Source organism: Diorhabda sublineata, chromosome 8, assembly GCF_026230105.1.
Source record: "Diorhabda sublineata isolate icDioSubl1.1 chromosome 8, icDioSubl1.1, whole genome shotgun sequence".
NCBI classification, from domain to species: Eukaryota; Metazoa; Arthropoda; class Insecta; order Coleoptera; family Chrysomelidae; genus Diorhabda; species Diorhabda sublineata.
Window position 1 is genome coordinate 19220781 of NC_079481.1, and position 60948 is coordinate 19281728.

The 60948-nt window shown below is 31.2% G+C and overlaps 2 protein-coding genes and 2 long non-coding RNA genes across 6 annotated transcripts; 2 read left to right on the top strand and 2 right to left on the bottom strand.

The window, feature by feature from the left end:
* Positions 1–8679: 8679 nt before the first annotated feature.
* On the bottom strand, positions 8680–10865 carry LOC130447793 (protein windbeutel). The gene is made up of 2 exons (XM_056784811.1): positions 10154–10865; positions 8680–9879 (listed from the first exon to the last, which is right to left on the bottom strand). Exons 1-2 carry the CDS (start codon positions 10703–10705, stop codon positions 9676–9678), a joined length of 756 nt encoding a protein of 251 aa, XP_056640789.1. The 5' UTR covers positions 10706–10865; the 3' UTR covers positions 8680–9675.
* Positions 10866–14340: 3475 nt separating this feature from the next.
* Positions 14341–35721, top strand: LOC130447399 (uncharacterized). Of its 2 annotated transcripts, none has more exons than XR_008910242.1 (7): positions 14341–15015; positions 15078–15180; positions 15261–15375; positions 15435–15611; positions 19902–22509; positions 27914–28107; positions 32936–35721. It is a non-coding gene; the product is annotated as an uncharacterized LOC130447399 (long non-coding RNA). The 2 variants fall into 2 exon arrangements; XR_008910243.1 differs by having other exon boundaries at positions 14363–15015; positions 20090–22509; positions 27987–28107.
* Positions 28815–60671, bottom strand: LOC130447398 (alpha-tocopherol transfer protein-like). Of its 2 annotated transcripts, none has more exons than XM_056784193.1 (5): positions 54421–54815; positions 52894–53178; positions 50378–50561; positions 49782–49958; positions 28815–29190 (listed from the first exon to the last, which is right to left on the bottom strand). In XM_056784193.1, exons 1-5 carry the CDS (start codon positions 54504–54506, stop codon positions 28993–28995), a joined length of 930 nt encoding a protein of 309 aa, XP_056640171.1. In that variant the 5' UTR covers positions 54507–54815; the 3' UTR covers positions 28815–28992. The 2 variants fall into 2 exon arrangements, with proteins under 2 accessions (XP_056640171.1, XP_056640172.1); XM_056784194.1 differs by lacking the exon at positions 54421–54815 and adding an exon at positions 60524–60671 and having other exon boundaries at positions 28819–29190.
* On the top strand, positions 41917–59090 carry LOC130447400 (uncharacterized). The gene is made up of 2 exons (XR_008910244.1): positions 41917–49552; positions 58539–59090. It is a non-coding gene; the product is annotated as an uncharacterized LOC130447400 (long non-coding RNA).
* Positions 60672–60948: the final 277 nt, after the last annotated feature.

Below are 60948 nucleotides of genomic sequence, written 5' to 3' on the forward strand. Positions count from 1 at the left end.
AAGTTCACATCCAAGACTGCAACAATTTTTAATATTACAGATCAGCATTACCGTGTGTAAAATGACACTTGATATCTTTTGATGTTATTGCTTAAACAACGAAAAACTGAATAAGCCAGAAAAAATGTATTTTTGCACTGAATTAATTTATTTTATATTCTTTACAATAATTCCAATGAAAAAAATCCTTACACCTATTATCGTATCTCCAACCCATTAATGAATTGAATTTTTTAAAATTCAAAATCGCCGAAAATCCTAATTTTCCTTAATTAAATAATATACCTAAAAAATTGAAATGTTATAATTTTTAATTTTGAGCAAATTAGCCTAAATAGATTTGAAGAATTTTGTTTTTTTTATGTTATAATATAAGACGAGTGATAGAAAAGCCGACGACGCGCTTCAAAAATTGTTTGCTATTTTTCAGCAGTAATACGTTAAAAGCAATATTCTTACTGCTCCTAATATTAATCTATTAAATTTTACAGCTTTCATTCGAAATACCTATTGTAAAGAATTTAAAAAAAATTAATTTATTGCAAAAATGCGTTTTTTCTGGCCTATTCAGTTTTTCGTTGTTTAAACAATAACATCAAAAGATATCAAGTGTCATCTTACACTTTTATAATCAGGAGCACCTCTCGGACATTTTAAAAAAAATTACGACTTAAAATAATTTTGCAAATCAATGCGCCACTATGCCCTGCACTACTTTTGCGTTTACAATCGTAGAGGTAGATTGTAAACATGCTGCTTTAAAAACCCAAAAAGCGTAAACGATTTTGATCTATCGCCTACCAATCGTTGATTTTTTTATTTAATAATATTTATTACATTTATTTAAATGCAAATATTTTGTATTGTCACAAAATAAACATTATTTTACATATCCACTACTCTAAGTTATCACGCTAGTTAAGAACGTCAAAGGCCGAGTCACAATAAAATAAATGATTACATTGTAATTTATTAAAATGTATAAAAAAAAATTTGCTATGTAAAAACTAAGATTGTTTGTTTGTAATTTAGTGAATAAACGTCTTCATTGTAATTTTTCGATTTTTAAAAAATATTTTGCGGAGTAACGAGATATCATTCGCTACACAATTCACTTACTGCTCATGCTTGTATTTTTGCACTCTACAACATAACAACTATTATGAACCATTTTTCATTTTAATTTTCACGCGTTTATTATTTTAAGAGTATGATTTATCGACAATTCGACCACATCGAGCCAAAAGGACCCTTTTGGATGATATCGCATCCCCTTTTACGTCTTTTTATTACTTATATGAGCACATTTCCCATAAGAATGACGGACATTGATGGACTGGGCATTAGTTGTTTTTTAAGCATAACAAGTTTTCGACCTCTACCTGGAGACGTCAGCTGAGGTTGGGATATATATTTATGCATACGTTGAGATATTTACACTAAAATTTCAGCCATATTGGACAATCAGTTTCTGTTTGACAATCGTATAAGTTATTCATTAAAAATTTGTCTTTGAAAGGCAATACGCAAATGAAAGAGGAATTAGGCATTGTGTATGAAGACTCTGCGTTATCTTTTATGACCGTAAAATTTACTGAATCTAAACGTGGCCCCATTCAGCTTGCTTAATGGTGATGATGAAAATCAAACGGTACTTAACGACGATCGGATTGAGATTAGAGTGTTAGAATAACCCAGAAGCTGTCATTCTAAAAACTACCCTCATACCGTGCATGTAATTTTTTTGTGAAAATTTATATTTCAAAACTATTGGAATTGAAAACGTGAGGTTTACGTGGATTTGCAAAGCCGGAAAAATGAATATTGATTATCAAAAAAATCGATAAATGTTCCTCTCTTATGGTATGAAATGGTTCTCCTGACGTGTATTCGATAAAAAATTTCATTCTCTTTCACAAAAAATTTACGCAAATCAATTTATTTGGCCGGGAGAGTCAGGCAAACAATTTTCTAGAATGTGTGATGAGGGAGAAAATAGAGCAAGAAAAGGGTCCTTATATGAAGAAGGTTTATCTAATCACCACTGTGCCATATGTCACGGATTTCGGTGAGGCGGATAGTCCCCTTTTACAGGAAACTGATAGCGTTGCGCCAAGACCGGTCACGGGTCGCCCCAGAGTTACATCAGAAGAAGACCTTTTTTACATAGCTTATTGTCATTAAGGGAACCATGACAGGTGCCATTTACGCTGAAAAAACATTATAAAACCGATAGTTCAGCACTTGCGCGATGAATACGGGGCAAATTTCATTTTTCAAAACGTTGTGTTTGTTAAAACATATCCAATATCCAATCACTTGACTGCCGTTCAAGAAGAGTGGGACAATATGATTGACCATGTTATCGATAACTTGATTCGCGGGATGATGAGACTATTAATTTTTTTTATTGCATAATATCTTTTTATACTGTATATTCTTGGTTACATGAATTGAAACTTTTCTACTTCACATATATTGTTATTACACTAAAGTATAAGATTTTATAAATTTAAAAATATTTTTTATTAAATAATCAGAGTGGCAAGACTTTTGGATATGTGAGTATAATAATTATGGAACAACAAGCGCGTTCTATAAACGTTTCCCAAGTTTTATTGACGCGGTTTAAGCAAAATGCGTCGGTTCATCACTGTAGACGGTACCTGGAGCCACCATTACAAACCTGAAACGAAAAAACAGTCATAACACTGAATTGCAAAGGGCGTATCTACTCCGGAAACAAGCAAAATCTGGTTCATCGGCCAGAAAAGTGATGGCAAGCGTTTTTTTAGATAGTCGTAGGATGTTGTGATGTCCTATTTTCAAAAAGGTAAAACAACAACAGGAAAGGTAAAGGAAGATATTGCAAAGAGCGACCGTATTTGAGGCAAATGAAAGAGCTTTTCCACCACCTTTTCAGAGTCCGTTGATCGCCATAGAACTTATAGAATTTTACTCGTCGTATAAGTTAAACTAAACACTCATCTTAGGCATCTTCTTTGTTACAGTAAGTGCTTCTTAATAATTAGTAGCTATGATTTTTCGGCATTTTAGTTACTACATTTTGTTATTAATTTTCCCTAGATTTACCTATTTCCGTATGATTCTGATCCACATTTATTTTGACTTTGTAGTGTAGGTCAGGATAAATAAGTAAATAATAAGGTAATTTGATAAAATATAACATTTATTATAAACAAAAAAAATATTTGTTTTTAGGGAATGGTAATAATCAGAATCGAATACTAAATCTGACATAATGTAGCTCCAAATTGGTACATATTATTTTCTAGCGTTTTTAAAGAGTATGTTAAAAATTTTCTGTTTCTACATTCATTGTTTTCATCTTTCATTATTGGATGTACATGTATGTAAGTTGTAGTCCAGTAAAAGTTTATGATAAGCATAGATCTAAAACAAGGAATTATGGTTATGCAAAACAATAAACCTACTATTAGAATTAAGGCAATAATTTTTATAGATATCGCAATCTTATAAATAATTCAATTATACAAGGTTCACTGTTCAAATCCCGCTACAATCAATCTTTTCATCAATGCCTTTCAAACATCAAATTTTGATTAATTGAAATTTCTATCAAAGTCAATTTGAATATTGAATTTTGAGTTCTATGAGTTTAAAATTCTTACACGCATTAACAATATCAAAAATCTTAATTATTTGCAGACGTTGAATACATAAGTATTCGAAAGCTCGGAGAATATATTTAGTCCACTTTGGTGTTTTCTTGCCACTTTCCCAATAAAAAAACGCTTATATATATGTATATATATATATATATATATATATATATATATATATATATATATATAAATTTTTGGTTGTATACGAGTTAAAAATAAAATAAGGTCATACAAGAAAAAACAAAAAAATAATGTTTCCAGAAGAAAGTTTATTGCAGATTATTTAATTAATATGGGAGACGAGGAAATAAAAGTATGCAAAACCGAATTCTTGTGTGTTCACAGTCGTCTTCAGAAATCTCGGGGAAGAGTTGAAAGAATTCTTAAAATGACGGTAGAATGGGCTATGGTTCCTAAACCTGATAGGCGTAGTAGTAAACACAATAATAGACTCAATAGATATTCGTGTTAATTCAGTCTGTATAAACTCATATTGACAATCAGATATCAAAGCCAGTATAGCAGAGCCAAAAATATAAACTTACTATACAGGTTTTTATGTGCCCTGGTATAAAGAACAAATTATCTTGCGATGAGACGGACATTAAAATAAAGGCGGCAAAAGAAAGTCATAATACAGAGCTAGATATGAGCTAACTACATATTTGAGCCTGCGCCAGGTTCGAGCGAACGCAATGCAAAAATTCTTTAAAAGTGAAGTAAACAAACACACTACGAAAATAGTAATGTCTTCTGATTTGCAACAAAGTATGGCCTTACCAAAACTAACAACTGGTCCTGCATTTTACTGCCGAAAAATATGGCTTTATAACCTAGGAATTCACGACTGTACAAATGAGAACGACACATGTATTCAAGGACTGAAGACATGGGGGCGCGAGGCGGATGAAGTCTTTACGTTATGCCGTCAGACAGAGATTTTGCTCTTATCGAAAAACGCCAGAGACTCCGAGCACCCGTTATTTATTCACCAGAAGGTTGACTAGATATTATTGAAAAAACAAACAAACAAACCCTATGGTTACAAAAATGACTCAAAAAGATTTTTATTCTTTTCAATCTTTACTAATATCAACAAAAAATAATGTTTTCCTGACAAGAATTTGAAGGAACTTACAGTTTTCTTTTTAAAATCAGAAAATTCGGGTTCATTTTTCCTAGACCTGCAATGATGAGTTTGTCAGATATTAAACTTAAATTCGAGCCATTAAAAATTGCAGAAAAAATGTAAAAACATTATTGCCTTATATACAGTTAGCCTACCATGCATTTTATACTCAATTAAATGTAGCGTGACGCTTTAGATGAAGTGATTGAAATTTTAGATGAATAATATTGTATTTCTTTGAGGATGCTTGACATGATGCAAGACAACGTGCAATACAATGTAAGACGCAATATTTCTTGATCAAAAGCATAAGTAGATTAAATTCAACGGATTGTTTCAGGGAAGATCTCACACTTGCAACATTGTAAGTTTGATGTCATTTTATTGCGTGCAAGTTACACTTTTAGAGAGAAATCTAGTTACTTTTGGCTAAACAGATTATCTGACTTTCGTAAAGCTTTATTTTCATTGTTAAGCTAGGCACAAAATATTAAATGAAATTTGAGATTAGGATTTTGATTAATACTCTTTTATGTCCATCAAACAAAAATTTAAATCGCATACAAATATTAAATAAAATGCAATACTTAGATTTAGTTTAAGCTTAAACATGTTAGGATACATTTTTTCTAAAATAAATTCTATTTTATTGTGAAAAAACATATTTTTTTATAATAGTTGCTAATCTGGTTCCCTTGTTGACATTATATATTAACAAAATTTGAAATATGTACATTAAAGCTAATTTTTTACAGGTTTTTTTCAAAACTTTAATATCTCCACTTTTGGATTTTGAGGCTTACCATTGTACTGCTCTAGGTCTTTAATTATTTATTATTACTCATTAGTGTTTGATATTAAATTCTCTTGGATTCTGATGGATTTCTTCACCAAAAAAAAAATCCATTTACTTATTACAACCATGGTTACGTATTCGAATATAGGAATATAATATGTAATAGGAGTTTCTCCACTGTGACATCGTTTTTTTTATTGAGGAAATTTATTAATGATCAATTTTTTAGCAAAATATTCTATATTGCGTTGGTAAATAGTTTTTTCTACTGTACCGTAAGTATTGAGATTAAAATGCTATCTAGAAACTGAATAATCATTTCTTTATCTACACATTTTCTTTTCGTAACTAATAACATAACAACATAAAAAAAACATATTTCTGAACTTTTAATCTAACTTGAGTAGACACACGTTCATTTTCATTGAGGGCAACAAACGTGTCTTATAAAAGATATAAAAATAGTTCTTAATTAAATAATGCCTAAAAACCCCCAAAGAGAAACTAATCGAGGAACTTTTACAGGGATGAAGGGAGTGCTACAGGCGGTATGAATGAATGAAAATGAATTAATTAGATATACGCCTAATTATGCCAACAATAAAATTTTTAGTGAAGAGCAAGAAATGACTTTGACAAAGTATTTGATTAAATGTTCTCGAATGTTTTATAGTTTGCCTCTTATTGAGTGTCGAAAACTAAGATACGATAAATAAATTGAAAATTCCAGAGTCTTGTGAGGTGAATCAGACTGCGGGCAAACAATGGATAATATTTCATTAAGATCTGCAGAAGAGTGTAATTTGGCACGAGTTCCATCCTTGAATCAATACAATGTCAATAATTTTTTTGATAATTTACATAAAGTAATAAGTCAGCAGGAAAAATTTGCCGACGGAACACGAATATACAATTTAGATGAGACTGCGACAGTGACGGTTCAGAAATCAGCAAAAGTTTTGGCACCAAAAGGAACAAAACAAAGTAGTAATGTCACCAGTGGTAAAAAAAGGTGTTGGTACCAAATAAGTGCTTCAAGGAATTATCTACCGCCTGCTATAAAGTTATTAGCAATTATACATCTGTTAATTGCTAGCAATTCTATCTGAAAAATGATTAGTGATGTAACTGTTACCCGGGATTGTTTGGATATAAACGTCTCTAAAAAGCACGTTCAGAGTCTCTCAGGTAGACAAACAGCCTTGAGGGCGCTGAAAGTTATTGAGTGCACGTCCAAACTAGGTGGGAGTGTGAACAAGCTCTAAAATCCCTAGCTAACAAAACAAAGTAGCACTAAAGTGGTTACCAGGCCACCTTGGTATACCACGCAATGTCTAACTGGAGAAACACTCTATGCTTAAGATAATCTAAAAGATTCATAACCATATTAGACAAGAAGTTTGTACACCTTTTCGTGATGATCAGAAGCGACATCAAACTGGTGGTCGGTCTTCTGACAGGTCACTGTTTCGTCAAACATCACCTTAAGACGATAGGCACGTCAGAAGACGGCTGCAAATTCTGCGAGCAAGCTATGCTAACAGCAGAGCATCTACTATGAGAATGTCCGCCCATTCCGCTAAAAGGCTTGTACCTTGAAGGAGTAGTACTAACACCTTGGGAAGTGGGACACAAAAACCGCCTCCTTTGGTGGCGTAGGTAACTAACATCTCTTTTTTGGCGTTTTCCCCTTTTTTTGTAAGTGTGTTTTAACGTAGATATGTTCATCCTGTTATTTATATGACATTCAGGATATTGAAAGAGTATTACCAAAACCGTTAGAGTGTGGAGGAACAAAGAAACAGACAATACCTGTATTAGGACTACAATACTGATTTTTAGTTAGTTATTCCACTGTACCCACTGTAGTGGGTATAGGGTACAGTTATTCCATATTATAGATATATTATAGAATAGATTTTTTTTATTCTGAAAATTGTTTTTTAATAGATTTCATATATTAAGTTATAAAATGTAAGTTCAGTAGCACAATTTTGCATAAATAAAGTTTTCATATGTCTTGAAGTTTAGTTAGAATATGCCCCACTGTAAATATTAAAAAAAAAATCGGTTTTGTCTCTCAAAATTCCACGGCAATAAGACTGGCCAGTGGACTAGTGCAATAGGAATTGTGTACAAATTCAACAGCCAGTTAAATGGTAATAGAAATACAATGTTACCTCATCAATACTGATTATATTATCAACAATTATTGTAATCAAATTTATCTAAAAAATTGTAGTTTGATTGCAAAGTGCAATTTCAATGATTATATTTGCTGATTACAGTTCTAATCAAGTTCCATTTTTTCTTATAAAAAATAACGACAATAACGAATAGGAAAATAACTGGTGACAGAGTAAAAGTGTAAAAGTAAAGGGCTACAATAGACAATTTTGATTCATAATGAATCCAATATACATATATGTAAACTTTTTAGTGATTGAAGTAGCATCATAATCAATGTTTCATTTCAGTTCTATATGCTCAATTATTCGTTGATAATGTACTAAACAAAAAAAATTTCTAAAATTCTCTTTATAATACTTCTCCAATGGTTTTTTTATTTCATAAATTGATGTATTAAAATTTTAAGCTGAACTTATATGAACAAATACTTCTGCTATATTTAGTTGAATGAAAAACTCAAAACATTATAATCAAGAAACTATGTACTATTTAAACAAGTTCACAGCCCTGAATCCCATAAATCCCGAGAACCATATGTGGGTATTAAATGATATATATATATATATATATATATATATATATATATATATATATATATATATATATATATATATATATATGATGGTTTACATATGAGAAACGTGGAGAACAAATAAACAACACTCAAAAGGTAAACCTTTTAAATTAAACCATTAAAAATAATTATATATACTCAGTATATACTTATCCACAACCAAAACTATACTTAAAAAAACATTTCAGTTCAATGGTGTTTGGCAAAACAAAAGAGTACGCAGTACATCCAACAATGCTTGTATCTTTCTTGAGTCTTTTTTTGATGTCAAAGTATGGTCAACATCCACTTACATGCTTATAATTTTGTTCATCTTTTGGTTTTTTGCAATTTTGATTTTTCGTTCAATTTTAAAAGGCTATAAATTAGTTACTGTACAATTTGATGCACAGACAACTTATTTTTGATGGACTGGATTTGACGATAAGAGTTTTTTCACCACAGACTTTCATCCAATCCTTTTGACATGTCGAATGGTTGTGAGCCAAGTAATTTTATGAATGTTATTAAGTCATTTTTTCACTCTACAGTTAACTTTATCCTATTGCATTCCTCTTCTGTTTTCTTACAGCTATATCTTGTTATTCAGAGAGATAAAATTGACAAGTTTGATGCAGGTGTGATAGTTGTGGATTATGTTTATACATGCAATATTCAATAGGGATCCAATTAGATCAATCACTGTACTCACCCAAAGTATTGTCCATCACCATATTAGAAAACCAGGTAATTATGAACCATATATGGGCTATAAGACATAGACTGTCTAACTCAACTATCAGATCTTCTTACCAGCAATTCAAGGGCTTTAGATTTTAAATGAGAAATGTACTAATGTGTATCGAGAAATACTATCAGGATTCAGGACTTGGATCATGTGATTTGTTATAATTGTTATATTTCAATTTTTTTTGTATAAATATTTGATTAAGGTTTTTATGCATGCTGTTTACACATATGCCAACAAAGTTCAACTATCTTTTGGAACTATTACATAAACTTTATAGTCGTCCATATTTTTCAACAAAAACTAGTGAATTCTTGCTGTTTTTCAAACAACTAAATTCAGACTGTTAGAAAACTAGTTTCTTCTCAAAAAATTATTGTTAAACTGAACATCAAAATATTCACAACCACCAAGAATGAGGATGTTTTGGTACACAATTCGAAAAATTCAAAATTGTAATGGAAAACTTTGGTCAAAAGTTATGAAGGTGTTTTGAAAATTCATTCACTTCAATTACATTTCTCTTATTTACTTCTTATGTAATAAAGAGAATAATTGAAGAAAAACATACATAACAGGCAAAGACAACAAATAAATCAATAACCACTTAAATCAAAGTTCAACTTTCTTCGTTTCAAAATTGAATGATTTTAGAACATTTAGACGATTGAAAAGTTCTCTTTTCTTCTTTTCAGCCACTTTTCCTTCTGATAATATTTTCTCCAGCCTCTTTTTTTCTTGGCCTGTGAAAGAATTTCCTACCTCGATCACTTTATTCATGAATTTAATGTAGATATTAGCAGCTTCTTGTTCTTTCTAAAAGAAAAATTAAAAAAGGCAATAATTAATTGGTAAACTAACAAAAAGTCATGAAATAATATCAATTTTAAAAAACAAGTTGACCTCCACTATATGACTTGTTCATTGTTCTCAAAATATACTAATTTTATAATTATAATTTTATATTTCAGGAAAAAAATTATATTATATATATATATATATATATATATATATATATATATATATATATATATATATATATATATATATATATATCATTTTGGATTTAAAAAAATATATATGATTTTACCTCTGTTTGTAGTTTACTGGCTGCTGATTCAGCTTCCTCAAGTACCGCTTTTTTGTTATTACTATTTCCAAACTTGAAAGCCAATTTATCAAACTCTTCCAAACAGCCTGGTAATCCAAGATAAATGTTACTATGATCTCTAATAAAAGTTTTCAAATTTTCGTTATTCCAAGGAATATTTTTTTCGAATGCAAATGGTTCATCTTCGCCATTAACAAAAAGTCTTAAAGTTGGTAAATCATCCTTGGAGTTAATACCAAACCTTTTTGAAAATTCTTCATTTTCTTTTTCGCCATAATCTTTGATTGAAACTTCAGCTAGTATAAAATTTTTATTGTCTACAACTTCCGTAGCCAATGCATTAAAGACTTCATGTTTATCCCCATAGGGATATGCCACGTCAAATTTTACTAAAACAGCTTCAAACCTAGGAATTATTTTATCAAAATTGTATTCATCAAGATTAAGACAACCTTTACAAGCAACAGCAGATATAATACTGTAACTGATTGTCACTGAAAATATGTAAACACAGATGTAAAAGTTATTCATAATTACTTTTCAGGATAAGTTTAACTAATTTTAAAATACGACTTCAATATAACTTTTATCACGAATGAAAATCACAGTAATTACCGGTACCGCTTCAATTTTGTTATTGGTAAACTAAAAACAAATAAACGTCATTTAATCACGTCTCGTACATGGCTCGCTGTCATTGGTGTCAAAAATCTAGTGGTTAAGCATAGCCGTGTGAATGAATATTAACTGGGGTTTGTATAAATGTACTTATATTATATATATATATATATATATATATATATATATATATATATATATATATATAATATAATGAATGACATTAATTTCAACAAGATGAATTAAAATCAATTAATTGGATGAATGAATTAACAAAAATTTATTGAAAGATATTTAAAACAATTCCTATTTTTATATTAAAATAAATGCTGACAAATGAAATATGATCTTTTGCGTTTAAATTTTTCAAATAGTCTGGATTTTTCTAGATGTAACTGCAGATAATTTTTTCATTCGTATATAAATAATTTCTTTAATTGTTTATTTTTATCTTAAGCTAATATTTATTGTTTTTGAAATCAAATTCGTATTTTCATTAGCGTATTATGTGATGACTTAACTAATGTGATTATGTATATGCACCTTCTTTCTCGGTCTTACAAGTGAGATCTAACTGTGTTTTCACTAGCAATCTTAAAAGTGAAAATGAGGACATCACGTTGTCAGAACTTGTCATCAAAATAAGCAAGTAAGTATACAATACTAAATTATTGATGTAAATATTCTTATAAATAATATTGTTATGTCATTTCTTTCGCTGCGAGTAACAAACGTTTGGATCATCAATAATAATGGGGAATTTTTTGTGGTTATTGAGAATATTAACTCACATCACTCGTTCCTTTGATTCACTGAGCTGTGACGTCATTATCTGAGTATAAGATACTTACATAACAGAGTGTCTCAATTCACTTGAATGTAAATGGAAAGCTACTAATAATTATAAAAAACCACTGGTTGACTCACCAAAAGTAAATCATCACTTCCACCAACTATACACTACAACTACTAAATAATATTTGCAAAATATTGATAATTGACGGTAATCAACGCCCCTGGTTGCACTGCACACCATCTAAGGACTATGCCATCTTAACTACAACGCTTGCGATCTGGACGATACTACTATTGTTTTAGAATAAAAATCTGGCACGTTAAGATGATTGCGAGATCTTTCGCCCAAAGATGCAACAGCGCTTAGAATATAAATTGAAACTAAAAATGCTAGTGAATTTATCACACACTGTTTATACCACTCTATATCAACACTCACAATTATATTGTTTGACGCGCGTTCCATAACAAAGTTATCGTCTTCAACCTCAACCTCACCACATTTCTACTCAAAACAATTATATCAGAACAGAGATTCTGAAGTGGAAACCTCTCCATCCATGTCAATTTGTATACCAAACAGTCAAACCTACAGAGCCTGCTTTGGTACAATTGACAAGTGGAATTCAGAGCTCTCTGACTAACAACAAAAAGGTAGTATGTGCCTTCTTAGACATAGAAGGCGCCTTTGACAATATTCCGCACGATACTGTCAAAAGAGCTTTAGATGTGAGAGGAGTAGATAGGACAACCTCCAGATGGATGGCACAACTACTAACTACTACAACTTTTAGTTATTTTAGACAATTTAAAAATTTAATTGAGAACCAAACGGACAAAAAATTAAAATTTTAGAAGTGACATTGGTGTTGAATACTGTGGACATAATTTTGAAAACTTCTTGAAACAAACAGGTATTTTGCATCAGAAATCAAACCCACATACACCAGAGCAGAACGGTTCAGCTGAACGCCTAAACCGAACCATTGTTGAACGAGCTCGCTGTATGTTGTTCGATGCCCAATTAGATAAAAGGTTCTGGGCAGAAGCAGTAAATACTGCAGTTTAGTTCACAAAAAGTCTCAAAACCTAAAAGAATGGATGATTTTGTGACTTACATGTGTATAGAAAATGATTTTCAAGAAGACCCTCTCACAGTTGAAGAAGCTTTGTCCAGACCAGATGCAGAAATGTGGAAGAAAGCAATGTCAGATGAACTGGACAGTTTTGAAGCAAATGATGCTTGGGAAGTAGCCGAGTGGCCAGTAAGTGCTTCAATTGTGAAATGTAAGTGGGTGTTTAAAAAGAAAGTCAATTGTGAAGGCGTAGTGAGGTATAGAGCCAGATTAGTAGCCAAAGGTTTTTCTCAAAAAAATCATGTAGATTATGAGGAAAGTTTTGCTCCTGTTGTGCGGCATTCTAGCCTAAGATTACTTTTTTCATTATCAGTGAAGCTTGGTTTCAGCATTGATCATCTTGATGTGCAAACAGCGTTCCTTAACGGTTTCCTGAAAGAAAATATTTATATGCAAATGCCTGAAGGGCTTGTTCAGATAATGATAAATGCTTGAAACTAAAAAAGGCAATATATGGGCTAAAACAGTCATCTAAGGCTTGGAATGATCGTGTGAATGATGTTTTAATTGAATTAAATTATGAAAAATCAAAAATTGAACCTCGTATTTACATAAAAAGGGAAAATAATTTAATCACAATAATTGCTCTGTATGTGGATGATTTTTTTATTTTCTCTAACAACGAAATAGAAGCAAATAATTCAAAAATTGAGTTAAGCTCCAAATTTAGAATTAAAGATTTGGGTAAAATCAGAGAATGTTTAGGCATGCAAATTAATTTTGATGAAAAAAAGAGTGTAATCATCTTAAGTCAAAGATATTATATTAATCATTTATTAAAGAAATGTAATATGCTTGATGCCAAAACAGCAAGACTCCAATGGGGGCTAAATTAAATTTAAATTTGGACGAAAGCTAAGTATCCTTATCAGAAATTAATTGGTAGTCTGATGTATTTATCTGTTTTGACAAGGCCAGATATTTCTTTTCCTGTGCTGAGCCAATTTAATAATTAATACAATGAATATCACTGGAAATATGCAAAGCGCATTCTTAGGTACTTAAAAGGTACTATTAACTATTTATTGAGATATTCTAAAGATGACTCAGAAATACAAGGTTTTGTAGACGCTGATTGGGCGAGTAATGCTGTTGACCGTAAGTCCTATACAGGATATGCTTTCAAACTTTGTGGTTTTGTGATTTCCTGGTTGAGCTCAAAGCAAAAGACAGTTGCGCTGTCGAGTACTGAGGCTTAATATATGTCAATCTCTGAGGCAACCAAGGAAGCTATATATTTAAAGGGATTATTGGAAGAATTGACAAGGAGTGTACCTTGTGTAACTTTATTTAATGATAACCAAAGCGCAATAAATTTGACAAGCTATCCCATGTATCATAAAAGAACAAAGCATATAGATGTGCGCCATCATTTTGTAAGAGAAACAATATTAAATACGGTTATACAGATGAAGTATTTATCGACTGATGTTATGCCATCAGATGTTGTAACGAAGAGTCTACTTTCTGAAAAGCAATTCAGGCTGATAAATTTACTTGGTTTAATAGATACTTGAATTTTGTTGATAAGTGGGGGTGTTAGTATTTGTTTATGTTTGGATATCAAACAAAATGTTGGTATTAATCAATAAAGTTTTTATTTTATTAGTTGGTACCACTTTTAAAGAAATTGTGAAGTAATGTCATGTTATGTTAATAAATTTCATCAAGTAATTATATTATCAAGTAATGCCATGCATTATTTACCATATAGAATTAAGTAATAATGTCAGTTCGATGGAATAATATTACTCAATCGTTGCGTCAAATTTGACAATTTGTAAATTTACTTGTCATTGTATTTGTAGATATACTGTCAGTCGGTTTGTGACTTATTTGGTGTGAACATTCTTATCTCTGGTATCATTAGAGAAATATCTAATAGTGAATGAGATTTAGAAGATATGCCTTGTACACCGCCAGACATTTTAAAATTAGCGGCTAGCGCTACAGAAAATCTCCTACCTAACAAGTCAAAAGGTGAATATGATATGGTGTACAAAAGTTTTATGGATTGGCAACTGACACAAAAAACATCTTTTTCTGTAAATGTTATCCTAGTGTATTTTGTTAAACTTGCTAAAAAATACAAGTCATCATCATTGTGGGCATATGCTGAAAAGTACATTGAATATTTACCATAGTATCCACCTAGAGACTTACATGAAGTTACAGGCATTTTTAAAATGTCAGTCCGAGGGCCATCAACCGAAAAAATCTAAAACTTTTACGCCCGAAGAAGTCAGTAAATTTATTAAAGAAGCGCCAGATCATACCTTTCTAATGACAAAGGTATTCTTACAATAATGTAATTTTCAGCTTAGAACTTTCCAATTTAATCAAATTATTTTTAGGTAACCTTAATCATGGGGCTAATGGGAGCGTGCCGATCGAATGAATATATTTTATGAAAACTAAAGATATAGAAGATTACATTTACAAGATTATTTTACATCGGTAAGTACGACTTGTAAGCTTTGTAGAATTTTCAAAATTGCATCAAACAAATGCCTGATTATACTTGTAACTATTTTCAGAAAATGGCTGGAAAACACTTCATTTCACGAACGTTTGATATGAATTTGATTGAACAGTTTGAGATGGAAAAGAAGCAACGGAAGACCTTTTCAACCTCTTTCATTTGTTCAGGAGGTATTATACTGAAGTTAACCTCTATTTACGGACATTTCTATTTACTTTATATATTTCAGAGAGTGGCAACTGCGCTGAAAATATCTGTTAAAATGGTATGTTCTGTTAAGAAAGGAAGGTAAAAATTCCAACTTTCCCAACAACACTCAGTCGGAGACCTCAATTAAAACTAAAAACAGAGGATGTATCCGAGGGAACCAAAATGTTGGTGCAGAATACCTTATAAAACGTTCAAAGTAAGTAAATAAACATGTGAAACAATAATACAATATCATTCTATGTCCTTAACCTTTAAATTAAAATTAATTTTCACCTGTTCCTTATCGTATGATACCTGAAATTCTAAGAAAACTGGTAATTTAATGTAATGTTAATCATAGAGATTCTGATTCTATTTCAATAGGACTGTTATGTATAACAATGGAGAAGTTTTCATTTTTTTATAGATAAATTATAAAAATTTAAGTAAAATAAAACAAATACGTGAAAGAATTAATAAAATATCTCAAGAAATTAAAAAGTTATGGGACTTTGAAGTTGCGCTTGCAAGAATAATTTTATTACACGCGGCGCTCTGTCGTGTGACGTCATTTGACCTAGACGACGCAGCACGTATTCGCTGAGTACGTACGAATGTATTGTTGTGTAGTTGCTTGCGCCGTTCGATTCGCATTTTGTTTATTACCCGATGGCAGAAGTTAAAAAAAATGCCTACAAATATTGTATTGTTCCTATGTGTCAAAGCACAACAGTTAAAAATCCCAATAAATTTTTTTTTCGTGTACCAAATAATATAACAAGGAAAAAGTGGTGCAAAGTCATGAAACGTGATTTAATTGGCCCTAAAAGCACTAAATATGTGTGTGAAGATCATTTTGATGTAAGTAACTATTAATAATAGGTGCCTATTTCGGATCGATATACCTATTGAATCGTAAGTAGGTCCGGAATAACTTATTCAGTAAAAATAACTATATATTTTATGTAAATATATTTGTTATTTACTTCATATGTATGTAAGTACTGTGAATATCGAATTTATTTACAGGTTGAAAATGACACAGAAAATTTAGTTAAACATCGACTAGTTGGGGAGATATTGAAGTTAAAAGCCAACATATGTCCTCATAAATTTGACTGTCAAAAGGCGGTGAAACCTCAAAAAGAACGAGTAGCGTATGAAAAAAGACGTCGAATTGAATTTTATGAAAATCTATTAACATAAGAAGTACCGTCGACTTCAAGTCAATCATCTTCGTTTCAATCTTTTGAAATGATTGTGTGTGATGAAATGGAGTTAGATGAAATAGAGGATCCGCTAGCAGAGAGCATTATTTTTACAGAATCAGATAATCATTCCAATAAAAAGAGAAACAAAGGAGTTCAAGTAAATATGAAAACGTCACAGAAAAATCAAGCAGTGCAAACAATTGTAAGGAGGAACAGTGCGAAAAATACAGGAAATAAATACTCTCAAATTGTTTATGAATCTCCTCAGCACTCTCCATTGAGAATATCGATATCTTCTCAAAGCAGTTCCAAATCAAAAGCATCAATATTTTCACTGAATAGTACAAGTTCAGCTAGCTCATTCTCAAACACAATCAAGCCTCAATATTGCAATATTGCATAAACAAAATAACTAAAAACGTTATTTTTTATATGGGGTTGCCACAAGAGATTTTTTTTCTCACGAAACTACTATCTGAAAGTGTTGCTAGTCCAGTAAGAGATATTTTAATATCATTGAAAAAAATTCGTTTAGACGATTCCTATGTACGTCTGGCTATAGATTTTGATATTTCTAAAAGCTCAGTAAGTAAAATATTCAATAAAACTGTTTCCTTAATAGCTGACCGAATGAAGCAGTTAATATATTTTCCACCTATCGAAGAAATTCGTGAAAAGTTACCGATATCTTTTAGAAAGTGATATTCAACTACAGTGAGTATTTTGGACTGTTTTGAAATAAGAATCGAAAAACCTTCAAATGCAATGCAACAAGCTTTGAAGTGTTCCGAGTATAAACATTGTAATACAATGAAATATTTGATTTCCATTACACCTGATGGACTTATTAATTTTATCTCTGAAGGTTATGGGGGCAGAGCTAGCTACACAATAATATTTGAAGATTGTGGCTTTTTACAATATTTATCACCGAGATGTTCTGTAATGGCTGACAGAGGATTCAAAAACGTATCCCACTTGTTACAAGGTAAAGGATGTCATCTAATAAGGCCTCTTAGCGTAACCGAAGGCAAAGCTAGTTCGAAACTGGAAGTCATGGAAACAAAACGTATAGCAGCGCTCCGTATAAATGTTGAAAGAGCAATCGGTAGATTAAGAAATTTTTCTATGGTAGCACCTCACGCTTGCATCGATACTAAAGTAATTTATTTCTTAGATTCCATCGTTGTTATTACTTGTTGAGTTTTATTTAATCATTTTATCAAAAATATGCTTCCAGAATAATGTACATTCATTAATTATTTTTCTACAATAATCTAAATTATAAAAAAATTCATAAACATCAACTTTTTGAGATGTCTCAAAATCTGCATGAGCAAAGCAAAAAAAGGCTTTTGATTTATTCACGAAATGCATTTGTAGTTGTACTTGAGCTTCACATTTTGCTGTCAATTTTGCATTGTTGATGTATTTTTTCATGGTTTCAGTTTTCAGTGGACATTTAATTTCAATAGTATGTTATTCTGTTATGCCGTCAGGAGAGGCCCCTAACATAGGATGTTCCTTTGACAAAAAAAGACCGCACTTTCCGAACTTGACTTTTTTAAAAGTTTCTATGTGTGCTTTAACTTGGTCTTCAAGAAGTTTACCTTAAACAAATATAAAACAGGTACTTAAATACGCGAATATTTCTACGTTAATATAAAATTTATAGTTTTTATCAGTTTTATACCTCTTTGTATAGCAAACGGTTCTTTAAATTGATAAGCTCCTAAAATTTTTTCTACAAGTACACCATCCGCAGTATTACATTTCGATGCTTCATGAGCTATAGAAGCTGTGATCCTGCCGTATCGGAATTCAAACCAGAGAGAAGTGGCGGATTGATCTTTTGTCGCTTTTTCTATCGAAACACATTGCTCTTTAGTAATATTGTGCATGCAAAATTCTATAAAGTTGTTCACACCAAATTCGTCTTTTTCACTTTTGTATTTGCAGATCAGATAGTAAAGTGAAGCTTTCATTTCAATGTTAATATCCATAAAATAGGTCATTATTTGCACGTTGTTAGTTCCACGATTTTTATATTCCGTTACGAATTTGTTAAAAAAGGTTGTATCTTCAGTAATATTTGAATCAGAATACTTTTTGTTTTTAAAATCTTTAGCTTTTATAAATTTAATCTGACTTCCAACTTTAGAAAGTGTTGGTTTTGTTCAGTAACATTTTATTGACGTAGTGGCAGGTTCCTCACTTATTTTAAAGAGCCATATCAAAAATGCAACAGTGTGTTTGCACCCTCCTTGATTAGTAGCACAATCATGACAGACTACACTTTCCACCATTCCTTCGTTTTCATTACAAACCAACGTGCAGTGATAAGGCTTACTTTTCACTTTATGTTCAGGTGAAATTCTGCATTTCACTGTGCATTTAGAGCCCTCACGTTTCACTTGAACATATCCAATAGCTTCATCTCGGTAAGATGCTTGACCGGCCCTGAAAAAATATTGATACATTTGATATCGTTTCCATCAATGCAACACGGTGGGCAATACACGTATGTATTGTAAACATGACGATCCAAACAACCAGTACTTAACTACAATCTGTTTATGAAATGTTTTTTATTTAGAAATCATAGTTGTAAGTTAGACCATGTGGTTGATGAAAGGAACTTAAAAGTATATTTACTTAAAAAGTTTAACTCCTTTTATTTCAGCACTAACATAAGACGGATTTGACGAAAAAAAATCCATTACTGTGTATATATCAATATTAGGCAAATTATCACTTTGCCCTTTGACGAAGCCTTCATCCATTATAGTGAAATAAAAACTACACGCTCATAAATAAAAAAGAAACAAACGACTGTACGTAAATAAACACGAACGAAGCAAGAACCCTAGCGCAACTCGGAAACTAATACTTGAATGATTCGTGGTGCGGTGATATTGAATAGGTCAAATGACGTCACAGGCGAATCAGAAACCACAGACGTTCTGTACTAAAATACGTAAACTTCAATAATTTATTTCTAAGTCATTTATAGATGGATTTCAAAAATTTTTTTCAGTGATTAATTACTTTTGATCTATATTTTAATACCATCACGTTAAATATAATAATAACAACATCATGAAACTTCTCCATTGATATATTCACCCTGGGCAGGTGATATCTACTAATCCTCAATTTAAAGTGATTTGGCGTCTCTATCAACGGCTCTGGGAACCCGAATCCACACCTGCTGAAAGTTCTGTAACACTAACTCTTTCTTCTGCACCTGATATAACGATACTATATCGTATACTATTTATTTTATTTATTTTCAGTATTAGAGTACAATACATCTAATGTGGTTCTGCGTGTTGCTGAGAAACGGAATAAGAACTACTTGGTCTCTTATTTTGTTTTGATAAATTTAGACCTTACATCAAAAGAACTAGATTCACTGCTGTTACGGAAAACTCAGTAGGTGGGCTTTACGTATTTGTCAGTATACTTTTGATCTTGTTCACAGAAAAGGTTCTAACAATGTTGTTCCGGATGCTCTTTCTCGCTGAAGATAATGATAAACCTGAATCAGTAGTTTCGGAGTCAAATGAATTTCTTTCTTATGTCCAAGACGATAGTGACCGGATCGATGCTTGGTTTACAAAATTTCGAGACAAAATTCTTGCTTCACCTAATTCGTATCCACGATGGAAAGTTGAAAATAATATGATTTTCAAATTCGTCCCCAATAATTCACTTTTGAAACCTGATCTCCCAGAGTGGAAAATTTTAGTGCCTCAAAGAAAAGATGTTATTAAATCTTGTCACGATCCGCCTACTAGCGGTCATGTTGGTTTCTTTAAAACTCTCAGTAGCATTCAAGAATTTTATTATTGGCCGAAAATGGGACAAAATATTCTAGAAATGTTAAAAGTTGTAATGTTTGTGCTTCAAAAAAAGTTCCAAATCAGACAAGAATGAGTCTTATGGGCCAGAAAAAAATTATTGATCGTCCTTTTCAGCATATAGCAATCGATTTAATGGGTCCATTTCCATGTTCAAAAAAAGGTCATAAATGGCTTCTTGCTGTCATTGATTTTTATTCTAAATTCACTTTGTTATTTCCTATTCGTAATGCTACAGCTCGAGTTGTCAGTGACATCATTGAAAATAGAGTCCTTTTAGGTAAACAATTTATTTCCAAGGAACTTAAGTCTGTAAAAATTACGAAGTTAAAAACATCTGTTTATTCACCACAGTGTTATTTCACTCATGGTACTGCCATCCATTGTTACGTTGATTCACATGATACTTGGGATATAGAAATTTCGAAAATTCAGCAAGCGATTCCACGAATGAAACCACAGGTTATCCTTCGTGTTTAATTGTTTATGGACGCCATACACCACTTTCAGGAAAATTTTATAATCATTACCGTGCTGATTTAGGTGATAACTCTAAAGATGCTCAATTGCCAGAATTTATCCCTGGTGATTTGAAAACTTATGTCAAAGATCTTAATGACCTAAAAAATATGTTTTCGTATGTTAAAAAGAAATTACAAAAGGCTAATAAGGTTCTTTCTGATGCTGCTAATAAGTTTACAGCAAAAATAGCTGAAAAGTATATTTTGTCTATTGTTAAAAAGAAATATTGGCGGAACTAAAGCAGGGAAGTGGCACATAAAATATCTCAAGCCTTATTATGATGGTGTTTCGGCCGATGAGTCGAGTGATTCAGATGGTTCCTCTTCTGAATAGTTTTTTAGTGTTGCTTGGATCTTAGATCGCGACATCTATCTTGTTCTTCTCTCGATTTTGCCTTCTAGTTTGTGTAGTTAGTTGATAGTTTATATTACGTATAATGTTTTCTTCACATTATAAGTATACATAATATACGATACCTTCTTTAATTTTTTTGTTCCTCTTTTGCTGTTTGATTGGACCCTACTAATTGTGACCTTATCTCGATTATGACCTTTTCCCAATTGTGACCCACCATTGATGAGTCCTATTTTATAGGCGAGTAATACGCGTTAGGTATCAAAATTCAAACAGGCAAAAGCTTTGAATTTGTCGCTTTGCGTTGATCTTTAGAAAAATAGTCTTGCAAGCAATTCTATTTTTTCCTCGGAGGGGGGCATTGTAACGTTTTCACTGCATACAGCTTGCGTTACTTTTGTTATAAACATTATACGATATAAACCTACCTACTTCTTTTCGTTAATAATTTTCTTTATAAGATATTTTGTCATATTATCTTTGAGTAGAAATATTTACATATTATATTTTATACCTCATTCGTAGTTTTGTATGTACTTGTTGGTGACATACTGGGTTCCTGGAATTTAAGTTATTTAGCACAGTTTAATTTGTCCTTTTGTTGAACTATTTTTATATAAACAAATTGAATGTTTGGTTTATTTTCTTTTGAGGTTAAGTCTTGGTCTACAGGACGCAAGCATTATTCGAAATTTGCCAGGCGTGGTATAACTGGTTGCGGAATTATGTTGCTTGTAAGAGCCAAGTTGCTTCCCCTTAGAAGGTTCGAGCAACATCTAGTTAACTGGTCACAAGTTAAGTTATTCGTGCAGTATTTTGTAAATTTTGCGGATATTCATTTGCTAGCTGGTGTTTTTGAAATTGAGCTATTGTTGCACCTGGCTAGATTGTCGTCATGACGTGTGACCCGATTTTGCTAAAGAAGTCTACTGCTAACTTCATTCATATTTTCCTTTTGACTGTCAACGGTGTGGAATTTTTCATTATGTATTTGATTATAAATTTATAATCGAATTTTCGACTGAGAATTTGACAATTGGAGATGTAGTTACCTTGTTCTTTTGGTCAGCGATCGTGCTAGCGTGAAGATCAATTTCTCCAGAGATTTTTGAAAAGCGGGATTTAGCCGGCCTAAAGGAGCCTTCCGCCGATTCCAAAAATTCAGGTAAGATCTTTTTTTGTAAAAGCAGAAATAGTTCTAATTACTGTCTTATGAACTAGACTAGGCTCCAAGTTATAGACTACCTTTTTTATTGCATTGAGGAAATGTTAATAAATTAAGTTATAAATTATTTTTTTAGTAGTCTATAAATTGGCGAAATCTTTCACAGATTGCATTTTGTACTTTTTTCTTTTTAATTTAATTAGGGAATTAGTTTTGGACATAGGGTCTTTATTGGGGTTTAAAACGACGATCTTAATTTGGATTTAACGTCAAACTTTGATTCGCGGAACTACCTAGTCCGGGGCAATTAACTGAATGAACTTCTTTAATTCAAGTTCGTTTAAATAATTCAAGACTTTCAAGGTTTGGTTTTCACCGCAATTTTCAGAGCTTCGTTAGGCAGGCCATTAGGTCCTGGTGCCTTGCCGTTTTTTATGTCTCTTAGGGCTGTTTCGAGCTCTTCGGTGGTAAAACTCATTAGTTTCTGTTGTAGTACGGGTTCGTCATTCGCCGCTAGCGGTGTCCTTCTCGTTGTTAGGAACAGTGTGCGAAGGATCTTTTTCCTCCTCTTCGCACTTAGCTGGCCTTGTGTTTTATTTGCCAACTTACCCGTTACTATCCTATAAACTTGACCCCATATATCGTTTTCTAGGTTTGTTATGAGGTCTTCCCAACATCTCTTTTTGGCCTGTAATATTAGTCTCTTAAAGAATTTGCTTTGTTCCTTCATACTGTCTTCCCATTTCTGTTTTAATTGTTGTTCTTTTTCGCAGGGGTATCTACGTCGTAATCTATTGTATTTAATTCTGGCATTTTCTATCTCTGGGTTCCACCAGAATGGTTTCGTCGAGGTATTACCGGCTTTACTGGAGGCATCTTTATATGCCTTCAGTATTTCCTCGTACATTCCTTTACCCTTTTTTAGTAGTTTTACGTAGGTACTTGTCAATGTCCAAGTAGATCCTTTTTCTGTTGGGACTTTTTTTATTACTCCCTTCGTTTTTTACCCTACTGCCAAGAAGGGTTATGTTTTTAACGCGTATCTTGTATGTATGTAATATTCTTTATTACCTTGTATCTCCAGAACCACTAAACGGATTTTCACATTTGAGGTATCATTAGATTCGTTTCATTAGCCCAAGTGTTCTTAGATAGGAGACATTTAAAAAAACCAAAATGGCAGATTTTGGACGCCATATTGTGAGGTAAAAAATTTTTTTTTCTATCAAGCATATCGAGTTGGGTATAAAAATGAAGGATTTCAAACACTGATTGTAAATATGTATATGACTTGCAGTTTTAATATTAAATAGAACGATAAAAAATAGCTAATTAAAATAATTCAGACCTGTGCGGATAGATGTCACCACTAAGTTTTTAAAACGCGGTATCGTTGTGTTTTCTTAATATTACTTATTATGAAGCATCGGTCAGCGCGCAATTAACAATTCGGATAGATGACGCCACTAGGTTTTTAAAACGCGATATCGTTGTGACTTCTTGTTATCTACGACTAATATATTTACTACGAGGACGGACCTACGTTGTTACTATAATTATAATTGTCTTGTGCGATTTAAATATCTTCATTATTATGAGTTGCCCCAAAATATGAGGCAAGCTGGAGATACAACTTTTGTGGACATATTAAACAGTCTTGGCGTTGGAGAACTTACAATGCAGCAGTTATCTATCATAGAAAACCGCAGAGTACCGTTGATAGGGCCATTTGACAATGGAGAAGCTGTAGAACAACTAGACTGGTTGATGCATATAATGCGACTATGACAGAAAAGTTAGAAAAGCTCACAAAAGTATACACCGTTAGTGCTGTAGACATCTCATTGGATCCTAAAACATATTGTCAAAAACGAGAGGAATACTTACCTGAAGATCCTAATAAAACAGGTGGTATACCAAACCAACTCAAATTAGGTGTAGGCTCTCGAGCCATGCTAAGACGGAACATCAATGTTAACCATGGGCTGATTAACGGTGCTATGGATGTTATATAACGAATAGATTGGCCAGCACTACGCAGAGAGCAGTTGGAACCAAGAGAACTGCCACAAGCAGTATTTGTGGAGTTCGATGATAGTCTGGATAGAGCCTTGTGCTACAGAATTTGATGCTTTACGTGGTAAAGGCAACATCGAGCGACGAATGCTTCCCCTAATTTTATGCTGGGCAGTGACGGTGCATAAATTACTGGGCACAACTTTAGACCGAGCAGTTGTAGATTTAAGTAGAAACTTATTTGCAAAAGGTCAAGCTTACGTTGCTTTGAGCAGAGTGAAGACTCTCTCCGGACTAAATAAAATAATAATTAAAAAAAAAACAAAAAAACCCGCCTGCATGGATAACTACAATTAAAAATCAACTGAAAAGACTGAAACAAGATGAAAATTCAATGATAAGGTATTTTAAAAAAATAATGATTAGGTACTTAAAACCAGAAACATAAATTGAAACAGTACAAAACCAATGTACCTGCATATTGTACACTTTTTTGCAACATTATAAACAGAATTGCAGTCGGAGGCATAAAATGAATGCTATGATAAATTATTATCTCTTTGTGCATGCCATTCATTTTTCTTGTATTTTCACTTACCACAGCAATGTATATTTTTTATACTTTCATACAGTAGAAACGAACAAAAACGCCTAGCGACTTTTTTAAAAAAGGCGATATTTTTACGTGAGAATTTTTGATTAAAAATGAAGTAAAAACATAAATATTTTAAATCAAAAAAATTAGAGTATATGTGAGACACAGAGGTAAGTTTTTACTGCATTTGAAAAAAAATTTTTAAAAGAAACATAAAAAAGAAATCTATGTGAAGTTTACCTTCTGTTGCTAAATACGATAACTTAGTTATCAAAATGGGCCTCAGACAGTGCTGGTGTAGTGGTAGTGTAAACAGTGTGAATATCATCAACGGTTCCAGAAATTTCTACTTAATTGTTAGATCAGTAATAACGATACTACCATCTTATCAATACTCGCGGTTAGCTTGGCGTGTTTGAGTGTGGTACTCGGGTTGAACAGAGTGGGCTCGTAGCATTAAAACTGCACGCAGAACGTTATACTGGATTAGTGTCAATAGAAAAAAGCCAAAGCATGATAATTCTTTTGAGGATGCAAAAGCATTTAAGAAAATCGAAATACTCTGAAGATCACATGTGCTAATATATGTATAACAAAGTTCCAATAGAAGAAATTAAAAAAGATACTAGAAGAACTCACAATATAAATTAAAAGTGATATAGAAGATATAAAAACAGAAGTAAAAAAATAAATTTAGGATATCAAATGGAAACATAAGGAAACCAGAAACGAAATACTTTAGACAAGAATGGAACAAAAACATTTCTCGGAGGAAATACTTAAATTAATTCAGGAAAACACAAGAGTAGGAAAGGAAATTAACAAATAAAAAGATGATATAAAAGACAATGTAAAACAAACCGGCATGAAGTACAGTCTTAGAAGTGTATATTGTTCACGGCAGAAGACTTAAGGTGACCAAACATTAACAGACAAAAAAAATCTTAGCCTCTTCCCGAGCAGGTGTATGTATATCTTATCTTATATTTATTTTATCTGTTTGTAATTAAATTTATTCTTATGTTAATAAAATTATAAATGAAATATTATAAATTCTGTTGGGGCAAATGTTGAAACAAATTTTTTTCCCGAATTCGCCATAAAGAGCTTGTTGTTCATATATGGCATATTCATTACGCCAGACTTTCAAATCTTGATAGTAAATGAAATATACTGATGTTTGACAGGATTCTAATCTTTCTATTTCTTCTCGTATATGATGAGATATTTGGAAATTTTTATAGGCTAGAAAAGATCTAAAATGCGAAACGTCTAATCCTAAAGCCGTAACCGTTTGTATCAGTTAAAATTTTTACCGTCGATGAAACTTGAAACAGACCCACTGGCAAGAATTTCTCTTTCAATCATTATCTTCTATAAACCATATTTATTACTTTACCAATTGCTTCGAAATATGACAGCATTATATGATAAGCACCCTAATGTACAATAACTTTTTAAAGGTGTCTTTTTCGTTACATTGAATCTGCAGAGCAATTTTTGCGATAACCAAGTCATACCTCAATTGGATGTAAGGTTGATTCAGTTTTTCCAAACTTGACAGGCATTGATTCATAGTTTCCAAGACTACTTCATTATTGGAGTATCATCTTTCATGGCTTTACTGTTAAAACCAACCCACATAGAAGTTTTTGATAGTCTAAGAGCATGACTAAGCATTCATATGTTATCGATCTGATCATTAAGACTTTCATCTAAAATAATATTTTCTCCTTCTTCAATTTTTGGTTGAATATTGTTAGTCTATTTGAATTTTTGGTACATTGTTGTAAATTAAGGTCAATAGACTCAAAAGATCAACTTCGCCACTTATTATGTGTTATAACCTCTAATGCTTCGATATCATCTTCAGGCGTATGGTCAAGTATCATGGAGAATGAATTTTGTATTTTTGTGACAATAAACCTGTCAAAATTATTAAAAGCTACACCTGTTGAAAGATTTCTATTCTTGTTAATTGTTTACATAATCCGGTTCGTGAAATTGATGAATAAGTTGCTTCTGTTTTTAATTCTTTAATAGGGTTGTAACTAGTACAGTGACCGTAACTATTTATTACATCAATTACTTGTAAGGCTTTCTAATGTCATGCTTAAGCAGATGTGTTTTGAGGTTTTAGCATTCTCATTATGAGTCATATAAATTTAGTCCTGTGGCAAAGATTTTACATGACGTCTGAAACTGTCGCATGACGTTTGCGAGTTTCCAATCACCGAAGCGAAAAAATCGGAAACAATTGATGGTGTGGCGCATTCGCTCTTCATTAATCGTTGACTAGTTAAATAGTCGGTTAATTTTCCTGATTTTATATTCATAATTTCATCTTTAAAATGGCTTCAGATACTTGCAACGTATCTTGAAGTTTCCAATGCGTTTATTAAGCTGAATTATTTTACGAATTTTTTCCTTCAAATAGTAAATATCGATCTCGACGCTCCCTTTATAATCTCACTGAACTCTTTGAGTATGTCGTGATACTGTTTATGTAAATACGTCAGGAAATAGTAGCGTTTCTCGATTCGCAACATTTTCCCCAATTAAATAACATATTTCCTTGGAAACACTTTCATAAATTTCTCGACTGATGTGCCATGACGTATGGACAGTGCTTTTCACAAGTGACCTTTTTTCATTGCCAAAAATTTGCTGGCAACTACCATGGTAGTATATTTTATTATTGGGAAGAGTCTAAATTTTATGGAAATTTCATTATAAGCATCTGTATCGAGCTTGAAATTTGTAGAATAGTTTTTTCAAAATTTTCTTTTTCAGAAGTATGCAATGTCTCTTTTCAACATCGGATTTTTTTTTGCTTTTTATTGCAAATTATTTAAATGTATTGCAGTAACCGGACAAGAAGTCTCAAAACTAGATGAATTTTCTGCAGAATTTTCACAAGGTACTTCCTTTGGTATCAATATTCTTGTTTACTTCATCTGCCTCAGGAATACTTATATTTTGAACAGGTAAATATTGTACGACTGACTCTTTAATTATTGAGCTATCAGCCAACGTTGATGGTTGCTTAATTGATGGAAACGTACTGATCTGTAATGACGCATATTCCATTACATTTTTATCTAAAAATTTTTTTTTCAAAGCAGTAAACGGTTTATAGCAGTCACTGTGATACCCAGACTCAAAAATTTCATCAGGGAGAATAACATGTTTGTATTTCTGTACATGAAATTGTCTTAACTTCAAAATTTTCCGACATTTTGTTGATGTTTCTCCGGAAACATCACTTTTTTTCACCGGAACAAAAAATACACTTCAACTCACTCGACATAATTTCAGGTTAATGAATTAAATAATAGTCAAACTAAAAAGACAAAATACAACAACGTTAATCACGTGATAATGGTCTGCCATTGTTAATTTTCAATAATAATAACAATGTATTTTCAAATGTGTAAATGGCAGACGTGTTCAATGCATTTCAATTTTGTGACTTTTTAATACCTGGCCTATCTGAGCTCTAGCCCTTCTCACCACGCGTGGCTTAGTGCTTCTTGCTTGGTAGGTATAGGGAATTCACTGTACAAAAATCTAGGTCTGGTCAAATACATACAGGTAGCCGACCACTGGATTTTGGATTATATGCTTTAGCGCTCTGCTAATAATATTTATGTGTTAAAATTACTAGAAATCTCAGTGGTCAAAGTTGCGCTGATTATCAGTTCTGTATTCATCTGCAAAGTTTGAATTTGCACCGTCAGAATTAGTCACTAGATGCATAGGTCCCAACTTTCCTTCTCTATAGATCTTGGCTTATTCTTGTTTTGTTGCGTTATGAAAAATTACTTTATTGTTTAAAAATGTGTTTATTAACAAACTACATTCACATAATACTAATCTTTTTTATAAAGCTGAATTTGTTTTTCTTCTGTCTCTAAAAATGTCTTCATTGATTGTAGATATTTTCTGGTATCTTCACTTAGTTTTTCGATACTTGGTAAATCTCCACCATAATCGGATGGCATAGACGATGCCGGAATATATTTTTCAAAAAATTCTTGCATGTTGGCACCAGGAGAATGAGTAATGATCTGAAAAAATGTCATGAGGTCATTAAATTTGCCGATTAAATAGAAGAAAATATAGGGTTGGTAGCGAAAAGTTTTGATTGAAATTAATGGCGGATATGTCAAAAGCTTTAAATTATGAAGCTGTAGGTTTTGGATTATGTTAAAATATCGGGTTGTCCTAAATAATTTTTTTACATCTTATTATTATTTACGTCGAGTGTAATAGAATAGTTAAACATACGTGTTTTTGCAGAATAAACTAGTGATAATGTAAATTGAAAACCGCCGTCAATTTGATCAATTTTAGTTAAATATCAATAAAAATAAACTACTAGTGCATAGTAATAGTTTTAAAAAATAAATGGAATCATTTTTATAGCATACAGTGCAACATTTACAATTAGGGGATTTTCCTCGAATGGTAGAAATCTATTAATGGCTTTTAATAAAGACGCAAATTATATAATTCTTATTGCTGACGTATGCTCTGATTCCCAGAATCATTGGAAACGTTACTGCGAACGCAGCACACTTCATCAATACTCTAACATTAACATTTTCCCCTCAGTTTGTAATCTGTATTAAGAAGTCCAGGACCAAGGGCAAATGAAAACCGTACTGTAAGTCGAACTATATTTATTTAGTGTAATGTCAGACTCCAAAATAATTGTAATTTCAATCAAACTCCAGAAGCTTCAACATTCAAACCAGGTCCAAACCTGTACAAATGACTACGATTACTAGATAAAACACGAATAATAATCATTTTAAAGTACAATCACCTAAAAATCCAAAGAATTCTATAATATAGAACACGTTGATAATGATACAGATAACGCATTTCAAGAAAACGATATCAATAACGTTCACTACCGTGAACTTGAATATAACGATGAGAATAATAAAAATTTTCACCAAGATTCAGTTCTCAACAGGAGACCTTGATGGAATATCACAATTCATCCTTTAAAACAAAGTCACCCTATATTTCAATAAAAAATTCTCTTCTAAAATTATTGATCGATTCTAGAGCAACCAAATCTTTTTTATGTGATGTACCTTTCTATATTTCTGTAACTATTCCTGCATTTGCAGAATTTAACTTATATTAAGTCAAAACATGCCGAGTTACCTATTCATTATTTTAAGGCAACTCCAATAATATTATATCTAAATTTATACCAGGTCAAACCATTACTAAACTCTCTATTCCCGTCACACAATTAAAGGAGAAATTTTGAACCCTCAACAAATTCTAGGCAATTGTATAATACCTGAATGTATCTCAGTCGCTAATAACGGTTGGGAAAATATTGAAATTCTTAACAATATATAAATTTTTTACTATTATATACCCTATTTCTAGGATTCCAGCAGAAAATAATTTTGAAATGTATCATTTTGACGTTAGGAACGACAATGACAAATGTAATTATGACGAAATTTAATTAGAACGAACCATCTCAACGACGAGGAAAAAAAAAGAATTTCTTAATGTGTAGAAAATAGGCTGACAAGTGAAATTAAACATCAAATTCGTACTACCTATGAAATTCCTTTTTATCCTAAAAGCTCTCCGTACCCATACGTCCATAAAGAAGAAGTACACATTGAAACAATCTTAGAACAAAATATAATCAGACCAAGCAATTCATCGTCCTTCTCAGCTATACGGAACGTCCAGAGGAAAGCCGATGGTCCTGGCAAGTGGAAGACAGTTCAAAGTCAATCAGAAAAGTATTCCAAATCTCTCGTATAGACACAATTCTAGACAAACTGTGAATGTAACTACTTTCCAACATTAGACTCAGCATCATCATCAAATTGAGATACGTCCAGACGACATCCAAAAAACGGCGTTCATTGTAGAAAATGGTCATTACGAATATCTAAGAATGAGTTAAGGTTTAAGGGATGCTCCTGCGACACTCTAACGCGTAATAGAGAATATGCTCAGGGAATTATTAGGAGACATATGTTCACTCTATCTCGATGACATAGTAATTTACTCAACGTCATTGCAAGAGCATATGGTTGATTTGAAAAAAGTATTCCAACGATCACGAGAAAGCAATTTCAAAATCCAATTGGATAAATGTGAATTTCTAAAAAAGGAAACCGACTATTTAGAACATGTTATCACAAAAGATGGTGTCAAACCAAATCCTAATAAAGTCGAAGCTATTGAACTATTCCCCATTCCAAACACAACTAAAGAAATAAAACAATTTTTATTCTTTTTAGGCTATTATAGGAAATTTATACAGAATTTTGCACAAATAAACCTCTAACTTCATGGTTAAAAAAGGGTTCCAACATAGAACTTCTCACTGGAATATATCCAGTGTTTCGAAACATCTAAAGAACTTTTAAGTAATAATCCTATTTTAATATATCCTGATTTTATACAAGAGTTTATTTTAACTACAAACACCAGCGGATTTGCGATAGGCGCTGTACTTTTATAAGTTTTTGTGGGCCAAGACTGACTTGCGGCTTTTGCCTAAAGGACTTTAAACCAAGCAGAACAAAATTATAGCACAATTTAAAGAAGTTACTCGCTATTGTATGGGCTACGAAGTATTTCAGACCTCATTTATATGGCCGAAAATTCACTTTATATTGGACCATAAATCTCTACATTAGCTCTTTTCAATAAAAGAATCTAATGTTTGACTGACGAGATGGAGACTCAAACTAGAAGAGGTTGATTATCAAATTCTCGTTAGAAAATGAACCTTAATTAAAAACGTAGATGCACTTTTAGAACAAAAATAAATGAAATTAACGCTAATGAAATTCTTGAATACTTAGACGATTTTAACAAAAATTTATCTATTGACTTTAACAGTGATCAAAATAATCAACAGAATATATCTACTGACAATGAACCAAACATAGGACATATTGACGAAATACCTCAAATAACACACGATGACGTAGCAAACATAATTGATGAATTATGTTCAGATGATGATAACGGAAAGATACACACTAGTCACGGAAACCCAATATTATAAATACCTCATCAGGAACACTTATCAATCATTTTAAAAATCAAATATTCCTTAAAATTATATTCCATTCACCAGCAGCACCGAAAGTTGTTAGATTATATGACAATAAAACTAGAGCCACTATACAAATTCTAGAACGAAACATCGAACCTAAAATTATAAATGTATTTAAAGAATTTTCCTCGAAACATAATTTGTTTGGTATAAATATCGATCGATTGGATTAATTCCTAATCTATGTGCAAAGTTACAAAGAGCTTTCAAAAGTTCCTCGTTTGAAGCTATTATCTGGAATACAGTATTGGAAGATGTAGTTGACCATGATTTGCTGGTGGCAACTGTAAAAATAAATATTATTGGCCGAATATCAGAAGTACTGTAACTAAATAATTGCGAGTTATGTCAAAGGATTAAGTATGATAGAAATCATCCAAAACAAAAATTCGAATTAACACATGTTCTAACTTAATAATTTCCTATTTAAAATTGGGCAACATTTCACCAATGTAACCCAGACAGAGACATAACCTCTTGTGTTGGATTACTTAATTTTTATGTTATACTAATGTGATTCTAACGACCATAAATATAAGTATTAATAGTTTTGTGTACAATAGGATTTTGGTATTTGGCATTCGTCGAGTACGGTAGTCTGAATTTGGTCGGTATATTGAAACCAAGTTTAAATAATTATTTTCTTGTATAATAAATAGTTTTTTACAAACTAGTTTTAATGTTTTCATATAAAGAATATGGTCAACCATCATTGGTTAGCCCAAAGATACATTACAATTTGGTCCTTCGAGCCGTATTTTAAGTAAAGTCATTTTTGGTCAAGTTCAATATTCAGTGCTGTGTGACCGATGATAGACTTCAAACGGCCGGTGTCGGGAATGAACATAACTACTATTGGTAAGTGCTATGTTTCAATGTATCATGTATTTGAGAAGTAATGTCTGAAATGCTAGAACTGAAGGCTTTTGTTCCAAAGAAAGGGTTAATAAAGGGAAAATTGACAAGGTTTCGAAATTATTTTCAAAGTTTTGTTAATAAAATGCAGATAAAAATAAGTTTCTGAATTACAAAGAATAGAAAAAGTTTTATCTTTATATGATGATTTTATTGAGGTACAGGGGCAGATTGAATTAACAAACAGTAATATTAAATATAAATATGAATGACATTCTTTTGAACATTATTATTTTGAGCTAGCTCTATGCGATGAATTAATCTCAGAACGATCACAGAATCTAGGCGGTCCCTCTGGCAATTATGTTTATTCTAATGCAAATATTGCAAGTCTAGGTTCTGGCAACAATTTACAGTCATTGGTCAAGATACCAACATTTATCGGACACTACGAATCATGGTTTGAATTTATTTGAAACAGTAGTTTGACTCTAGTTCAAAAGAACGCAGCTTTATCTGATATTCAAATATTTTATTATTTGAGATCCTCTCTAGAAAATAAGCCCAACAAGTAATAAAATCTATAGAGGTTTCTTCAAGCCACCATACAATTGCTCGGCAGATGTTGGAAGAGAATCAAAATAAAAATTTAATAATTCCACCGATTACCAAAGAATCACACACAGAAATAATAAATTTATTTGATAAAGTAACAAAACATTTGCTTTTGTTAAAGTTCTTTAGAAACTGACAATTCGGATAGCATAATAATTTATATAATGAGCTCGAAATTTGATGGCGTGACGAGTAGAAACGGAATGCTTTAAATATGATCCAGATTTATACAAATAACAAGATATGAATATGTTATTAAAAGAGAAATGTAATATGTTAGAAAAATTAGAAAGTTTATGTGCTAATATGGTTACTAAAGGGAAGTCAAAATCGGTGTCTTGCTTCTATTGATGAGAGTAGGGATCCTCTAGCGGTTTGGGGTGTTGCATACGATTCAACATCTATATAGTCGTTTACGAACATTTTTGGAGTGCAGTTCAGTTTTACAATTTTAAAGTATCGTAAGGTATATATCTACGTGTACTTCAGACTTTTTTTATACTCAGTTTTACAGTTACATTTTTAAAAAACAATTTGTGCAATTTGCAAAAAACTGGTGATGAAATTTTACTGTTTGATACAGTAGAAAACTTGAATAGATGTAGGAGAATGTTAATCGCTCGTAAGAAACATCAAATGCGATTTTGTGATGTGATTTTACCTAATGATATTAGATACTACAATGTTACGTAAACTTTACTGCCGTAGGCAAAAATATTGAGATGAAGAAAGTGTTGTGACTGCTAACCAGAAAACTGTCTGGTATCACCTCAGCCATTGATTCCACATACATCCACGGAAACAGAACAATTGGAACAAGGTGCTATGTATAATGGATGATACGAGTATGAAAATAATGACCTTGAAATTATCGAACCAGGATTAGATGCTGAATAATTATTAGTATTAAGAAAGAATTATATCGCTTGCATTTGGAGAAATGGACATCTGGCTTTGCCTACAATATTGAGACCAGGAGACAACAGATGGGTGTTGAATGATGGTCAGTACGAGTATCACTGGTGTGAGGGACATCAGCTACCACCTACAGTAAGTGATGCTATCGCTAACTACAACATTGATATCGAAGTAGAGTAGATGGTGCCAATATGGATGGAAAGTGTATTTACTATTTTTTGTATAAATAGCATACATATGTATGCTTATTTCTTAGACCTTTTGATAGGTTTATGTCTCTAACTCTTTGCCAGTCATATTATGAGTACTTTTTTGGGAAAGTGGCAAGGAAATTTGAATATTGCATTTTGAATTCTATGAGTTTAAAGATTTCTGAAAGCATGAATAAATATCAGAAGTTACCGGAAATCTTAATTAATTATTTCCCAGGCGATGAATATTAAGTGATGATGAATAATAAGTATTCGAAAGCTCGGAAAATATATTCCATTGTTTTTCCGATATGTAGATGATTGAATTAATGCTGTACTAAAGAATAAAATTGAAAACATAAAAAAATTCAATTCTTATCAAAAAAAACTTCAATTCCCAATCGAGGTTGAGCAAAATAATAGAATCAATTTTTTTGATGTCACATTATATAAAATTAACAATAACATTAGAACAGAATGTTATACGAAACCAACTTGGTTCTCAAGATATTTAAACTTCGATTCGTGTCTTTCTATGTCACAAAAAAGATCAGTGAAAATAAGTTTGGCTGATAGATCTATTCAACTATCAGATCCTGAGTTTTAGGTGCTTAGCTATTCAAAAAGCAAAAACTGCATTGAAAGAAAATAATTATCCGAAAAAAATGATAAACAACATATTCAAGAAAAGGATAAACAGATACTACAATCAATTTAAAAACAAAACAGAAACGAAACATCAAAACATAAAACATTTTTCCTTACCATATGCACAAGGCCTTTCCCAACAATTATCGAATTATTTCAATAAATATGATATTAGTACAAGTCATAAAGGACATAATACATTATCCAAATATTTCATTAAATTAAATTAAATCTAAAACACTAAAAAAAAAAAAGAAGTAATATTATATATTAAGTGCCTTGTACTAATTGTGATGCTGTCTACATAGGGCAGTATTTAGAAAATACGATAAAAAATAGAACTGCATTAACGAACCATGAAATATCAAAAAAACATAAATCCAATTATAAAGATTCAAAAATTCTTGAAATGGAATCTAATACACAAAAAAGGAAAATTTTAGAAATGCTTCACATTCATAAGAACGAAAAAGCTATAAATGATAAAAAAGATCTAAATAATTTAAGTGAAATATATAGATATATTTTGTAAATTCTAATAAAACTACAAATAAGGAAAAATTAATTTTTCTTATTAGAACAAAGTTCTAAGTTGATTTCATCCTTATTTAAATATTCATGATGAAGGTGATCTATAGATCAATATAAATAAGCAAATATATATATATATATATATATATATATATATATATATATATATATATATATATATAAATCAAATTGTAAAATATTAATTATTATTAATCTTGTTCACAGATTATTGGATATTAGAGTTTCAAATACAGTTAATAGAAAAATCAAATAATTCTGTATTCATTGAGGATCACGGTGACCAAATTGATGGTGCACACGAGGATAGAGACTATTAAACAACTTAATAATTCCACACACATAAATTTTGTACTTTTTTAATTAGTATAATAAAATTTTTCTCAAATTGTATATATTCAACTCTCCACATGTGTTTTCTCTCTAACCCGCAGGTTTCCATATTACTGTCTTACTTGCACTCGCTCTGGCAGACTGTTGGTGGTGAAATTTCGTTGTGGCATTGAATATTATCAATTGTTTATTTATTTTGTTAAAATTTTAAGACTTATTAAATGACAAAAATAGTTTTTTTTTATAAATATGTATAGTGTTCTTTCAACAATTAGAAGAGATAAAAATGCTCTGCTTTTATGATTGATACTTCTATAATAAATCTTATTTCTTACACATAAAATTTTAGGGTAGTCTACCTCGGCCACACAGGGCTGCTAGAGGTAGCTTCTCATTTTCAGCAGGTATAGAGGATCTACTGCAGTGTAATAAATAAAAACAAAACGATTCTTTGCCGTGCACACTTGGACAGCGGCTCTGAAAGCAATTTTGTCACAGAAAGACTACATTAAATGTTCAATATACCGTGCAATAAAATTAATAACGCTGTAAAAAGAGTAAGACAAGCTTTGATAAGAATTAACAATGGAACAAATTCATGTAATAGAATCTACAGCGTAGAAACCAAACGCTCAGTGATTCCGCTTATTACCGGAAAAATACCTACATTCAAAAAAACATTCGAAAAATTCGTTCAACATTTTATTGGCAGATCCAAATTTTCACTTTTTTGAAGATGTTCATTCACTAGGATCTCATATTTTTTGTTCAATTTTACTCTTTGGGGAAAAAGATTCAGTCATATTTTTCTTACAAAATACAGAAGTCGGTTGGGTACTTGGCTAGAAGTACAATGAGTCGTTTGCTTGGTTGAGTTGATCAATGACCTTGAGTGAATTGAGAAGTTTTGGCCTATCGAGGAATTAGGTTCAGGAAAGATTTTTTCAAAAGAAAAAATATTGTGAAGATTATTTCAGGAAACATTAAAAAAAGATAAATAATATGACGCAATTTTTACATTGAATCTGTTCTTCAAATAGGAGAACAGAATAAAACTCTAGGTCTATCTTAGGAGCCTTCAAGGGATTCAGATAATGTTGAGTTCCAAAGACAGGGAGAGAGACACACGATATGATGCATTTGTTGCTCAAGCCAAAACTCTTTTGCAATCCTTTCAAGCTAAACCAGCGCTCTCGATACTTCCGCCACAATTATCATGAACTCATCGAACTATTTCCCTCGACTCCACTCTCAAATCTTTCTAATACCAGAGCTAGTTCGTCAAACACTGCTCTCTCATCCTGTTGCTAATTCTGATACTTCGTTAAATCTACCTTCCTCCATTCAAAACTCCAATGCATTGATCCTATTCTTATTCACCTTGGTGAATACACTTGGGAAAACTCAAAAATTTATAACAAGTAAAGTGATACTAGATCAATATGCTTATATCCTGCATCAATCAGTCGTCATTTTCAGCTTCAAAGAGAGCGAACATTGAAATAAAATCTAAACATGGCAATTATAGGTATTAAATGCCTGCTCTAGTAGTGCCAAATATACATAATCTCATGCCCCAGCACTTCATCAACACTCAAACGCTCAATATTCCTATCGATCCGCTACTTGCTTCATAGTATATTCAAGTAATTCCAGTTACTCAAGTGCGTCGTTCTCAGTCATACTTCTAAACTGTCACATCTGACCATCTCCAAAATTCATTGGAGAGATTTTGGAATCTATCTCCTTATACTACTGAGGAAGAAGAATGCGAAATCCATTTTCAACCTTCTACCACCAGAGACAAAACCGGTCGATTAATTGTAAATTTACCTCTTAAACCTCAATATGTTCTGCTCGGTGACTCCCACCAAACCGCTGTTAAACACTTTTTCGCAGTGGAGCGAAAAATCCAAAAATGTCCTTCTCTAAAACAATCTTACAAAGACTTTATGTCGAAGTATATTAATTTAAGACATATTAAACCCGTTAAACTCCGAAAACCTCCGAGTATCCCACCTATCACATTCCCCACCATGCTGTTCAAACGTGCGACAGCCTCACTGCAAAAACCTTAATTGTGTTTGATGCATCATCTGCTTACTACTTCCGGCCTCTCCCTAAGCAATGTGTTAAAAATAGGATCTATAGTGCATAACTATCCTTTTAGCATAATTATAAGATTTTGGCAACACCACTTTGTTTTAATTGACGACATTGCAGAATGTATCGCCAGAATCTTCTTCACCACGCACAGTGCAGTCTATAGCATATAATTTGGCGAAACATTCCAGTGGATAGAAAAGAAACGTATCAGTACTAAACTGTAACATATGGAATGTTACTTAGCTATCTAATTTGAGCGAATCTTCAAACTACAGAAGAGAACTGTTAGATATTTACTCAGACTAAACAGCAGGGCTCACTGCAAGGACTTCTTTAAAAAATTAAAAATTCCGACTTTTCCTTTCTTAATCATCTTTGAATCCGTTTGCCTAATTCGTAAGTACGTTTTTCCAATTTAAAATCTACGATAATTACTAAACGGATAATATTGACCTTGATTTCTATTGTTTCCCATCCAGTAGGATTCTTTGGACTAATGAGTATTCCTATTAAAATCCTCTTACAGCAATTATAGTTATTGAAGAAAACCTGGGACGACCCTATTCCTGCACATCTTTGTAACATTTGGAAAAACTTTGTAGCGAATCGAAATTCCGTCTATACTTTCCAAATACCCCAACAAGTGACTTTACGTAACTCTATTCACATTGAGTTGCATGGTTTTTGTGACAGCTAGATAGACGCCTACGGAGCATGATAGAGCATGAGCATGATAAAGACTTAAAGAAAAGTCGAAACGTCAAAATTTATCTTTCTTTTAAAAACTATAAAAAAAACTAATTTTAAAACAGAAGAGACCTAAAATCAAGAACATTTAGATGCATTTATATATATATATATATATATATATATATATATATATATATATATATATATATATATATATATATATATATATATATATATATATATATATATATTGTTATGGTATGAATATATCCAAAATAAATTATGAAATAATAATAAGATATAAATAAAGCAATAAGTTCAGTGCTGTTATTCGGTTATTTAGAGCAGTTTATCACAATAAAATAAATAACATTCTTTATATTAAGTTTTGGCCAACACTATATTCTAAATTATTATTTAATTTTGACAAATCCTGTATAATCAAAGAATTTAATCCATAAATTGACAGTAAAAACAGGAGCACCAACTTCAAAAATTTATGTGACATACCAACATAAATTTTAAGGTTATAAATGATAAAATATAAAAATTTTGACAACTGCAATGATAAAATTAATAACATAGGAATGAAATAAATACAACAAAGAAATTATAGAATAATATTATTTGAATAAAGTCACAATAATTTAAAAATTTAGAAATGACAATTTAGTAACTAACTTTTAAAATAAATATCATTGGTTAAAAGAAAAAAAAAATCAACAACGAGAAAAAAAATTTTTTTTTGGCAAGAGAAAAAAGAGTAAAATAATTTAATTGAAATTTAAAAAAAAATTAAAATCTTGATAAAAAAGGCATAAAATATTCAAAGGATTGATAATTAATAATTGTATAAGTGTAGTAATAAGAAATTAGTGAAAACAATTAAATAAAGTGAAATAAGTGAGAATACTCACAAAGGGACAATTTCCAAGATAAAGAAGTTGTGAAAAGGAAAAGAACAGGAGTGGAACTACAGCGGAGTATCTGTTTATTCTGCAAGGCCGTAACAATTTCCAATTAAAAAAAAAAAAAAAATTAAAAAATACAACATAACAAACACTTAAGGTACTGTTCTATTAAGTTTAAGTATTTCTTTTAGTATATAATATTTGAGTTCACATTTCCATATAATTTAGTTTTATGAATGTAATTATGAGTATGAATGAATGAATGAATGTTTGTAAAATAAAATAATTGTAATAGCTAGTTAAGAAATTGTATATTTTGAATATTTTATTCATTATAAAGAACAGACCCGGTCTTAAAACTATTATGATCTGACCTTATAACCATAACAATTTATCGCAATAAAATTTTTTAATTTGACCTCACAATATAATACCCTGAGAATAAAAAAAATAATAATAACATAATAAAATAAAGAAATTCAAATAATTATTAATGGCGCCCAAATTAAAATCTGATTTTATTTAAAATAAAATTTATAAAAATAAACATTACACACTATTATCATACCATAACAATATATATATATATATATATATATATATATATATATATATATATATATATATATATATATATATATATATATATATATATATATATATATATATATATAAATTTTAGTATGAGTTTGTCTAAAAACTTTTCTCAAAAAATGCATACTTTTTGAATTATCAATTTTTTATATATTTATAATTGAATTTATGTTTTCTGATATATCATGGTTCGTTAATGCAGTTCTATTTTTTTTTATCGTGTTGATGACCTCTTAGTCTATTTTTCTGAGATACTGAGATGTCTACTCTATGTAGACAGCGTCACAATTAGTAAGAGGCGCTTGATATATAATATTAGTTCTTTTGTTTTTTGGTGTTTTAGATATTAATTTAGGGAAATATTTGGATAATGTATTATGTCCTTTATGACTTACACTAATATCATATTTACTGAAATAATTCGATAATTGTTGTGAAAGTCCTTGTACATATGGTAATGAAAAATGTTTATGCTTTGATGTTTTGTTTCTGTTTAATTTTTAAATTGATTGTAGTATCTGTTTATCCTTTTCTTGAATATTTTATTTATAACTTTTTCCGTATAATTATTCTCATTCAATGCAGTTTTTGCTTTTCACTGATCGTTTTTGTGACATAGGAAGACACGAATTGAAGTTTAAATATCTTGAGGACCAAGTTGGTTTCGTATACCATTCTGTTCCTATGTTATTGTTAATTTTATATAATGTGACATCAAGAAAAGGGATTTTCTTATTTTGTTCAACCTCGATTGTGAATTGGATTTTTTTGTTATAAGAATTGAATTTTTTATTTATGTTTTCAATTTTATTGTTTGGTACGGCAGTAATGCAATCATTCACAAATCGGAAAAAGTATGGAATATTTATATCAAGTTTGCTTAGGACAGTTTCCTCAAGATCTTCCATATATTGATAAAAAATGGGGAACAATGATAAATAAAACATTCAACAAAAAGATAAACAGATACTACAATCAATTTAAAAACAAAACAGAAACAAAACATCAAAACATAAAACATTTTTCCTTATATTAAAATCTAAAACACCAAAAAACAAAAGAAGTAATATTATAGTATATCAAGTGCCTTGTACTAATTGTGACGCTGTCTACATAGGGCAGGCATCTCAGTATTTAGAAAATATACTAAGAGATCATTAATACGATAAAAAATAGAACTACATTAATGAACCATGAAATATCATAAATACATAAATTCTAGTTTGATTTTATTCTTATTTAGATATTTATGATGAAGGTGATCTATTGATCAAAATAAATATGCAAATTGTCAGTGTCAATATCATATTTTGATAAAGACTTGAAGAAAAGTCGAAATGTCAATTTACTTCTATAATTTAAAAATTATTAAACAAAAACTAATTTTGAAACAGAAGAGACCTAAAATCAATTTTTTTTAAATCTCTAAAAGATAGATAATACATGACGTTTCGACACGTAGAAAAAGTGTCGCATCTCTGCATTGTTTTTCCGGTTACAATACAAAATCTGGATGTGCCGGAAAAGGGAAGAAAAATATCTTAAATTCATTATTAGACGCTAAACATTTGTCAAATTTAGCTAATTTTTTTTATAAGAAATATGCAAGTAAAGAAGATACAAAACTATGTATTACAGTTCATCAAATCTATTTATAGATGTAAAAATGAAAAAATAACACTGAATTAAGATTTCACAAATATCAATGTTGGCAAACCTCACACACACACGGCATATTATCAGCATCTGATAACAACAGATTGGGGCTGGAAACAACATCAACGTCGCATTATCCCCGAATTTACAGAATAGGAATTAATTCTGAAAGTATTGCTTAAAACTATTTGCTGCAGCTGTGAAACTGGTTGCAACAGTTTAAAACGTGGCTGCCAAAAACATTGTTCAAAATGCTCAAATTTATGACCAAACTGGCATGGTACTGAAAATTGCTCCAATATGGAAAAATAAACCTACGAGGAAGTTAATGGTTCAGATAAAATTGTGGATAAAAAACCAATGGAAAATGAAAATAATATTGTAGACGAAGAAGGTGATGGTCTTGAAGATTTCGAAAATCAACTAGAATTGGAAAGGATTGTCGAATCTTACGATGAGGAAATACCATCAAGGAGACAAAAACTAATGGATGATTAATTAGACTTCAAAATAAGGTATTTATAAATAACAAGAATCGCGTTATAAAAAATATTATAACTAATAACGTAATCAGAATGAGGAATCTAAATTCAATAGTACGATTTACATGTACATTATTAGAATTAAACAAATAAACTTTTTAACTTTAAAATTTACAACAATCAATGTTTTTTGATGAAATTGTACATATTGATTAAAAAAATTCACAAATTTGCGTTTTTTTAGATTTTTTGTATTTTCTGAGAATATTTACACTAATAATGTGTATATTGTTTTAAACAATCAGAAATGAGAAATTTGCACGAGGCACATCAACTTTTTAAAAATATTTTGACCCGAGAATTTTCGATTGAAAATTAGGGTGCTTTTTTGATATTAAATAAGTGAGATGAAAAAATAAATATTTTAAATCAAATAAAGTACAGTGTAGTTGGGACATAAAAAGGTAAGTTCTCACAAAATTTTGTAGAACACAATTTATTTTAAAGGATAAAAATAAAAAACCAACAACTTGGTTATTCGAATTTTTCACATAAATTTTGAGGTTATGTGAAAAATTGTGAATACAAGATGTAGATCGTTTTATTACCTACAACTTTGCCAGTTAACTTTATTGCATAGGACTTGTAGTTTTGCTGGAATTCAAGATAAACTATTTTTTACCCTTAAAACACACCTCCTCCCACTTCTCGAACTCAGGTCGCCCGTAATTCATTTTTATGAAATTTCCCTCCGTTTTCAATAGGTTTCATACTTCTTTTATTTTTTTTTTGGTTTCAAAAATTATCGACTCTGGTCTATTTCATTAATGTCCTAATATGACATTATGTTCCTGTTAGGACATATTATCGATAAGACATTGTAGTAAAGAATTTGCACTCTATTTCATAAAATTATCTAGTTTCACAAATACGAGATATGTGTAACGTTTAAACTAAAATTCGAAATCTAGCGCATTAGAAACGATTCGATTGCTAAAAACCTGAGTGAATTAACTTATAATATTAGTACGGATTACTCACTTAGAAAAGCAACAAAACGATTATAAGTGTATACTAAATAACCCATCAATTAGGAAGGAAGATGGAAGTTGGACACGAGATAATATGAAAAAAGGAAATAGATTCTCGGAACATTTACTTTACGATCGAACGAAACCAAAATATGCCAATAACAATAAAAAATGCCCAAATTCTTTATAATAACAATGGAAACTATTTGGGAATGACCTTAGACTTTGCTGGAGAGTCCACATTAAAAAGGATATGAAAAGAAAGAAGAAACTCCATATACAACAAATTGCTTCTCTACAAACAGAGGGAGAGAGAGAGAGAGAGAGAGAAATGCTCTTGTCAAATAATTGTCAAAATTTTAGACAAACGCGTGTAAAAATTAAAAAACAAATATAAAAATAACTAAATAGATAAAGAGATAAAACAATAGATAAAACAAATAAAAATGAAATTTCAATTTACAGAAGAAAACCACAATGAGTAACACAATTATAAGTAATAGTAATAAGTAATAAATCATAGTGCCTCCATGAGATAAATTAAATATTGAAATATGTCAAAATATTTTATTCCTCAACAAATTCTCCTCTCAATTGGATACAATAATTACAGCGAACCTGCAACGTCTCTAAACCTTTTAAAAATAATGTTTGTTCTTGCTCTGCAAACCAGACCTCAACAGCTTTTATTACCTCCTCGTTGGAAGAAAATTTACGACCTTATAAACTTTTTTTCAGTTGAGGAAAGAGATGATAGTCGGACAGAGCCAAATCTGGTAAATAAAGGGTAGTAATTCAAACCCTAAATTACGAATTTTTTCAGTTGACGAGGTTTTTGCATGGCAACATGAGATTTGTGTGCGTTGTCCCGCAAAAACAAAACACCTTTGGATAGCTTTCCGCGTTTTTTCTCTTTAATTTTTTCCCGTAGAGTGGTCAGTAATGTCAAATAGTCCAGTCATTGTTCTACTCTTATCTAAAAAATCATGATTACTCCATGACAATCCCAAAAAACTGAGGCAAGAACTTTTTCAGCAATTTTTTGGACACGAAACTTCTTAGGTCTTGGTGAACCAGACTGTCGCCATTCCATCGATTGTGGCTTTGTTTTTGGATCGTATAAATGTACCCATTCTCATCCCAATTCGGTTTAAGAAGTCTACATCGTTTTCAAATCGTGCACAGATCGATCGCAATGCTTCTATCCTTGCACGCTTTTGGTCAACATTCAAACATTTGGGGATCCATTTTGCAGCAATTTTTCTCATGTTCATATTGACGTGAACGCGTTCGTATGAAATATTCAGTGCTTCAGATATCCATTTTATCCCAATTCGACGGTCTGATAATCATGTCATGAACTGCATCGATATTTTCGGGGACTGACACAGAAACTGGCCTTCATGATCGGTCATCATCTTCAATGGAAAATTTACCTCTTTTGAAGCTTGCAATCCAATTTTTCACGGTCGCATATGAAGAACATTGATCCCTAAAAGTATTAAGCATATCTTCGTAAATCTGCTTACCTCTTAACCCTTTTAAATACAGGTACTCGATGGTGGCTTGATACTCCAATTTTCCGATTTTCACAATTTCGGTGGACATCTTTTTTCTTTTAATTTATTGCGTAACTGTGGTGTACTTTTTTGACGTCAAACTTTCCACTGACATTTAAATATAATAAGTTATTGTTCGTTGCTATGGTAACGTAATATTTTGTTTATGCATGGAACTGGTCTAGGCTAACTAGATATCAATACATTCTCTTAGTTCTATCGAATGTGGCTACTGTGGTATAGTTTTTGACAAGACCAAGCTCATTATAATTATTAATTATAGATATTAGTATATATTAGATAGTGCCCCTATATGTTCAGGCTATTTTGTCTGTGTTCAGTTGTTGTGCAATTTTGACAATTGATTTAAAAAAAAACATATATAGAGTTGTCAGAAAACAGTCAGTGTTTTATTTTTTTTTTAAGTTTATTTATAGTTTCTCCACTGCAAGGACTCACATAACCAATAGAACTAAGAAGAATTAGTAAGGACAAGGTCAAAAGAGAAAAGTCTTGAAGGAATTTAGAAAAATGACGCCGATGCCGATACTAGAACTGGCTGTTTGGGATCAAAATATTATGCCGAAAAGATAAGTGCTTAGAGGCAATAGATGGTAATCCACCAGACTCAACAATAAGTAGAAAAGAGAAGGATGAATGGGAGTGTAGAGATGCAAAAGCTCAATCTATTATTATTCCGGGTATATCAGATAAACATTTAGATATTATTAAAGAATGCATAATGGCCAGGAACAAATTGAGACACTTAAAAATGGGTTTGTAAGGACAAGTTCTTTGACTAAGATGGCATGATGGAGAAAATTATTAACTATGAAAAATGAGGAATTTTAAAAAATAGAAGACCTATTTTTAAAATTTAATACAACTATAAGAGATCTCAAAGATATGGGATCTATATTAGATGAAGAAGATAAAGTATGTCTTTTATTGTTTGCTTTACTGCCAAAATACAATAGTGTAGCCACTGTTTTGGAAACAATAGAAAATGTTAAGTTAGATTTCGTTAAAGCTAGACTGTTAGATGAAGAACTTAAAAATAATTCACAGTCGGACATTATAGAATCTAGTTTTAAAGCTTCAAATGGGTGCTATAAATGTGGAAGACAAGAACACTGGTTTTCACAATCTCCTAAGCGAGACAGAGGTAGATGTGGTTACAGAAGAAGTGGAAGAGGAAGAATAAGAAATAGAGGAAGAGAAAGATCATATACTCAAAATTCAGGGCAAGCTAACGTTATAAGAGAAGAAGAGAAAGAAGTGCAACTGTATGCAATAAATTTATGGAAAAATGACAATGATTTTGGATTCTGGAGCAAGTAATCACTTCTTGAAAGAGGAACTAGAAAAGTATATGGTAAATATAAGAAAGCTAGACACATTCATATTGCAAACGGTGACATTTCACAAGCAAATAAAATAGGAACTCTGAAAACAGAAACTCAAGGACAAAAGTTTTGTTTGGAAGGATTGATCGTTCAAAATATGAAACATAATTTGTTATCACTTTCGAAAATTACCTCAATGGGTCATACAATTATTGTAGAAAGAGAAAAGATGATTATACAAGGTAAACATTTGCATTTAAATTGTAAAAACAAGAATGGTCTATATGTCTTGATACTTGACAAAATAAGACATGAAGATGAGAAATGTAATGTTATATTAGATGAAGATATATGGCACAGAAGACAGAAAATAAAATTTGCTCTACATGTATGGAAGGTAGAGGTACAAGATGCCCAATTACTAATAGAGAAAGAAAATCAACCAAAATTGGCGAATTGATCCACAGCGACGTTTGTGGTCCAATGAAACCTACCGCTTTTGATGGATTGCGACATTTTCAAACCATTATCGATGATTATTCGCATTTTGTTGTAGTTAAAACTCTCAAAACAAAAAATGAAGCTGATAAATATTTAGTAGATTACATAGTAGAATTGGAAAGGCAAAAAGAAGTAAATGTTAAAGCGATTAAATTAGATAACGGGGGTGAATTTATAACAAATATATTTAAAGAATCCTGCAAGAAGAAAGAGGTTATTTTGAAGTATACAATGCCACATACACCGCAGCAAAATGGAACTGCCGAAAGAATGAATAGAACTCTATTAGAGAAAATTAGAACAAAAATAATAGATTCCGGTATGCCCAAAGAATTGTGGTGCGAGGCTCAAGACTTCAAGTTATGAATTAAATCGCCTGCCATCTAAAGTATTACCCAGAGGAAGGACACCATCGAAAATATGGAATAAAAGAAATGATTTGACAAAACTTAGAGTTTTTAGAAGTTGTTCATGGTACATACCATTACCAAAAGGATATAAACTAGACGTTCGATAATGGAATTTAAAGCGATTAATCAGAATAAAGAAACAAATAAGCAACAGGTGATATGTGAACCAAGAGAGATTATAGAGGAAACTTCAGAAGAAAATTTACAAAGAGATAATGATATAGGCGAAAATGATGCTACATCAAATAATGATGCTACATCAGATAGTTCAGACAATGAAGATAATACTCAAGAAAATGTTGCATTGCTAGAATTGTCATTAACCAGATAAGGTAGAAATGTAAAAAGGCCAGGAGATTTAGAAGATTATGACATATATATCGCTTATTGTTTCCTTAGTTCATCAAGAAGCTATTAAAGAACTAGAATGGTGAGAATCTATTGAGAAAGAATTTCAGTCCCACAAGAAATTGGAAACATGGATAGAAGTAAATGAACTAACTACCTGAGAATGTCAAAGCTATCGATACAAAATGGATTAATTAAAATAAAAGAGGATGGTACTAAGAAGTCTAGATTAGCAGCACGGGGGTTTCAAGAACCTCAACAAGGTATGGAATTTGATTATGCTCCAGTGTGCAGAGTTTAAACAATACGCTTGATGCTCTCAGTGGCCGTTGAAAGAGATTATACTATTAAACAAGTGGATGTACCTACAGCATTTTTAAATGGATTTTTAGATAAAGTTATATATATTGAGAAATCTCGAGGTCTAAAAAGTACGAGTCAATATTTTAAATTAAATAGAGCATTGTACGGACTTCGAAGCTCACAAAATGTTGGAACATAAAGTTTAATGAAATTATGACAAAGTTGCAGTTTAAAATATCTGAATATGTTTATTGTTTGTATTTTAAAGATCAATTATACTTAGTGCTATATGTAGATGATGCTTTAATTATAGGAAAAGAAGAATTCGTAGACACCTTAATTGGAGATCTTTATAGCGAATTTAAAGTGAAACAAATGAGTTCCATCATTCTTAGGAATGCAATTGAATTTATAAAAAAAGGATTAAAAGTACAAAAGACCAACATGATAAAACGACTTTTAAAAGAATTTGAAATGAAAGAGACAAGATCGATTTCGACACCAATGGAAGTAAATTTTAACGTACCTGAAGATGAAATAATTATAGAAAATAAGTCATATAGAAGATTAATTTGCAGTCTTATGTAGATTTCAATAACTACCAGACCAGATATATCTCAAAGTGTATCACTACTTAGTCGTTATTTAGATAAATCTACCAACAGCACTTGGAATGCAGTCAAGAGAATTTTGCGTTAACTCAACTTTTCATTAGAATATTGTTTATTATTTGGAAAAGAATCCCATAAATTGCTTTCAAGGAAACAAAATTGTGTGGCCATTAGTTGAATGGAAGCAGAATATATTAGCGGCTCGGAGTTGTTATTTTAGGAATTTTTGGCAATAGAAATGTTTAGATTGTTAATACATTTAAATTGAGGGGGTGTATTAAATATAGATATTAGTATGTATTAGATAGTGCCCCTATATGTTCAAGCTATTTTGTCTATGTTCAGTTGTGCATTTTTGACAATTAATTTAAAAAAATAGAGTTGACGTCTTTGAGTTGTCAGAAAACAGCCAAAGTTTTATTTTTTTATTTAAGTTTATTTGTAGTTTTTCCACTGCAAGGACTAACATAACCAGTGTTCATAGTAATTGAAACCCATCTGGACATATAACTCTGGGGCTACAGAAAAAGTTACATTGAAGTAATACAACGATTTCAAAATAGAGTATCGAGAAACAACGGATTTTACATGCCAACGTTATCCAGTTATATAATTCCAATTTAGTGAGAAGGCTCAATAGAATCAAGTAGTTTGAGTAAGTGAACTAGTTTAAATGACAGTGTTAATCAAAAGCAAAGTACTGTGCGATTATCGTCTAACACATTAATGGTAATGTTGCTCAACTTATTAGACATTATGATATACTAATGAGTAGGACCTTAGTATTTGAGAATTTCCACGTTGATTGAGCTTTGAAAAAAAAAATTGCTTATTGATCTTCATGATCAGATTTTAATTTCTTAAAAAATGTACAACTTACTTACCATTTCGTATAGCTCTTTTTTCATAAATGGTTTGGAAATCATCAAAAATTTTTCAAAAATGTAATTGGCATTTAGAATGTGAACTTGTCTGAGTTGAATAGGTAGAGCCTCTTGTATATATGCAAAAAAGACTTTGAGTGCATTCAGCTTTATTCTTGTAAGATGCATAATTCCCACCTGAAATGTCAATTTGCATAGTGTAACTACAAATGCAATACAAATATGAAATATGAGAGGTGTATTGTGGTCCGAGAATTGCAATTTTATAGGAGTTACATTTATCAGTATATCATTTCAACTGTTTACGCAAGCCATTACCAGATAATGTCTTATAGAATGAAAACTAAAATGCAATGTAGAAAAATCTTCGACCACATGATCAACAGGTAATGTATGTGTCAGAAACTTTGGGAATAACTGTATTCTTAAAAAAATCTTCGACCTCGATAGCTTTATTTTTCAACATTCGTATCTATTAATAAAAATTGAATAAGAAGTTACACTTAAAATTTAGATGATTATAAAGTACAAAATTAATATAGACAATACAAGCTTTCCAAATGTGTGTTTGAAATAAATGTTGATTATATACTTACTCCTTTGATGTCAATAATGAAAATCAATCCATCAGGGGGATTTGAATACAAGTAAGCATCGATTATTGCAAAAGCTCTTTTTATTTGCGGTTCGATGCAAAAGTTATAATAGGAAGTATCTTTCAGTGAACCCAGTGCAATGGCGTAATTTTCTTCAGTTCTATTAGGAAATACTGCTATATTCCTAAAAAATGGAAATTAATCAGTTAATTCTCATATGAATGGTTATTCGAGATAAATCCTACATAATTTGATTTCTTTTCTATAACTTTGCAAGTGCCTGTAGCGAATTCTATCAAGTTTTTATTTGCCACAAACATTTCTAATTACGTTTGTAAGGCCGTGATTAGACGTACATTTCCAAAAAATCTTACATATACATATATATATTTCTTTAATTTCTTATTTCTTAGACCTTTTGATATATTTGCATTTAAATCTTTTTGATTTTAGGTCTCTTCTGTTTTAAAATTAGTTTTTTTGATAATATAAAATAAAGGAAAATATAAATTGCACAATAGATATCGTTATCAATTTTCTGTTTCACTTCTTCAGGGCTGTCAATGTTAATTTTGGGTCTTCTTTTTGGAAGGATATTGTGGAGTGTAAGAGAAAAGTCATTGGGTTTTTCTGTAGAGGAGTTTCCTGCGGAACTTTTGATTTTCATACTTCTAGACTTACAACATGTATAGAAAACAATCAAGGCAAGATAAGTGAAATTGTAGTATATGTAAGCCAAGACATATTTTTCTCAACAAACGACTTGTTTATGAGTCTGTCCAAAGTTTTTGGAGAATTGGTCCAGTTCGTGTTTTGTTGTCTGTAGGTCGTTCACGTTGATGTAACTAAGCTTCAGCGGTTTCATTTTAAGTATATTTGGACTACAGTCGTAATCAATTGTTACGGGATGAGGTACGTGAGGAATGTTTGTTTTTCTGATACTAGCCAGTATTTGGGTAATGCCAACAAAAGCAGAACATTCTGAGTATAACTGTAAAATATATTTTTCATTCACAGTTTATGTTTTGGTTTTTGTGCTCGGGAAACTAATACTAACGTGTACCGATTCAGCTGCTAACTAAAAGTCCATTAACTGCGTAGTCCTCTTGAAAAAGTTGGTCCTTGAGAAGGCCCTATAGGAAAAAAACACAGAGTATCAGGTCACATGACTGTGCCGGCCACTCAACGAATCGTCGTCGTCTCCCTATGCATTCTCCGAAATCAACACAAAGCGCGTAATGCGACGAAGTTCAATCCTGCATGGGATGACGGATGTTAGCGACTGTTGGATCGTGTCAACGTTAATTTTCGAGCATTTCCAGATAACTTTGACCTGTTACGTGACCGTTAAAAATTTCCGGCTCAGGAGACCTCCCGCTTGGATATCTGCAGATTTTTCTAGATCGTTGCCCGACTTATACCAACCTCTGTATTATGTTCAATAACTCAATAAACAAATATCATATTAATTTTGTGTGAAGTTATACTTACAATTTTAGAATAGCTTATTAGCTGAAAGTTATGTTCCATTAATGAATTGCGGCGTGAGTGGTCGAACGGTATATTTTATTTGCGTTATGCGCAAAAAGTACTCGTTGACTACTTCGATTGATGAGGAGGACTGCTTTGCATTTACTCACAAAAAAAGAAATAATAGGTATAGGCAGAATATTTACACTAATATTCTGGTGATTGAAGAAGATCAGATTGACGGCTAAATGTGACATTTGCTTTATGGGACAAACGAAGTGTTAAAACGATAAATTACAGACAATTGAAAGAAGAGATTAAAAAAGTAGAAGATAATATGTTACCAAACAATTTTTACACAACTATCGTTTCAGATAGCTTAACAATCTACCTGAATAGAGCACAGGTAAAAATATATATGTAAGAATTCCAAAACTATAGTCTCCTAAAATTTCCGGCTCGAACCATAATAAAAAGCGAAAGAATATATGAAACTTAGATTGAAATAGAATTAGATAACTTTGATACGACATCGGTACAGTAACAAGATAAAGGTATGCTGAAGATATAACAGTTACGAAAAAAGGCGATCTTTAATTATAATAATTCAAAAATAGTTCAAAAATATGCTTCTATTAACATATCGCTTGCCTATTTTGAATCTGATTTATGGTTCTTAAGCACAAATTAGGGCTATCATCAGCATTTGTTGGAAGTCGTGTTCTTCTATTGCTTTCCAGAGATTGACCCCCTCTTAAAATTCTATGAATGGAGAAATATTTGATGAATTGATTGTTATATCAATAATACCTATAAAGCTAGTAAATGTAGTTATAGAAACAGTAGCAAAGTGTTCGATGGATAATTAATTTGCCGTGATTCTAGCTTCATTTTGTCAGTGCATCTCAGTTATTGTCTCGTGAAATTCAATTAAACAAACATTAACCTCCTATGAATGTATAATATAATATGAAAGTGACATAAGCATTGATCATATGATTAAAATTGACTTTCTCATAATTTTATTACAAAATAAAGTCACTTACGTCACTGTACAGGTGAACTTATTTTCCTTACTATCGATATCCCTGTTCATGAAGATTTCTGGTGAGGTCGATTTATATTTAAAAAAGTTTTCTATGGTGATTTTGGTTTCATCTAGATTATTTTTACACGCCAATAAAAAGATCACTACTTGTTCATCTGACATTCGAGGAATATTTCGTTTAAATGATAACCAATTTTTTATATCTTCAATATTTGATTTAGTTGTTCGGTTCTCTTTCAAAATATCTTCAGCTTTAAATCCATGCTTAGGTATCGTTGACATTCTTAAAAAAATTAAAAGAAAATGGTTAGTATATGCCAAGTCAATTCAATTGCATATTTATGATCAACGATATGTGTAAGAAATTTCCAAAATATGTATAATTCCAATATTAAAACTTGTTCAATTGTCCTTTAGTAAATCATGGTAGGTCAATCAATGAATATCTCGTCCAAAAAACAATTTTTAAATAAGAACCCTACGCAAAGAAACTAATTTATATGGAAAAATTTATCATTACATTTTCGATCCCATTTTTTAGGATGGATTTCATTCAGAGACAAAGGAAGAATGATAAAAACTAACAGTAGTTATTCTTCTTATTTTTCTAGAATTCTTTATTTTGTTATATCAAAGTAAATGATAGCAACGATTTATTTTTAGCCAAAAGCGTCTCTCGGTTTAATATTATATTAAAAAATTCACTAAAAGTAGCATGTTCTTCATGAACAGCACCCAATCAGAACTAGTGTCCTCTTTTTTCTAACGACTGTAATTACCAGTATTGATTGGCAGCATTTTTATAATAATGACAAGAATATATTTTTAAAGTGTGGCACTAATTACTGAAGGGTTAGATTTATCAATATTTATCCGAATATCTAATCATTTTCTTCACGTTTCAGATGATTCTGAGAAATTTTATCCTTTAAATTTTTAATTGTTTTTATATATCGAAAATTTACTTAGTTGGTTTTTGCGTCTCATTAGGGCAATTTACATAACAGAAGAAATATTTTTTTTAATAACTACGTAACCATAATTAGAATAATATGTATATTATAAGAAGGTACAGATATATTATACATGGTGGTCCACCAACGAAAAGTTTGCACCTAGCGTTTTTCTTTTTCTGTAATTAAATTCAAAAATGCTCGGACACGTCGATTTTGTTTTTGGGGGAGGACACATTTTATACATATTATTCGATCTGCGCCTTTAACACCCCAGCGGGGGTGAGTAACAACCCTAAAATTTTAAATGGAAAGAGGGGTCTGATATATCATTTGAAAGGGTACAAAATTGTCTTTCTGATGATACCCTATTTGTTGAATTTTACTAAAATTAACGCGAATTAACGCGAAAACGGCTTTAAAGACATTAAGCCGATAAATTAGGTATTAATGAAAAATACAAATAAGCTTTAATTATTACGAGTTTGTTTGTTGTTTCCAATGTTTGTTATTTTACCATGCTTTATAAAAAAAAGTAAACTAGCCGTTAAATTGATTTATTAAAACCTTACATTAACAAAGGTTGAAAATGTGACCCATTTGATTCCATACAATAATGTAGATTTTGTTCCAATCTACTTCTAACATTTTGTAGCATATCAAGTGTTATGTTTCTGCACCCTGCTGTAATTGGCGAAAATCTTTTATGGACTCGAGCTTCGTGTCAAAACATTTATTTTTTAAGTGTCCCCAAAGAAAAAAGTCTAAAAGCGATAAATCCGGTGACCTGGAAGGCCATTCAATTGGGCCCCTTTTTCCAATCCACCGTCCAGGAAACCAGTCATCTAAGAACTGTCTTACAGGAACCACATAGTGTGGAGGTGCTCCATCATGCTGAAAATGAAGTCGATCAGCAGTATGATTTTGGTCATCCTCAATTATTTGTGTTATTAAAGGATCAATTGTTCTGGAATGGAATAAATCATTTTGTATCGAGAAATTAAAATAACCAAACTGAATCAATGAAGAGACTAAATCAAACTTTGTAAATTATTTTTCTACACGTATCTGCAGTTTTTATTTCAACAAAAAACGCAAACGATTAGTGAGGAATTTAGTTCTGATAAATAATGTCGTGTTTTTGAAATCCTATTTTCCTTTAAATTAAATAATTCAGGAATGATTGTAGTTATTTTCACTCGCAATTATTAAAACTTATTTGTATTTCTCGTTAATATCAAAATTATCGACTTAATGCCGTTTTCGCATTAGAATTGGAGTTGATTCTGGAATGTTATCGGGCGAAATGGCGGTAGAGTTGCTCTGGATCTCTGGGCACAGTACAGTGGACTCAGGGGCAATGAACTTACCTTACCTTAAGCCGTTGGGGTAGAAAAAACAAAGAGGCCTGGATCTTAGTCAAATAGCTAGAGACTAGAAGACGGGAATACTGCATCTGAGAGACGGGAGGCAAAAACTCTGGTAGGTCTAATCACAGAGCACGCGGAAGTCGGTTATCATAAATTAAGTAAAATGAGATGACGAAAAGTAATTTAGTGTTATATTTGAAATCAATACCATTTCATATAAAGATGCTGAATAATTTTACAATCCTCCGAAAATTATTTTCGAACTTTTGTGGATTCGTTAAATGACTTCGTTCTAAAAGTCCACCAGCGAATAGATTTTTGCAAGAAGCTGGCTAAGTGCTTGGATTTCTTATCCATGATTTGAATAAGAAATGAAATATAAAATATCGCTAGACATTTTTTAGTCTTTAGTCAAATTTATTATGATAGTGATATTGCGTAAGTTATTTTTCTCATCAAAGTATATACTAATCTTTTACATGTTATATTTTTAATCCACCATAGTTATCAAACAGAAAATTTCAATTTTTTTTAATTCAATTTAACGTGCCTCGACAACGCTGGTCATTAGCATGGAAACAAAACAAGAAATATGAAAGTTATATAAAGGACTTTAAAAATGGTTACAATACATAAATTGTCTTGAATTGTATTTTGTAATACAGGATGTTAGCTTTGAGGAACTCCAAGATTTCCTTGATTTCTGCGGGGCAGTTGTGTGTTTCCTTAAGGTTAGATTTCAGATTCAATTGCTGATATGTAGTTTGCAGTCGACGAGAAGAAACGTGACAATTTTTCAGACTCTCAGAAGATGTCAAATAACCATGAGTAAGTTTGGTGTGGTTAATACAGAATCTTTCTATTAACAAAAGTTCTCTCCTATTAAAAAAATTTAGGGGAATGTGAGAAGTAGATGGATGGAAGTTGTGTAATTTGGTCGTATTATTGCTCTTTAGATCCAGTCAAGAATGAGGTCAGTTTTTGAGATAATTCTCCAGCTGAGTTAGGAATTCAGAAGGGTTGTAAAGACTTCTTTAGCATGATTAAAGTATGCGAAGGTGAGAGATATATAGGTATATATATATATATATATATATATATATATATATATATATATATATATATATATATATATATATATATATATCTTAAAACACCGATATTCACGTCGTATGACCCCTTAAAATGGATTCGTCGCGATGTCGTCGTTTGGCACGAACCGCTACACTTTATAGTTAGTTAAAAGAGCAGATATGAGAGAAAACGAAACATGATTTCTAAGTGAGAAAGCTGGAAAAAAATATATTTTTTTATAAGTATATAATCAATTTCTAAGGAATTTTTGTAAGAAATTTACACATTCCATAATTTATCATCGGAATGGTAAGTTTTCTCGTTTCTTTCTTCCTTCTCGCATTCGCTTATCTTAGTTTTTTAGAATCTGTCCCTTAAGAAAGTTCAACATCCTACGCCTATGGAATACTATGAATACTTCTAGATTTTAGAGAGTAATGAGGATTGATTATTCTCGCATTAGAAAGTGGAGTATTGATGTATAAACTTAGGATTATAACATTAAATGTATCTAAAGTATGGGATTACAAAAAATAATTATTGAAAATTACTCAAAGCGATATGTATCTTGTAACAGAAGAGAACAAATAATTTAAAACCGAAATAACATTTCTTCAGTTTGTAGTTTATCTCTATTCATTCGTATTCAGATCGTGTTTGATTTATTGAACAATGTACAGCATTGAGTTTTCTTGCATGCAAATATTTTCAAGTGGTTTATGCTGAGGTCCACCTTCCATTTAAACAACGGTTGACAATATCGAAAAAAACGTTAGATTGGATACAGCCGTCGTATGATCTTCGTTCATTACACAATATACAATCGTTGTAGATTTTCTCTAATATGTGTTAGAATTATCACATGAGTATTAGAAGAAAAATAGCTGATGTGAATTATATAATAACAGTTGTTAAATGCGAATTCATGTTGATGAATAACATATAAGTATCAAATGAAAATTTGCGTTTGCGATTATCATGCATAATTTTTAGAATGTATTATTAATTGATCAGTAGTGCTGAATATTTCATCATATGTTATTTCAATATATTCTTTATGTAAATGGTAATCAGGATTGCAATGTAATATTAACGATTGCGTCTTGATTTTCGGTCTATTTTGAAAGAAAATTAGTTAAAAACCAGGTAAAAATTGACGTTTTGACCTATAGCGGTCTTTACCAAAATATGACTTACTACTGAAAATTTGAAGAATTATATTAATCAATAGATAACCTACAATATGAATATGAAAATAAAAACCTGTTTTAACCACCAAAAATAATATTTTCTTGGTTATTACATTTCAAAGGCATGCACAGCAGCCATCAATTGCGTCATTTATAGTTTCATTGAAATTTATTAAATAGAGATATCAATTTTATACACATTGCTATTTTTTATCATTGACAATTTTCCTATGTATGTAAATAATTTCAAAAAATTATATTTTCTTTGCATTTGATTCCATTTTTGAACTTTTATAACTGAATGTATGTTTTTTAGATATCTTATGAAGTTCAATGTTTTTTATTGTATTTAATTTTTATGATATTCCAATTTATTTTCTAAATGCTGAGATATCTGTCCTATGTAATCAGCGTTACAATTATTACAAGGTACTTGATATATAATATTACTTGTTTTTGGGGTTTTAGATTACAGTCGAGTGAAATATTTCGATAATATATAAATGTCTTCCAGACTTTCAATCATATCATATTTGTTTATTCGATATTTGTTGGAAAAGTCCTTTCATGTGTGGTGAGAAAAAATGTTTTACGTTTTGATTTTTGATTTTGCTCTTTAATTGATTATAGTATCTATTCATCCTTTTATTGAATATAAGTTATTCATCATATTATTCATAATAGGTAGTTTCTTGAAATTTTATGAGGATTTAGTTTACTTATTTCTGTGTCTATGTCTCTCAATTTAATTTCTTATTCCCGAATTCACAACTCTGTAGAACTGTATATTGTAGAACGCGTTGAGGATGATAACAATTCAGAATTCAAAATGCAAGAAAACAATTGTAACTATAATAGTACCTTTGAGTATACCATGAACTCAATCAAAACTACGACAATTTAATAAGAAGGTCCACTGATAGAAAATGACAATTTCATTGTTTCCACGTTTTTTTTATTGTCAGGTTATACGGGGGTTGCTAATTTAGTTTTGAAATACGACAACACTGATTTAAATATGGCAAATATGACGTTACCATAATGAAATTTTTTTAGTGATGGACTTATTCAGAACGTGTAGTCACAGGTACTTGAAGAATCCATCTTGACCGAAATATGGAATTTAATCGCTAATATCGGCTGTTGTGCTAGAAAATTTCGCTGTGCGTAAACTGATATTGCAAGATCGTCATGTGACCTACCGTGAGATTGATGCATAATTCGGTATTAGTTCCACTTGCATATATTCAATATTGCATGAGCATTTAGCTGTCAAAAAGATTTGCTGGCGTTGGATACCGCATAATTTGGCAATCGCTTCAAAAAACAGCTCGTAGCGATTGGTGTGAAGAAATGCTGAAAAAATTGATGGTTCATCCGCCTCACAGTCCTTATTTGACACCCAATGATTTCTTCTTATTCGCGCAGAGTAAATATAAATTTTGAAGTCAACGTGTTTCTACACCTGAAGATGCGGTTGATGCGTACAAATCACACGTTTTGGAGGTACCTCAATCGGAATGAACAATTGGTTCAACGGCATGCAAAAGCATATTGATCTTAATGGAGAATATTTTATAAAACAATAAAGCTATATCCAATTGAAAATATTTGTTTTATTTGTCCATCTGAATTTATTGACGATAAATATATAATATTTTATGCATATAAATTTTTCTGTTTCTGATGGTTTAAATGGAGTGACTTGTTGCAATTACAATAAATATCTATATATTGATTTTATGAAATGCCAATTTTCTCATTCCTTATTTTAAACTAACTCCAAAGAATACCGTGTCTAAATTGATATTTGGTTAAACCATTACCAAACTCGGGTTTCCTGCCGAACATTCTCGTTTTACTATTTTATACCCTATTAATGGTATTCAAGTAGAAAATAACTTCGAAATTCATTATTTTGACCTTTGTTTATTTTGAAGAAAAATTACAAATATAAAAATGGTGGAACCAAATACGAGGGCCGTTTTATTTTCAACTCCGATAAGCTATAAATAAAAGATAAGTTTGTACAAAACAATCATTTTATCACCAAAAGTTTGGTACACTTACGTTTAATTTTCGACATAATCACCGAAGAGATTGAGACATTTGTCATATTTGTGGACAAGCTTATCAATACCCTCCTCAAAGAAAGTTGCCGCCGATATAGCCTAACCGTTCAGTAACAATAGATTCCAAAACAGGCCTTGAAACTTCTGAAATTCTGTAGATAGAACCATTTTGTCAACTCTTTGAACCAGGTCATCTGAAACGACAGTTTTGCGTCCTTGGCCCTCTTTATCATGTATATCATTACGGCAATCTTTAAACTTTAGACACTATTCACGCACATCATCACTCATGAAGTTTTCCCCATACACACGATTCATTCTCCGATGGATTTCTGCAGCACTATGGCCTTCAGCCTATAGAAAACGAATCACACTTGGCAATTCACACTTGGCGGGAGCATCAATAATGACGGACATGTTTACGTGGCTGTAGCTCAACGCCGACTGACACCTGCATGTCACCAATGGCAGAATGTGTAGCGCGAGAGTTTCGTAGTCGTCTACAGCGCATGTCCATTTTTTTCTGCACGTGTAGCGTCTGGACGGATCGATCTGAGGTTGATAAAAAACGGCACTCGTATATAATTAGAATGAACCAAGTATATAGGGAAATTTTTATTTTTGTTATTTTCGACTTTTTTTATATCATCATTAGTTCTCTGTTTCTACGTTTTCTCCAGACACCATCGCCCATGTTTCTGTTGCATGGTCTTATTTCATCTGAGTCAGCTCTGATTTTAACAACTCTTAAAGCAGTTTTTTACTCTCAGTTTTTTTAATGGCAATCCTACGGCTCCGATAGCTTGTAAAATTATCTATCTGTCTTATTTTTTTCGAGTTTTGTACAATTTAGACTAACTTTCCAAATTTGCGAGAAAAAGTTGTTCAAGTGATATCAATTTAATTGGTTTTATTCATGAAGCCAATAAATATGAACCTGAAAATGTTGACTATTCTAGTTGCACTTACCTTATAGAAATATAAATATCAAAAACTTTCAAGATTAAGAACTGCTTTTATAAAACTAACATTTAAACCTTACATCAATGATTTAAATTAACTATTTAGACATATACCTGCAACTTGGGAAGATTTAAATGGAACTTAATTGATTAATTGTTTCATACTGTTAAATGAAAAATTATTGTGAATCTTATCGTAAAACATAAAAATATACTTTGTATTTTTAATAACTTTCAACGTAAGGACAAAATTTAATGGATAAATCAAGTTATTACATATTTTACATACAGTATACGTCAATTTTCTTGAGAATAAATAATTTGATATAAAATACGGGGAAAATTTTGTAATAGAAGCGATTAATTGAGGTAATTCTGCTTGTATTAATTATAGCAATAGTCTATGTTCAATTTTCTTGTACAGGGTGTGTG

Excerpts from the sequence above, each read along its gene's own strand:
- LOC130447793 (XM_056784811.1), bottom strand. The coding sequence starts at position 10,705 with ATGAATAACTTTTACATCTGTGTTTACATATTTTCAGTGACAATCAGT. Across the intron at positions 9,880-10,153 it reads CCAGTAAACTACAAACAGAG|AAAGAACAAGAAGCTGCTAA; the intron begins GTAAAATCATAT and ends TTTTTCTTTTAG.
- LOC130447398 (XM_056784193.1), bottom strand. The coding sequence starts at position 54,506 with ATGCTACAAAATGTTAGAAGTAGATTGGAACAAAATCTACATTATTGT. Across the intron at positions 50,562-52,893 it reads AAGTTCACCTGTACAGTGAC|GAATATAGCAGTATTTCCTA; the intron begins GTAAGTGACTTT and ends TCCATTTTTTAG. Across the intron at positions 49,959-50,377 it reads TCATTATTGACATCAAAGGA|GTGGGAATTATGCATCTTAC; the intron begins GTAAGTATATAA and ends TTGACATTTCAG.